At 33.0% G+C, this 72,089-nt stretch overlaps 4 protein-coding genes across 4 annotated transcripts; 2 read left to right on the forward strand and 2 right to left on the reverse strand.

Moving 5' to 3' along the window:
- Positions 1-21,293: 21,293 nt before the first annotated feature.
- BDR25DRAFT_381864 (beta-N-hexosaminidase) lies at positions 21,294-23,917 on the forward strand (the record flags this gene model as incomplete). Its single annotated transcript, XM_033697735.1, has 2 exons — positions 21,294-23,426; positions 23,838-23,917. Exons 1-2 carry the CDS (start codon positions 21,302-21,304, stop codon positions 23,915-23,917), a joined length of 2,205 nt encoding a protein of 734 aa, XP_033551920.1. The 5' UTR covers positions 21,294-21,301.
- An 892-nt stretch (positions 23,918-24,809) lies between these two features.
- On the reverse strand, positions 24,810-25,106 carry BDR25DRAFT_160310 (uncharacterized protein; the record flags this gene model as incomplete). Its single annotated transcript, XM_033684030.1, has 1 exon — positions 24,810-25,106. A coding segment is annotated over one exon (297 nt), but the record flags the coding sequence as incomplete, so codon positions are not given.
- Positions 25,107-39,930: 14,824 nt separating this feature from the next.
- BDR25DRAFT_176427 (uncharacterized protein) lies at positions 39,931-40,083 on the reverse strand (the record flags this gene model as incomplete). The annotated part of the gene is made up of 1 exon (XM_033684173.1): positions 39,931-40,083. A coding segment is annotated over one exon (153 nt), but the record flags the coding sequence as incomplete, so codon positions are not given.
- Positions 40,084-56,473: 16,390 nt separating this feature from the next.
- Positions 56,474-57,483, forward strand: BDR25DRAFT_203856 (SET domain-containing protein; the record flags this gene model as incomplete). Its single annotated transcript, XM_033684427.1, has 4 exons — positions 56,474-56,926; positions 56,991-57,016; positions 57,070-57,158; positions 57,212-57,483. Coding segments are annotated over 4 exons (840 nt in total), but the record flags the coding sequence as incomplete, so codon positions are not given.
- Positions 57,484-72,089: the final 14,606 nt, after the last annotated feature.

The following is a 72,089-nucleotide window of genomic DNA, read 5'->3' on the forward strand; positions in this document are numbered from 1 at the left end:
TAGACCCTAGAGTAGAGGGAAGGAGCTAAAAGCACTAGAATAGGGAAGCTGTTAAAGATTAAAATATGTGTTAATCTTACTACCTAGCCTACTAGCAACGCCTATACGCCTAAACTAAGGACGCTGCTATGCTAGGCCTAGTTCTACACTAATAATGTGTTTAAAAAGGACTACGCTATTAAGACTACGCGCGCGTGCGCTTAGTAAGCTAGAAAAGCACTATTATTCTAGACAAAGGCTATTACCTAGAGTACTACTAATTATAATTTAATTAGCCTCTGCCTAGACCTACTAAACTTTATAGCTATAGATTACATAGTTATAGTAAATAAGCTACTATAGTAGTTATTAAAAGTGTAAGCTTATTAAAACTACACTAATACTCTTACTAAAGTAGTTAACATAGTAAAAGCTAAGTAAGTAAAAGTTAGTAAAAAGCTATAAGAGCTTTAAAGCTTACTAAATAAAACTTTTAAACACCTAGCTAATTATAAAGATAAAGTTAAAAGACTTAAAGCTACTACTATGCTAGCGTGTAACTAATTATTTCTCTTAAATAAAGCTTATTAAGCGCTAAAAAGCATGCCTATGCTAACTATACTAAGAAAGCAACTATAATTTAACCTAGCTACGCTAAAAACACCTAACCTTTTTTATATTAGTACTATAAGCTAGAGAGCTAGGCTAAAACTGTTAGCTAAAGCAGAGAATCTGCCTAGGTTTATAAGTAAAGATAATGTTAAATTTAACTACTAAAAAGACCTTTTAATAAATAAGCTACTTTATAACATAGACTACTTTATACCTACAAATAGTAACCTTATAAAGAAGAAAAACGCTTAAGTACACTATACTAAAAGTAAAGTAAGTAGTTAAGTGCTAAGTTAACTAGTTCCCTACTTTAAAGCCTAAAAGTAGTAAAGTAAGCTAGTAATAACTAAAAATATTATAAGCTTTTTAAAAAAAAACTTTAAAAATACTAACTAGTAAATAAAAGCTAAAACTAAGCTTTACTAGCTTAAAATAAAGCTATTTTAAAATTTTAAAAACTTTAAAGCCTAGTTTATATGCCTAATAAATAAAGCTAAGCTGCTGCTTAAGTAGTAGAAGAATAAAATTTATAACGCCTTATTAAGTTAGCTTTAAGTACATATAAAGACTTACTATAACAACTTAATAGTTAGCTTTTTTAATTATATAAAGTAAGCCTACTAAATATCTTTCTTACTGCAGAGGTCTACTGCAGAGTTAAGCGTGTAACGTGTGTAGAGAGGTTAAGAGAAGCTTACATGTTAGAACATTCTTTAACCTGCTACTGCTACTACTGCCCTAATAACTCTAGTAACACTCTAAGCATAGGCAGCTTTAATAAAGGATGCTATAACCTGCTACTTATGCTATTAGCTAAGACATATAAGTTGTAACTGCCTTTACGCCTACGCTAAGAGTAAGGCTATAGAAGTAGCGCAGGAGCTAGACACTATAAGCTTTAGTAAGGACAGTAAATTAGAGAAAGACTTACTTTAAAAAAAGTTTTCTTTCTAGAGTTAATAAATAGAGCGCTAGCGTAAAAGCTATGTAAGCTGCTATTTAGCAGTAAACTTTTTATGCTGCCCTGCTGTATCTCTGCTAGAGGGATTACTGTACGCTTAAATAGTCTTATTAACATAGGGGCTAGCAGCTATAATCTAATCTACTTACAACACCTGCAGACAATCTAGAAGCACCTATAGCCTAAAATGCTTAGCATTAAGTCTATTTTTATTATAAGATATAATAATTAACTAAATAGATAAGTAAATAAGTACTTTTACATAAATCTAGTAATTAATAGCTACTAGCTGCTTACACTCTTTATCCTTTATAACACAGGCTATTATAACTTAATTATAAGCTGTAAGGTCTTTAAAAAGGCTAGTGTCTAAATTAACTATAAAAAATAATTAATTTAGTAGCTAGATAATAATTAGATGTAGGACTATAAGTGTAATATTATTATCTTTATGCGTAGTGTGTCCCTATAGATTAACTAATTTTATTAAGTAAACACTAACTAATAAAATAAGTTTATAAAGATATTAAAAATTAATTAATACTAACTTTAATTAACTTAAAAGCATAATTAGTAGTAGAACTTAAAAAAAATAAAAAAGTAACTTAATTTTTAACTAATGCCCCTTAGCGCTAATTAAGCGCGCTAATGTTAACTAGCTGTCTCTAAAAAAGCACTTACTAAGGTAGGGCTAGAGGTAAATGTAATTAACACTGCTGCGTTTATGCTACACATAAGGCGCAAAGATGTTATAATTAGACATATTAGTGTTTATAAGGTTAATTAACTAATTAAAGACTACTAAGCACTTATAATAGTTAATTCTAAGAATAAGCTTTAACAGCTAATGCTTAAGAAGTTACTATCCCCTGTGTACGCTAAAGCTACACTAGCTTACTTCTTAAAAAGAGACTTAAATAAACTGCTACTACACTAACCTAGTGTTAACTATAATATTAAGCTAATAGCAGAGAACACTTTATTAAGCAGCCTACTATACAGCATGTCTCTAGAGCAGCTTAGGCTAGTTAAGGACTATCTAGACAACTACCTGTAACGCAGATTTATTACGCATAGTAACACTAGCTACACTTTTTTAGTCTTGTTTACTAAAAAGCTAGAAAAAAAGGAAAAGTTCTATATAAACTATTATAAGCTTAACATAATTATAAAAAAAAACACTTACTTAATACTTTTAATTTAAAAGACACTTACATAGCTAGCTACAGCTAAGGTTTTTACTAAGCTTAATATATAATAAGTGTTTTATTACATTTAGCTTACTAAAAAAGTTAAGGACCTAACTACCTTTTAAATGTGCTATAGTAACTATAAGTATTACATGCTACTTTTTAGACTTTATAATAGCCTTATAACTTTTTAGTAATATATTAATTAGGTTTTACATAGCCTACTTAATAACTTTTATATAGCTTACTTTAATAACATTTTAATCTACTTAGATAACCCTTTACAGCATAAGGCATATATTACTAAGGTTTTATATTATCTGTAAGACACTAGCTTATAGATTAACTTTAAAAAAAGTAAATTTATAGTTACTAAAATAAAATTCTTAGGTCTTATTATTAGTATAAATAAAATCTGCAAGAACTTTACTAAGGTAGCTACTATTTAAGACTAGCTTATACTAATTTTAATTAAGAGCCTACAGTTGTTTTTAGAGTTCTGCAACTTCTACTGCGCCTTTCTTAAGGACTATAGTTGCATTATACAGCTACTTACAAAGCTGCTTAAGCGTAGCGCCTAGCATCTTTTAAAAGAGCATAAGTTAGCTGCGTTTAAGCGCACTAAAGACTTTATACTATTAAATAACATTCTTATGCACTACTTACTAAATTATAAGACGTGTATAAAGACTAGCATAAGTAATAAAGTTATTGCAGGAGTACTATTGCAGCTATAGGATAACAGTATCTAGCGCTCTATAGCGTTCTACTCTAAGACTATAAGCCTGCTGCAGATAAACTATAATATACATAATAAAAAAATGCTTATAGTTATTTAAGGCTTATAAAAGTAGTAAGCGCAGCTAATAAGCCTATAATAAAATAAGCTATTTATAGTAATTACTAACTACTAAGCTTTTAAGTACTTTACTGTTAAGCGTAAGCTTACCTCTTACTAGATGTAATAGGCTATGCTAATAGTAGACTTTAACCTTACGCTAACCTACTGCCTAGGCACTGCTAACATTGTTGCAGACGCGCTGTTAAAAAAGTAGAAAAAGCTTAAAATATAAAATAAAAAAAATAAAGCTGCTTATACACACTTTTTTTTAAGCTAAAAGTAGATTAGTGTTAGTTTTATTACTTAATTACACGCTGCTCTATAGAGCACCCCTCTACTAAATAAGAAGCTTATAGAGCTGCTACTAATAAATTAACTATATAAGCTTATTAATTAGATCTTAAATGCTAATTAAAATTATAAAAGCTTATAATACTGCTATAATAAAGCGCAGGATTTTAGCTTATAATAAAAGCTTAACACTAAAGGCCTACTACTAAAGAAAGGGAAGCTTATAGTCCTAGCTGTTTAGTTTCTAAGAACCTACCTTATCTACACTGTTTACACAACACAACTTACTGCATATTCTAGGACTAGAAAAATAACTAAGCTGCTGCGCAAGCAGTACTACTAGCTAAGTATAAGCTAGAATGTTAAGACCTATATTAGCGCCTATAAGGCCTATTAGTAGAGCTATATTTTTTAAGATAAGACTCTAAGGCTCCTTAAGCTACTACTAATACTTAAGTAAGTATAGTAAAACATTTTTATAAATTTTAAGTTATTTTTACTTAATTAAGCTAGCTATAATAACACATTTATTATAGTAGACTGTCTAAGCAAGCGCTGCTTCTTACTGCTGTGCTATAAGACTATTACTGCTGTAAGAGCTGCAGACCTATACTATTGCTATATCTAGCGTGTCTATAGACCCTCTTAATTAATTATTTCTAACTATAGACTATAGTTTACCTCTATATTTATAAATAAGCTTTACTGCCTTACTAGCGTTAAATAAAAGCTTTCTACGCCCTACTATCTTTAGACTAATAGTAACATAAAGGTGCTAAATTAGTATATTAACTAGTAACTATGTTTATTTATTAATTACTTTTAAGACAACTAGTTAGACCTGCTGCCTTATATAGACTAGGCTTAAGCATCTTTACTGCATAAGATAATAAAGTTATTACTGTTTAAAATTAAGTTTAGCTATTATCTAACACACTACTAGAACTAGAAGGCATGTACAAGACGCTTACTAACTATACTAAAGCAGATTTTATATAAGAAGGCTTAGAGCTATGCTAAGCTCTGCTATAATACTGTACAACAAGTAATTAAAATTATAAGAAAGAGCATTACTTAAGCCTAAAAGTAGTAAGCAGCTTAGGTAAATAAAAAGCAGCATAAGCCTAACTTTATAGTAAGTAATAAAGTATACATAACTTCTAAAAGCTTTACTATAGAGCGCCCTAGCTAGAAGCTTAACTAGCAGATGTACAGGCCCTATTTAATTATAGGCATAAGAGGTTATTTGTACTAGCTTAAGCTCCCCCTGTACATAAGGATGCACAACATCTTCTACGCAGACTGCCTACAGCAGGCAGCACCTACAACGCTGCTAGGTTAGGTTAAGCCTCTAGAGAAGCTAATTAAGGTTAACAGTTACTCTAAGTAGCAGGTTTAGGACATCTTAGATAGTCATGTCTACTGCAGGCGTCTCTAATACTAAGCCTTATAGGTAGGCTATAATCCTAACCCTACCTAGTATAATGCTAACAGATTCCTTAGAGCTTTGCATAAGGTAAAGGACTTCTACTAAGCATATCCTACTAAGCCTAGTCTGCCAGCGCAACTAGACGCCTAGTTGCAAGCGTATAAAAAAGGTAAAAATATAAAACTTATAAAAGTTAATAATTAACCTACGCTAGAGTTTTAACTAGTTTAAAGACTAACATAGAGGCGCTAAACTACCTAGTCTTAGAGACAAGACTGCCTTAGAAGGGGGTGATGTGACAGTCCTACGCAGAGAGCTCTGTCGCGCTTTACATAACAAGCTGCCTGTGCAGCTAATTAGGATATAGGGGGTGCAACTAGCGCAACGCTATTAGTTTACTTAGCGCTAGCGTCCTTGCTAGCGCCTTAGCGCCGCAAGCACTTCTTCTGCAAAGCTGCCCTTAAAGCTCCCTTTCTCCTCTCTATCTTAGTGTAGCTGAAATAGAGCCGACCTACTCTGCCTTGCTTCCCCAGCTCTATACGGTAGTAGAGACAGTGCTTGTCATCACAAGTATAAAAGTACTTTTAAGCTTATCTAAAAAAAACTAGCTAGGTAATAAGGCACTTATATTAAAAAAAATAGCTATATTATTACTAGATAGTAGCAGCCTTTAAAGATAAGTTCTAGCTAATAAAGGTTAAAAAAAACAGCTTTTTACCTTAGCTTTAAAAGCTTCTATCTTATTTAAAGAGAAAAGGTCCCTCTTTAAGTATTTTACACAACAGGCCTCTAATAAATCTAGTAATTTTTAGATATAATCCTATCTAGAACACTTCTTATCTATTACCTCTAGCATTTTCTCTTACAGACAGAGTTGCTTCTAGTCTTAAGCCTATTACTTATTCTATAACACGCAGTTTTAGGCCTATAAGGCCTTAGCTTTCTAAAGAAGCGTTTCTCTCTCTTTCTTTAAATAATTTTATATAGTGTTAGAAATAAAAGTGTTATATTTACTATGCTTTTTTACACACTTAACACATTTATCTAAGAATAAAGTTAATATATAAAACAACTCTAAAAATTAGTAAGCGCTGTAGGGCTTTATTTTTATTTAATAAAAAAGATTAAAACAAAAGGTAATATAAGAATAATAAAATAAATAGAACTAACAAGCTATTTAGTATAAAAAAAGTAGATGTTAAGAATACTTTCTAGTAAGTAAGCGCTTACTTTATAAATAAACTCTTACTAACACACCTGTGTAAGCAGAGCGGCAAGGACGCTGCTAAAAAGAAAGGGCAGCGTGTTACAGTCTATAGTTAGACTAGTGTAACTTTACTAATAGTGCTCTATAATCTAGCTAGATTAGAACAGGGCTTACTTATAAACTAATTAGAGGACACAGAGGCAACGCAGCTACTTATAATTATAAAAGAATGCATTATCTAATAAGAGGACAGGCTGTAAGTCTAGGGAGTTAAAGAGAGCTTATAGAAGCCCTTCTTAGTAGACTCTCCCTAGCTCCTGCTAGCTCCTCTTAGCGCCCTAGCATATGTATATAGTTTCTACATTAAACAACCTTTAGAAAGTGTGTTTAATGTTTAGTTTATTTACTATATAGACTAAGTAGCATTTAGCTTTTTAAAGAGCTATAATACTATTTATATATCTTACACTATATATACCTCTAACTTTGTCTATTAGGACTGTTTAACCCTAGCCTTTCTACTGCTGCACATAGGGCAAACTATAATCTAGTTATTCTAAGAAAACCCTCTATTAGCCTAATAGCCTGTACGTAGGACTGTACACCCTACCGGATTGGCCCCTACTATCCGTCCTACTCCTCCCATAGGAATATCACCAGACCCGAGTGCTTCCCGAAGCAAGGATTGTAACATCTCCCTCCTAGGCCTAGAGTTCTCTGGACACTATTTCTCTAGAGTAAAGATTGTAACATTACACTTAACTGTTAACTACCTACTAGATTAGACACTTGCTTACTAGTCTGTCCGTTAGGGCTGTCCATTCTTCGTCTGTCGGATCACATGATACGTCCTTGGGTGGGGTGACCCAAGGGGTCCATCCTTGCTTGTCTAAACAGTGGGGCGCTTTTGGGTGGTAGCTTACAGCCTAATCATAGGTCGTAACATTCACTCTAGTAAGTCTCTAGAAGGGACTGTACATCCGGACTAGACTTATCCCTTAAAAACCTGACGCTATATCACCACCTAGGCCCGCGCACCCAACGCACGTCCTCATTAGCACGTGACTAGTAAGTGGAAATCGTAACAATTGCCTATATTAGGTAGAACTTAGTGCAGCAGGCAAATTAACTTCCTAGTAAGGTATTACATGTAAATTATTGCTAGGAATAGAATCTATAGCATGTAATTAGTACTACAATAAAATATCTATATAATCTATTATTTGTGTGAGTCTCTAGAGCTTTAAAAGTTAAAGGCGCAGACTGCTAAAATCATGCATTACGCGAGGCTGTGCATTACGCGCTAAAACACGGTAGGGGTCCCCCTTCTAGTTGCAGGGTTCTTAGAGGCCCCGAGCTTCTCTGCACAGTCGGCTGAGCACCTAAGATAAATAAGAGCTGAAGCTCAGCTCCGTCTCTGTTCAACGAGCTTCTATTGTAGACGCTCTATTAAACTTTGATACATTTGCTCTCCATAAGAGTCGCTTCTTTAAGTCTGCCGGCCTTAGAAATCTGTTTGTGACTACATACAGTGTTTTAGCGTGTAATGCACGGCCTCGCGTAATGCACGGTTCTGCGCGAAGATGTTAAAACTTCAACCACCTCTCTCTTAACTAATATAGGCAGTATTAAGGCTACTTTAGAGTTGCTAAAATTACTAAAACCTAGAAAATTACTAAATTATGCTGCAGTAGCTAGGCAGTATAGTGTTAATTAATCTACACTTTTAAGGCATTACTAACATGTTACTAGCCTACATGTAGAGAAACTTAAAAATTAGTAACTACTTAGCTTAGTGTAAAAAAAAAAGCTAGTAAAGCATATTAATAAACTTTATATAAAAAGTTTATTCTTTTTAAGATAAATAATTTAAATTTTTATAATAAAAATAAGTAGTAAGTAAGCTAGTAAAAGCTAAGTTAATTAATTTATTAAAAGGCACTTTATTAACATATTATCTTAATAGACATCTAGTATAGACGCTGCGCGTAACAAAGCTAACTTAGCATTTAAGTACTTACTATATTTTAAGCTTGTACGTAAAAAAAATTAAGTAATATAGTATAAAACTATAGCATACTTATAATATAAATAAAAAGAGCTTTTTAATTAAAGTACTATTAAAAATAAAGTAAATTTTTGTTAAATAGTAGTATAAGCAAGGTATTAAGCAGCAGCTTATATAAAATAGTAATTATAAGTAGATTATAATAATAGCCTACATCTATACTAATAGTAGCTCCCTTACACCTGCGCTAATCTACTAAGCTGTTTTTAACTATATATAAAACTTTTAGCTATAAGATTTTAACTTTTTTAAGCATTAAGCATTTTTTACTTTATTACTTATAAGTTAAATAAATAATAAATTAGGCCTAGTAACGTACCTAACAGGTTGGCTAGCTACACAGGTTGGCCGGCCACTTTTACTAAGCCTCTACCACACTCTACCTATCTACATAATGCTTTAACAACAACACTAGATTAAATCTTCTAAAGAATATTAAATATAGCTTACTTTTTAGGCTTTTAAATAAAACTTAAAACTCTTTTTATAACACGCTATAGCTATCTATAATGTCTTTTACATAACACTAAGTAATTAACGCGCTAGACAGCCTTTAGAAGCAGAATGCTAGCCTAAATTAAAGAATTTAACTAAGCTTAAAAAAAAGTAGTTATTAAGTATATACTTAAGCTTATTACATATAAATTTCTTTTTAGGCTTATAGCTGTAGCTAATATAGCTAATTCCTTGCGCGTAGAGTGTAATCTAGGCTAGCTTAGCTTAAACTAGCCTAGTATATAAGTTAAGCACTGCTTTAAGTTTATAATAAAGTTTAATTATAAGTATAATTATAAAAGAGTGCTTTATAAGAATCTAGAGGTTATTTAGGGCTAGTTTTACTTAGTAGCTAACATAAAAGCTAAGTATAGTATCTAAGATAAAGACATATATAACTTTAATAAGTTAAGCTTTATAATAAGCTAGATATTAACTAGAGTAGTTATTATAGCTTTAAAGAGACAAGGTGTTACAATCCTTGCTTCAGGAAGCACTCAGGTCTGGTGATATTCCTATGGGAGGAGTAGGACGGATAGTAGGGGCCAATCCAGTAGGGTGTACAGTCCTACGTACAGGCTATTAGGCTAATGGAGGGTTTTCTTAGAATAACTAGATCATAGTTTGCCCTATGTGCAGCAGTAGAAAGGCTAGAGTTAAATAGTCCTAATAGACAAAGTTAAAGGTATATATAGTGTAAGATATATAAATAGTATTACAGCTCTTTAGAAAGCTAAATGCTACTTAGTCTATATAGTAAATGTCGCAACCGCTGATCAGGGAGCAATGAGGAGCAAGTCTATTGACTATGAGAGGCTCATAGGGAGCCTGCCTATGTAGTGGGAGCTCCGGCGCCAAGTGTCTCAGGCTGCTCGTCCGAAACACAGGTGCGACACCAGGACCATGTGCTCTCTTACGCGACAGTAAATAAACTAAATATTAAATACACCTTCTAAAAGTTATTTAATGTAGGAACTATATACATATGCTAGGGCGCTAAGGGGAGCTAGCAGGAGCTAGGGGGAGTCTACTAAGAAGGGCTTTTATAAGCTCTCTTTAACTCCCTAGACTTATAGACTATCCTCTTATTAAATAATGCATTCTTCTATAATTATAGGTAGCTGTGTTGCCTTTATGTTCTCTAATTAGTTTATAAGCAAGCCCTGTTCTAATCTAGCTAGATTATAGAGCACTGTTAGTGGAGTTACGCTAGTCTAACTGTAGACTGTAACACGCTGCCCCTTCTTTCTAGCAGCGTCCTTGCTGCTCTGCTTACACAGGTGTGTTAGTAAAAGTTTATTTATAAAGTAAGTGCTTACCTGCTAGAAAGCATTTTTAACATCTACTTTTTTTATACTAAATAGCTTATTAGTCTTATTTATCTTATTATTCTTATGTTGCCTTTTATTTTAATTCTGTTTATTAGACAAAGATAAGGCCTTATAGCGCTTACTAATTTTTAGAGTTATTTTATGTGTTAACTTTATTCTTAAATAAATGCGTTAAGTGTGTAAAAAAGTATAGTAAATATAACACCTTTATTTCTAACACTACATAAGATTATTTAAAGAAAGAGAAAAAAACACTTCTTTAAAAGGCTAAAGCCTTACAGGCCTAAAACTGCGTGTTATAAGATAGGTAATAGGCTTAAAACTAGAAGCAACTCTGTTTATAAAAAAAGATGCTAAGGGTAATAGATAAAGAGCGTTCTAGATAAGATTATATCTAAAAATTACTAGATCTATTAAAGGCCTGTTGTGTAAAATACTTAGAAGGGGACCTTTTCTTCTTAGATAAGATAAAAGCTTTTAAAGCTAAAGTAAAAGGCTATTTTCTTTTTTAACCTTTATTAGCTAGAACTTGTCTCTAAAAGCTGCTACTATTTAGTAATAATGTAGCTATTTCTTTTAATATAGGTGCTTTATTGCCTAGCTAGTTTCTTTTAAACAAGCTTAAAAGTACTTTTATACTAACAGCTGCGCGTTCTATAAATTCTTAGCTAGTTTTTATGTGTTTTTACTAGTAGGCTACTTTTTTTATTTTACTAAAAATTCTTTTTAGTTCTTTTAATTACTTATAATATGTTTAACTTTATATTCTGTTTCCTTATTTTTTTATTTTTATATAGATAAAGGAATTTCTTTAAGTGCTTTTTTAAGCCTAAAGACATAGAACTATAGATGTATTTTTATATATAAAGAAAGCTTAAGCTTACAATTATCCTGTTAAGTTTATAAAACTTTATATAGTCTTATTTTTTTCTCTACTAGCTTTTTAAAGGGCCTAGGTATTTTAAGGTTTTTAGTATTAAAATACACATAGTCTTCTAAGTAGATTTTTAGTCCTAGTTATTATAATTTATTTACATACTTTTTTATTATTTTTTTACTAGATTTAGCTTCTATAGCTAACTTTTTATGTATCTAACATAGGTCTGTTAGCTAATCTATTAACTTCTATAAGTCTATAGGTTAATTTCTGTGTAATGTAAAGTAGGGGTTATATCTAAAATTAGCTTTATACAGCGTTTCTTTTATTATAGCTAACTTTATATTATTAATAGCTAGCTATGCTATTAGAAGCTATACTATCTAATTATTTTAAGTGTAAAAGATGTACTTTCTTAAGTACTTTTCTACTTCTGCATTTACTTTTTTAGTCTAGCTGTCTGTCTGCAGGTAGTAGGCTATTAATAGCTTATGTGTTATACTAAAGTGCTGCATTACTACTTTCTAGAAGCTGCTAGTAAATAGCTTATCTTAGTTAAAGATAATAATCTTAAAGCATCTATATACTAATATTATATTTTATTTTAACTTATAAATAAATTTTTTAGCAGTTATTATTTTTTTTAAGAGCTAAGTATGTAAATACTTAGTAGTTTTATCTAAAGCTACTATAATTATATTACACATCTTATCTATCCCTAGTTTCTTAGATAGGGGTAATTCTGTAATAAAGTCTACTATAATTATTGTCTATAGTAGCTTTAGTGCTTTAATTAGTTATAGGTACCTATAGGCCTTGTGCCTCTGCAGGTTGTTTCTGTTGCAGGTGTTACACTCCCTAAGCACCTTTGTGCATAGTTGCTTTACCTTTAGTATTTGTTATAGTATAGCAGCCCTTAGTTTTTTCTAGAGGGTGCTAATTCCTAGGTGTCTAAACATTAGAGATTTATAATATTCTTAAATTAAATTCTTCTATCCCTACTTACTAGCTATAAGCATGTAGAATTTTTTTATAGGTCTAGGCTTATTATAAATTTATCCTTTATTAGTTTCTTTAAAAAGTGTAAACTTCTTAGTTTTTTCCTTTTTACTATTAAAGTAGTCTAGTCTTTAGCTAAGAGCGTTAGCCTGTTAGTTCTGTGTTCTTAGAACATGCTTAATAATGCAGTTAAACTGTGTAAGCTCTATTACTTATCTTATGTGCATTAGTAATAGTTTCTTTACTGTTAGAAATGTGACTAAGTTTGCATAGTCTATTATAATATAAAATAGCTTTACTATTTTATGTAGCTCTATAGCCTATACTCTTATAGCATTTAATATTGCTTTTAGTTCTTTATTAGGTATGCTGTAGCCTACTTTAGGTCCTAAGAACTTAGCAGAGTAGTACACAACTAGGTGCTATTTTCTATCTTCTTGTTTCTAATAGAGCGCAGCTCTGCTAGCTTCTAGGGATGCGTCTGTGTGGATTTTAGTATCTAGTTGTAGGTTATATATTCTTAGCACTAGCTTAGCTGTTATAGCTTGTTTTAGCACTATAAACACTTTATTTATTTATAGAGTCTAAATAAATTTTGCTGCTACCTGTTTCTTAGTTATAGCATTTATTAATAGTATAGCAATTTTTAAATAGTCCCTAATTATTTACCTAACATAGCCTAATAGTCTTAAGAATCTCTTAACTTCTTTAACTATTATAAGTTCTAGCTATTTAAGTACTTTTTATACTTTAGCTAAGTTAATTTTTTTTTTTTTATTAATTATAAATTCTAAGTATTTTATTTTAGTAATATAGAATTTGCATTTAGAGAGCTGTAGGTAAAGTCTGTACTTCCTAAGGTGTTCTAAGACTTTTTATACCTTCTGTACATAGTCTTCTAGGGTATCTTTTAAATAGATGAGGACGTTATCTAAATATACTAGGGTAAAGACATTAAGGTATAAGTTAAAAGCTATATTAATAATTTACTAGAACATTACTAGAGCATTTATTAGGCTAAATAGCATTACTAGTAGTTTGTAGAGTCCCTATAGAGTTCTAAATGCTGTAAGCTACTTATCTCCCTTTTATATCCTTATCTTGTTAAATCTGTCTTGTACATTAAACTTTATAAAGTACTAGGTTCCTTTTAATTAGTTTATAATATCTTATATAATTAGTAAAGGAAACTAATCTTAGATTATATTATTATTTAAGGTTCTATAGTTCTAATAAACTTAGATTTTTTCTTTTTTCTTTTTTATAAAAACTATAGCTAAAGCTACTAAGCTGTAGCTTTCTTAGATATAGCCTTATGCTAGCATCTTATTAACATATTCTTATAAGGCCTTCTTCTATGTCCTTGTTAAAGGATAGAGCTTATAAGTTTTTAGGTTATAATCTTTTATTAAGTTAATAGCATAATCTTAAGGCTAGTGTAGTAGTAGTTCTTCTAGGTCCTCTAGTGTCTTAAACATATTCTTATAATCTTTGTATTTAGCTAAGATGTGGCCCTTTTTCTAGGCTTAGATAACACTAATCTATTTTATATTTTTATTAGCTTTAATTTTTTTATAAAGGACTTTTTTAAGTTTTTTTTTTTTATTTTTATTACCTAAGCTTTTAGCTTTTAGTAAGGGAATTTTTAGAGTTTTCTTTTTTTAAAGTAGTAACTGCTACTTTATTTTGCTTATTTATAAACTAGGCATTAGTTATTATGGCATGCTAACTAGGTTATGTGTGCATAGTTGTTAGAAGTTTCTATAGTTATAGTTCTCTAGTTAATTACAGAATTATGTGTCTTAAGCTAATTATAGCCTAGAATTGCATTATATTTGCCTTTTAGCTAGAGTATATTTATAGATCTCTAGTCTTTTATGTTAAGAGTTTTAAAGTCTTTTTTATAGGTTTCTAGGTTAATCTATTCTCTACTATATTTAATTAATAATGTGTTAGTAAGGGTTACCTTAAACAGGTTTTTTTTATGTAAAATAGTATACTTTATTTATCTACTTAATTCTTATTTATAGTAGTAAAGGTGCATCTGCTATCTATAAAGGCTAGTCTAGGCCACCCTTTGTACGTGAAGGTGGTTGTTAGGCTGTGTCCTGCTGCTTATCCTACTGTAATTACTGCTAATATGTTATGTTTAACTTTTTTGTTAAAAAAAATATAAGTTAATATTTTATAAGTTATTATTAAACTTATTTTTTTTTATAGATTTAATGTTCTTAATTATAGTAGTTAGCTGCTTTACATTTATAATCTTTAACTAGGTAATGTAATGTTAGGTAGTCTTCCTTTCTTACTGCTTTTTACTAAAAGTAGTAAAACTTATAGTTGTCTTATTCTTTACACACTACTTATCCTTTCTGTTTGTGTAGGGGGGCAGTTTAGCAGGTGTAACAGTTTATAGTTTTGCAGGCTAAGGCTATCTCTTACTATAGGCAACTGTTATAGTTCTTTTTCTATGTAAGCTACTAGCCTGTTCTATGCTTATTATTTTAATGCTTAATGCAATACTGTTGCGTGCATTAGTACTAGGGGTATAGATAATTATTAGGTCTATGTAACATATTAAAGGGACTCTCCTAAGTCTACTGTAGGTATTCCTGTGTTTGTACTATTTAAACAGGATGTCCTTTTTATTAGTAGTTATTAGTGCTATAGGTTTTATTTCTATAAAGTGCGCACTAACTGTAGCTCTATTACATTACTAAAGCCTTCTTGCTAATTGTAAGGCTTAGAAGCAGTGTCTTAGGCTTCCTAGGTACTAGCTTTAGGACTTTAAACTTAGTAGGTCTACCTAGTCCTTTTAGTTTCTAGTCTTAGATTTTTATAAAGAACTACTATTATTTTTTTTTATAATATTATATTTAACTTTAGCTATATGTTGTATAATGTTAAATGTAAGGTAGTTATTACTAATATTTATTTAGTAGAGCATAACTATGCAATAACTTAGGTAGTTGTGTTGTAAACTACATTTCTAGCATTTATATTTCTAAAACTATTAAAAGAGCTTTTTTGCTAAAGTGCTAGGGGTCTAGTCTTAAAAAGAGAACTATTTTTCTTTTTTCTAAATATTTATAATATATCCTTAGATCTAAGTCTCTTCTTTATATTTTTTAAAAATTATAAGGTTCTGTAACACTATATTAAAGCTACTAAAATTTTAAATAACTACCTTTTAATATACTTTAAGGTAGTTACTTAAAAAGTAGTTTTCTTTGCATTACTAGTAGAGTTTATTGTCTAATTTTTCTAATATTTTTTTATCTATAAGGCTGTATTTAGCAGTAATAGCTTTTATTATTACAGTAGTATTTTTATTCTCTCTTTTTTAAAAGTCTAGGTAATTTTAGCAAAAATGTCTTACTTTTTTATAGTTTAGGCAGGCCTTGTCCTCTAGCTACTTTTATTATTCCTTTATTAAGGGCAGCTTATTACGTCCTAGAACTTAGCTCTTCTTAGAGGAGGAGCTCTATGTATGCTTTATGTAACTAAGGTCTAACTATTAGTTTTTTATTATATTATAAAAGCTCTTTCTTTTTAAAAATAAACTTTAGTTTTTAAGAAGTTTCTTTTTATTTTTTTTCTCTTTTACACTCTTTATAATAGTTATTATAGGTTATTGCTTATATAATAAAGTTTTTAAAAGTAGTTAGTTTCTTGCTATGCATAAATTTATCTTTTACTATTTTACTTAGTCTATTATAGAACATGCGGCAGAGAGCCTTCTAGTCTGTCTATCTACAGATAGCCAGCTGTTCTCTAAAGCGTGCTGCATAGTTCTAGACTAGACTAGTTTCTTATTTTATAGTGTTTAACTTATTAGCTATAATTTTCTTTTTATTAAAAGTTTTATAAATAGCTGTTAGAGCTTCTTTAAAATTTTTAATGCTACTAAATATTTTTTTTATTTTAAAAGTAAGTGCTTTACTATTTACTCTAAAGTTTATCTAATTATCTGCATAAGGTTAGAACTAAATTATAGGGGGGCCTTCTAAGTGTAGTCCTATCTAGGATATTATTTCTATGTTAGTCTAAAATGCTCTTGTGTTGTATTACATGTAGAGGTAACATTTTATAAAGAATAGTTAAAGGTTCTTTAATAATTCTTTAAAAAGCTTTAAAAAGGCTAGTTTTAAAGTCTTTTTAGCTATAATACTTACTTTTTTTATTAAAATGTTCTAAATCTTTACTAACTCTACTTATAGTTTATGTATTTAATAAGCTTAGTTAGTAGCTTTTTAAAGGCTTAAAAATTTAAAAAATTTTTATAATTCTACTACTTTTTAGTAAAGGTTAGTAATTTTTTGCTTAAGTTTTAAAAGCTTACTAACCTTATTACTAATCTACTAGAGTTTCTTAATATTATCCTAGATTAAATTAATCTGTTCTGCTAGGATAGCTTTACTTTAGGTAGGAACTTTTATAGATCCTAATAGTATAGTGTAGGCTATGTTAAAATCTAAGTTGTGTTGTAAAGTAGCTATACTTTTTAAAAAAAGTAGTGTTTAATGTTATAATTCTTACTTTAGAAAGCACTTAGGTCTAGTAATATTCCTATAAAAGAAGTAGAACAGATAGTAGAGGCTAATCTAGTAGGGTGTACAGTTCTATGTACAGGCTATTAGGCTAATAGAGGGTTTTCTTAGAATAACTAGATTATAGTTTGCCCTATGTGCAGCAGTAAAAAGGCTAGGGTTAAACAGTCCTAATAGACAAAGTTAGAGGTATATATAGTATAAGATATATAAATAGTATTATAGCTCTTTAGAAAGCTAAATGCTACTTAGTTTATATAGTAAATAAACTAAATGTTAAACACACTTTCTAAAGGTTGTTTAATATAGGAACTATATATATATGCTAGGGCGCTAAGGGGAGCTAGCAGGAGCTAGGGGGAGTCTGCTAAGGAGGGCTCCTATAAGCTCCCTTTAACTCCCTAGACTTGCAGCCCGTCCTCCTATTAGACAATGCATTCTTCTATAATTACAGGCAGTTGCGTTGCCTCTGTGTCCTCTAATTAGTTTATAAGCAAGCCCTGTTCCAATCCAGCTAGATTGTGGAGCTCTGTCGGTGGAGTTACGCTGGTCCAACCGTAGACCGTAACACAAGGACAGCTAAAAGTAATATAGTAAAGTAATAAAAAGTAAATAATAGTTATTTAAAGCATTAACATAATAAAGTAAGCTATTTTACTTTTTATTATCTTTAAAGGCTGCTATTACCTCTTTGCTTAGTATAAGAAAAAGAATCTGCCTTAGAACTAGGTTATTATAGTCTTTAAAAACAGCTAGATAATAAATAAGTTTAGGCTATAGTAGTTAAAGCACTTTAATAAGTATATAAAAAAAAGTTATAAGCACTTATTAGCTTTTTATTATTAATAGCTATAAAAGCTATAACTTACTTAATTTCTAGTAGTACTATAAAAAGAATAAAATTATTACTATTTATATGCTTCTACACTTATTACACTTTTTATAGCCTTTTAATGTAGGTTGTTTTGCCTCTTTAAAGAAGGTGTATAAGCGCTAAGCTAAAAATCTTATGTGTAACTAGATTACTTATATTATAAAACTTAAGTTTTTACTATGCTTTATATACACTTATAATGTAGTAATTACTTTTAGTAATATTTAAAATAGGGTTTAAAGCGCTAGTTTAGTTTTATTTAACTTAAAATAAGTTAAAATAGCTCTTAACATTTAGTTATATACTTTATTACTACTACTACTTATTAATAATAAGCCTTAGTAGTTATAAACTTTAAGTAATACTTTTAAATTTAGGTTATAATTAATGCTTATAAAGGTAAGAATTTAAAAGCATATAAATAGCTTACTAATATTTATAGTAAAAGCTTTTAAGAAAGTCTTAAAGAGGGCAGCAATTATTACACATAAGCTAGTATTAGTGTAAAAGAAGATTATAAAGCTTTAAGTAGCAAATAAAGCTGCTACATAACATAGATTGCATAAAAGAAAGCAGATTTAGGCAAAAAAAACTTTAATAGTTAAGAATAAAGCTTATCTAACTGCTTTAAAGAAGTTTAGAGCGCGTAGTAATAAAAAGAAGCTAAAGACGCAGGTGCGCGCTAAAGAAGGTAAGCTAAGTTAAAGGTAATATAGGCAGTGCAATTAGACTAGACATAACTTGCGTATGTGTAAGAAAGTAGTAGAAGTAGACTCTAAATAATATCTTACGTTATATTACTTTATACAGGGCTAAAGTAGGCTGTTTTGCGCTAGAATAGGGTGGTTTTAGTAGGGGCTTGGCAAAAGTGGCCGGCTAACCCGTGTGGCCGGCCAACCTGTTAGGTACGTTATAGCTTAAACATATGTTTAATTATAAGACTAAAGTAAAAGTGTAATAAGTGTACTAACTTTTATTTTTAGATAGCTATAGATTACATGTTTTAATAAAGTTTATTAAGTACTATAATAATAATAAGATTCTTCTAGCTGTATACCTACTACATGCAACTTATACACTGCAGCCTCTTAGTGTCTATATGTTTAAACCTTTTTTATTAGCTTACTTAGCTAAGCTAGCTAGCTTTATAGATAGATGCTAGAGACTATTATTAATTAAAAAAAGGACCTCTATAGTATGTTTAATAAGGCCTAGAAAATGTTCTTTAAGCATAAAACTATTCTTAGTGCTTTTAAAGTAACGTACTTTACAGGCAAGTTGCTTACACACCTAAGTTACTTACTTTTACTAAGACCTTACTAAACTACTTTTTCTACACTAATGTATTTCTAATAACACTGCTTAAACATGCTAAAAGAACATTAAATATAACTTATACTTTAAGCTTTTAAATAAAACATAAAACTTTTAAAGAAACATGCTGTAGCTATGTATAAAGTCTTTTAAAAAATAATAAATAACTATAGCACTAGATAACTTTTATAAGCTAATTTTATAGCTAACTTATAAAGGCTAAGTAATAATAAAAAGTAGGTAATTATTAAGACTATTCTTAAGCTATATATATAAGAATTTTCCTCTTAGATAGCATTTATAGCTAATATAGCTAATTCTTTACACGCTAAGTGTAATCTAGGCTATATTAGCATAAACTAGCCTAGTATATTTATAAAGTGTTATTTAAAGCTTAAAGTAAAGTTTTAAGCATAAGTATAGTTAATAAATATTTAGCTTATAATAAAGCTTATCTTACTAAAGTTAAATATATTATTATTTTAGATACTATACTTAGCTTTAAGATTCTTTATAAAGCTAAACTTACTTTAAATTACTTTAAAACTCTTATAAAAAGCTTTTTTATAGTTATACTACACTTAAATATTACTTTAAGCTTTAGATAATACTTTTTAAACATACTAAGCTAGTTTATGCTAATATAGCCTAGATTATACTTAGCGTGTAAAGAATTAGCTATATTAGCTATAAATGCTATTTAAAAAGAAAATCCTTATATATATAACTTAAGTATAGTCTTAATAATTACCTACTTTTTATTATTACCTAGCCTTTATAAGTTAGCTATAGAATTAACTTATAAAGGTTGTCTAGTGCTATAGTTATTTATTATTTTTTAAAAAAACTTTATACATAGCTATAGTATGTTTCTTTAAAAGTTTTATGTTTTATTTAAAAGCTTAAAGTATAAGCTATATCTAATATTTTTTTAGCGTGTCTAAGTAGTGTTGTTAGAAATGCATTAGTATAAGAAAAGTAGTTTAGTAGGGTTTTAGTAAAAGTAAGCAACTTAGGTGTATAAGCAACTTGCCTGTAAAGTATATTAACTAGTTTATTACTATTTAAGCTATAAGTAGTTTTAGATTAATTTTACTAGAGGTAAAAAAAGCAACTATCTTCTAGTAAAAGCACTAGCTTAGCGCTTAGTATAAAAAATTAAAAAAAGTTAAAAGCTTTTTAAATAAAGTTATTAGTAATCTTTATAAAAAAGATATATAAAAGCTTAAGAAGACTATTTAGTTATTCTTAGTATATTGTATCCTTCTCTAGCATAAGCTTAAGCAGGTTAAGAATGCGCTAATTAATAAAAAGAAGCGCTGCTAGCATAGCAAGCCTCTTCTACTAGAAGCACCTTTAGAATATTATAGTAGCGCACCTTTTTAGTCTCTAAATAAAGTCTAAAAAGCATATAATTATTAAGCATAAAAAAATACAAAAAAAAAGCTTTACAGCTTTAAAAATAAAAAAATGTAAAATGTAAAAAAGTAAAAAAAAGCTAAAAAAGCGCACATAGTTAAAAGAAAAAAGCAGAAAGTAGTAATAGTAAATAAGGCTTACTTACAAAAGCTTAAGATAAAAGCAGCTTAATAAAAAAAGGTAGAGCTTACTTAGCAGGTTAATTAACAGCTTAAAAATAACTTCTAGCAGGCAATAAAGAGTAAGCAGAAAGCTCCTACGCCTATTACTAGTACACTAGAGGATTTTAATAATAATGCAGCATTAAATAAAAAAAAGGAGCTAGCATTAAGTAAAACTTAACGCAGTAGGTAAATTAACCTTTTTATAAAGTATTACATGTAAATTATTGCTAGGAATAGAATTTATAGCATTTAATTAGTATTATAATAAAAAATTTATATAATTTATAATTTATGTAAGTCTCTAGAGCTTTAAAAGTAAAAGGCGCAGATTGCTAAAATTGTGCATTACGCGAGGCCGTGCATTACGCGCTAAAACATGGTAGCTCAAGTCCCTCGCTTTTCTCGCGATGTAACTCCCAGCCATCTTTTTCTTGCCAGCTCCAGAAACACAGCACTAGTTCTCTCACCATTTCTACCTCAATCTTGGCAGGTTGCATTGGTAGAAGCTAAGCATGCGGGGAAATGCGACGGATAATAACCAATGCCACCCTGGTCTACGTGGAATGTCCCCTCTTCGCCTGCGCCTGGACCTAATGCACGTGCCGCGTACCTGTGTGTCTGACTACCTACAAAATCTTGGTCATTGCCATGTCGACAGCCCCAAGGCTTATTTTACTCTTCCTAGAACCTCGCTACGACAATGTTGTGGGTGTTGTGTGCCTTCTTTGGTGTCGTTTCAGCACTGCAGGCTCTGCCGCCGGTTCAATGGCTCAGCAGCAATGCTTCGTCGGCGGGGTTTTCGATCGCTAAGTCTCTCAAGATAATATATCTGAAGAAAGATTTTGTGGGTCATACCGATACCGAAGGTTTAACTCTAATACCGCCGACCGCCTACGAGTTTGCAGAGACGTTTCGCCAAGACCTCTCACAACTTTTTGGATCCTACTGGATGCTGGAAAAGGTTGAGGAATTCCCGGCTACTGGAATCTTCCTTGGGCCATTTAGGGATGGGGCGAGTCAATTGACATACGAGAATGGCATTGCGACTGAAGAAGGGTATGAACTTGAAGTCACCGGACAGAGCGTTTACATCGGCGGAACCGGTTCTCGAGGCATGTTTTGGGGGACAAGAACGCTTCTGCAAGAGCTCTTAATTGCGAATGGAACAGATCTACCCTCAGGTCGAATCGTAGATGCACCGGCATATGCCACAAGGGGCTACATGTTGGACGCGGGCCGGAAATGGTACTCTCCATCTTTTCTGAAAGAGCTTTGCACCTACGCTTCCTTCTTTAAGATGTCCGAGTTCCACTATCACTCTAGTGATAACTATCCTTTAAGTCGAGGCTACAATGGGACGTGGAATAAAATATTCTCTCACTTCTCGCTTTATCCAGAACATCCTGGTCTCCGTGGTATCATTCAAAGGAAGAATGAGACGCTATTAAGAGCAGATTTTGAAGAATTCCAAAAGCATTGCGCGCAGAGAGGGGTCACTGTCATCCCAGAGATCGAAGCTCCGGGGCATTGTCTAGCTATCACAAAATGGAAGCCTGAACTTGCATTGGCGAAGAAAGATCTGCTGAATCTGACGCACCCGGAAGCGATCCCAACGGTAAAAGCGATATGGGCGGAATTTTTGCCCTGGTTTCAAACTAAGGAGGTTCATATTGGAGCGGATGAGTACGACTTCACGCTAGCGGACGATTATATCAGTTTCGTAAACGAGATATCAGATTTTGTAAATTCAACTTCAGGGAAGAGAGTCAGAATATGGGGCACATACGAGCCGTCCGAGAATCTGACCATCTCAAAAGACGTCATTGCCCAGCACTGGCAATACGGACAATCCGACCCTGTAATCCTCCAAAGTGAGGGGTACGACATAATCAACTCGGAAGATTGGTGGGCTTACATGAGTCTGAAAAATGACCACACACCCATTCTCCCAGCCCCGTATTCTCAGTTCTACAACATCACCCGAACGATGAACTTTGCGAATGTTCCCGGATGGCAGTGGGATCCTGCGCTTTTCAACTCGGTGAATGCTACCGAGCAACTTGCCCCCAGCGCAAGTAGGAATAGAGGCGCGATCCTCGCGGCCTGGAATGACAACGGCCCAGATGCGACCACGCAACTCGAGGCATACTACGCGATGCGAAACGGGATCCCTGTTGTCGGCGCGCGAGCGTGGTCTGGGTCTCGTGGCCCGAATATCACCACCACAAGTCTGTCCTCTACACTAGACTTCCTGATTCCAAAAGCACCCGGGCAGAATTTAGAGCGTCGAATCTCATCTTTACACTCCCCTTCTTCTGGTGCCCCTCTTCTTTCTTGGTCCCGTCAGCCGTCGGATCCTGCGAATGTCACGGTGACGCTAGGCAAAGGGTCCTACGGCCCTCCATATACCCTGACGATGCGCATCTCGGCACCCTTCCTCTTGTCCGGACCTGATAGCTCGCTCTCTCTTACCACCATTCCCACAAACGCCTCTAACTCCACCATAACTGTTCAAACCATCGTCTTCACAACCGCCGACAACTTTCCATACCCACTCCGCTCCGTCTCCCTCTCGTCCCTCTCTCCCACTGACCCCGACCATGCAGGCCGCATATTCACAAACATTACCACCTCAACCCACAACCCCGTCCCCATCGATGTCCCCGCCGACATCCGGATCGAAACAGATATAGTGAACGGAAGTCGGGTCTGGGTGGACGGTGTGTTTGCTGGTCGTTTTGAGGTTTTTATTTTTGGTGGGCGGAATACACTGTTTTCGTGGAGTCAGATGGCGTTGGTGGCGCCTGTCGACGTTGTCCAGGGGGGTATGGATTCTTTGGTTTTGGAGATGGGGGTTGGAAGTATGGTGGGGGGTGCAGGGAATTGTACTGGAAATCTGGTGTCAAATGGGGCTGGGGTTGGGGCCCGGCCGGTGTGGCTAAGAGGTGCTGTTGGGTGGGTGGCGGTTGTTTGGGGAGGATTTATATGGTTGGGATTATTGCAATACTAGCTGTGAGGGGGAGAGCAGTAGATTATGGATGGCGAGAGGGAGGCTTGAGACTGAATACTAGGCAAGTTCAGCGGTTTAGACATACTGGTCACACTCGCACATCACAAGCCAGCAGCCTTTCCGACCCTATTCCTCCACTCCGTCCGTATGCATGTTCACGAAGTTATTCCTCATTGACGTGACGGTCAATGTACCTTTTCCCTTTGCATTACTAATAATAGTTCAGACCGACTAATCCTACCGGAATCTCCAGGAATTGCGAAGCTTAGACATGAATTTGAACGCCCATTCATAGCACGAAGTTAGATTCTGTATAGAACTCCTGCTCTCTTGTAACTATAGCCACAGATACGGAAGAAGTGATGTTTTGGGGAGGGATATGGAAGCACGGGCTTAAGCTATGAGGAGGCCGTGGAAGACATTGATTTGTTCGTGATATCCATGTATGCGGAAGCCCAGTGTCTTCGTTTTTCTCCTGTTATAGGCGGTTTGGATCCGGTCTGAGAGGTAGTCGTTGATGGCTTGAGCGTTGATGAGATAGGCCCTCACGCGTTGGTGCATTGTGCGGGGCTTGGGAAGATCTTCCTTGCGATTCGTTATCTCCAACCGGCGAAGACGCTCTGAATGCAACAGAGAGCCGAGATTTACATTGCCTATTGGACATCGGATATAGTGAGGTCAAATAGTGTCCACTGCACTTGTTGGAAGGGGTCGACCATGGTACTAGCTAGAAGGGATGATTGGATAAGCCGAGTCGTTATATTCTGGGGATGATGTGCTTATCAGAAAGAATACTAATTTAATTAAAGCTAGAAATCCATCTTACTATTCAACTTTGGGGTGGAAACAACTAGCACAACAAAAGAATCCATAGGAAAAGGTCTAGAAGCGAAGTGGAAACCCTCACGTCGTATAAAAGGAGTATGAGCCGTATGAACATATCTTAGACCAATATACCTGATTCTCGTTGCCCCGCACTCATTGCACTGCAAAATAAAGGAATAGCCACTCCTTACACTTCTCCCATCGTCTGCCTAGTCGATCTTCTTGATTTTGCTGACAGCGAAAGCCCCGTCAACCGCCTTATTGTGGGACTTTTGATCGACCCTGTTTCCTCATCGTTATCTTTCTGCTCTTCCTCCCCCTCCTCTTCCTTCTCCTCCTCACCGTCTTTATCTTCATCCTTTTCTTTCTTTTCCTCGTCCTCTTCCGCCTTCTTCCGCGCCTTCACCTCCTCCCAATCCAGTTTCTTCTCTGACTTGTACAGCCATGCATACCAAGCCCCAACAGTAACGACCGTTGCGAGAATGCAAGTTACAAGGAATACCCACCACCCCTCACTGGCTACTCTCTGACCTGGGACACCCCAGTTTTCGAAATTGAACACAGTGCCGCTGAAGACAGCTGCTACGGCTGTCATTGGCAGAAAGGTCAGTGTTAAGATGCTTATAGTTCTCATTGCTGAAGAGTCTTGCTTTGCGGCGCGAGCGACGCGGTAGTTGAGCTGCGCGTCGCGCTGAAGCATGCGGTTGTACAAGACTTGGAAAAGCGTTGTGGAGATGGTGTAGCAGTATTCTAAATTGTTGATAACGCTCTTCATCCGCTTGTCTAGATATTCCAGCTCGTAGGCTCCTCGATCCTCGCGGCCCAACCATGGCCCGTCGTCTGTGCTAATGGGCCCGTTTCGGTAAGCCCGGACCGTTTGCATAATCTCCTGCAACGTGGAGCTGAAGTCTCGGAGGTGGTCGATATAGACGCGATGGATTGCTAGAGACTTCTGTTCGCCGAAAAGCCGCGAATTGATGTCATCGAAGTCATCGTTTTCGAGTTTATAGCCCCTAGACCGGAAGTAATCCGTGTCGATTGTCACACCAATCTCTGCCTCGATCTCCAGGAGATCACGGACATTGCGCTGGATACGGCGGCGACACCAGCTTCCGCACGCCGTAAATAGGTAGCCAATTAGGTGGAGAGGTTCGGTAAGAAGGGGCCCTTTATTGTCCTGGAGCATGGCCAGTATGCCAGCCTCGTCCAAAGTCTTCTTGGCTGAGACGAACAGGTTATGTGTGTTGGTGCGGTAGTTGATTCGACAGATGAACCAGCAATACACATCGCCATAAGGAGCCCAATCGCAACCAAAACTAACGGCGCAAATGCCATCTTCATCTCGCTCTATCATATACTCCAGGGAGCCCATATCATCGCTATTAAACCTGGTCTTTAACAAAGTTTTCGGCACTCCTACAGTCTTGTGCCAATAGGAGAATTCTTCTTGGGTGATTCGGACCGGTGTTACTTGGCCAGTAGTTCCCTGTGAGTGGAAGATTTTAAATGTAGGCAAGAGCTCGTTTTCCAGAGCGAGGAATTCCTTCAGGCCTTGGGTTTCAAGCTTCCTCGCCCCAGAGGCATCCAAGATGTATGGATGGAACTCGGTAGTTTCAGCGAAAGTCCATCGGTTCACCACGTTGAAGTCGTCGAACTCCTCCTCTGTCCATGGCTCTGTCTTCTCGTCGGACATCGTTAGCAACAACCGTTATTAATTAATTGAGAAGGAAAAGCTGAGACGATAACGTTGATGGTATTGATAATGTTGCAGATACACGCTGAATAGAGGAAAGTGGAAAATGCAAAGACTTCAAGCGAAATGAAGACAAGGACCAGAGCCGCCGGGTTTTGTCGATTCGCCCGTTTGAGGGTACCCTCGACCATTTATGCTTCAGCTGGGCTGAGCCTTGTCTACTAGCGCACTCCTTTCCGATGCAGATCAGGCCGGTCCAATTGTGGCTTTGTCCCAGCTCGGGGCTGAAAGATCGTGGAAATATCTAGTTGGAGTGAGTCCCAACACATCGACACAAGAAACTTCGGAAGAAGCATCGTCAGCATCGCCGAGAGGTATGACTATCTGAAATGGCGCCCAGATGTCCAATGTCAGCTGTAACCTGTGGGAGATCGAGTGGGACGAACTCGAGGATGCGCAGCAGGATTTTGGCCCCCAAGGCATCCCAATCCCCACCAATAAGAACAATTAACATCCACCCCAGCCAGAGGAAGGCTTCAGGGCTGGCACGCTGGGACCGTGCGAGACTAAGCTTTTGTAGCCGTAGTAGCATACCCGCTGCATATCTTTGAACATCTCTTTAAACTTACTTCACATCTCTTACAAAATTCGTTCACAGTCGAATGCTGAAGAGCTGTGTATTGCAGAACATAATTGTCGTCATCGCCCGATACTCCAACCCTCACTCGCTCCGAGCTCATGCTAGTGCTTGCGGCCAAACTTTCATCGATGATGTAGTGAATGTTGTGGCTGAGAGGGGGCAGAAGGGTAAGGATACGAGTCTGAGGAGTATGGTACCAGCCCAATTGTGTGGACCGTGAAACCAAGTTCCTCCGTCCTTGTGCAATGAATATATTTGCCGAACCTCACCACCCTCACTTACTGCGCCTCGTACGCAACTGCGTGAATTTTCTCATGTAGGCCTCACCCCATTTCAACAGCTCAACTGTCCCTATCCCTACCTTCTTCTGGGACTCACCAATCGACACCCCTGCGAGTGAAATATGCACAAGTGCGACATTTTCCCTTGCACAGTCTGCAAGCTGCAATATCCGCGTCTTAGTTGTCTAGGTGAGCTTTATTCCCACAGATCCCCCAGGTTCTCAAATCCCCAAAGATATTTTCACCAATGCCGACTTGGAGGCGGCCGTCATTCGGCCAAAGACAGTCAGTCGATGATTCAACGGCGAGAGAGCAAGCGAGACTAGCGGCGAGACAGAGGAGGGCAATATATATTGATATCCGAGGTGAGTATACCGGGCCGAAAAGAGATCGGGTAAGATCCCAAATGCCCACGTGCTCACCTTCCCTATTTACGTAGCATTCCTCACAACGCTCTACCCTTCCTATCCCACCCTTACTGTGCGCTGTCAACAGTCTCCCGGTGCCGCAGGCCATCCTTGCTACATCGCTCTCGTCCTATACGAATCGGCCAGCCAGTCGCGCCTCTCACCCTCACATCCAGTCATCGGGTATGAGGATCAGTACTATGATGACAGGTTGCTCTCTGAGGTAGAATTGTCGCAGTTTACTGTTTTGCTGAACGGGACGCCGGGCGTGGATCAGACAGAGGCGATGACGAGGCTGTTGGAGAGGGTAGAGTTGCTTGTGAGGAGTGGCTGGCGGTCGGGAAGGTGATGTCAAAGCGCCATGCCATTTCGTAACCAAGAAAGCAGGAAAAGGGCATAGTAGCAGCCACTATCTGCGCATCCGTCTTCAATCTAGAATGATATTAGCAATTCTTAGAACTCACGGCATGCCTCTCGGTGTTCCGAGGTTGACACAGAAAGATCGTGGTCCACTCTATGCAATCTTGCTAGTCTCTGTTCAGCAGGTTATTTCCATGGCAGCTTTTCTGGCGTTTGCTTATCCCTAAAGACACTATCGTCGACATTAGGAAATAGCAACCCCCTAGCTGCAAGTAAAGGCTTGCATGTGAATGGTTGCATAGTTAGAGCTGGGAGGAGGCCTGCCCTAGCCACTGATTTCTGAATTATTAGAGTGGATGACGAGGAAATTTCAAACTGCTAATGGAAGCAGGAGTTGTGTTGGAGAGATCCATAAGAACATTCTTAGATAGGATAGTGTATTCAATTCGCGAATCTTAACACTGTCCTTATTATTCGCGGGGCTTACTTATGTGAGAGGTATGAAGCAGGAAGCACAAGACACAGAGAGGGAATGTAGAATAAGGGTAGAAAGAGAGTAAACCATAGGGTCGGAAGCAGAGGTACGGAGGCCGAGGAGACTATATACTGTAGGTACGGGCTCTGTACCACTCCGCCATCGCACCAAAAGGTGCGAATAATCAACCAACAGCTGATTTTGCGTACAGATTATTATATATACTGTCGCGCGTAAGGACCATCTCGGCCTTACATATACCTAATGCTAAGCCCTCAGGCTACTCAGGGGTTAGATAACTGTACTGTAACTGTAACAGCTTATACATTTAGTTTCTAAAAATGCTAGCTTTTCTTTAAATCTAATATAAGTATAACATATAGTTAACATGTTTTATAAGCAAGCAGACCACCTAAATTGTTATAGGGCGGTAACGTTCTTAGGACTAAGATGCTTGCCGTGAGGATATGTCAGGCGCGAAGGGTTAAATCAGAGGGCGAGAGTGAAATTCATAAGGCAGGCGTACAGAGGGAAGTACTCATTGCTAAGAGAGAAGTTAGTAAGAGTAATAAATAAGTAATTTCTAACAACGTACCTCACAGGTGTGCTAGCCACACAGGTGTGTTAGCTACTCTACTAAGACTCTACTAAATCCACACTCTATTCTAATCTATAATAGAGTAATTATTTTATCTATAAAAAGTAGTAAACTATAAAGACTTTAAGTTAGTAGTTACTAGAAACTTAAAAACACTTAATAAAACTACACACTAAAAGATCTTTAAAAAGCCTAAGTAAGCGCAGTATAAAAAAGTAAAAGATACACTACTTAAAAAAAGCTAGGTAATTCTAAATAAAGCCTTCTCTATTCTAAAAACTATTAAAGAATTAGATAAACTAGCTTTCTTAGAAAGTATTATTAGAACACTTATTAACTTAGTACTTTTAGTAAAACTAAGAATACATTTAACTATAAACTTTAACACTTACCTACATTTTATAAGCATAAGTCTAGATAATAAAGGTGTTATGCACTTAGAAAATAGTATAAAGCTGCTTATACCTAGGTTATTTAGAAAAGCTTAAGGTTTATGTATAGTAAAAGTAGGCACCTAGTTATTTCTAATTTAGAGAACAGAAACTAGAAAGCTTATAAGAGTGTTAAATAAAGTATAGAGAGAGCGTATAAAAGATATTATGCTCTAAGAAGTAGTTATAGTAGAAAGATTTTATATTAATATTATCTTAAGAGTTTATTTAAGAGAAAAAGAACTATAGTATTTAAAACTTAACTATACACTATATATCAGCACACTAAAAAAGAATAGAGTAATTATAACACTTTACTAAAAAGATAACTTTATGTTTATTAAATATAAAGCTATTTTTCCTACCTAATAGTGTAAAGTATACTTTTAGAACACTAATGCTTATAAACTATATTCCTACACTCTAACTTAGAAGAGCTTTAGTACACGCGTGTAGAACACTTAAGCTTAAACGCTCTATAGGCTCTTATTAAAGGCATAAAGAATGTACGCATAACAAGTAGAAAGCAAGTACACTGTAAGCACTGCGCAACAACCTACACTAAGCAGGTTTTATTAAAAAGACTAAAAAAAAGCAAGGTCTCTGCCTATTCTTGTAACGGCACAGGCAAGACAATGGGTCTAAATGCGGTAGGAATCCACTCAGAGGCATATAGGAGTGCGTGGGGACTTAATGACCTAGGAATTCCATTAACACCTATAGGTCTTGTACAAAGGGTATTAGAAAACTACTAAGCTAGCTACAGAGAAGGTACGACTAAATACTTAGGGGAATAGAGGTACAGCAGGGGGCAGGGAAGGGTCGGGGCTAGGTCGGGGTCGGGGCCGATACAAGGACCTTCTAGATAGCTTCTAGGCCACCTAAAATAGAACAATTCCTAAGAATTGTTACACTGCCCCCCCTCTGTAGACTAATAGTCTCTATTAGTGTAGGAAGTATTGCTGTTGTGTCCTCTGCCTTCTTAAACTAAAACTAGTCTAATTTAGCTAGGTGTCCTTACTCTAAAATATTCCTTTGCAATGCTAGCAGTGTCCTCTAAACTAAACGCTATGCGTGCACCTGCCCTAATAGTAATCTGCATTAATGCCTAGCTTACTAATTAAGGCCTGATATTATCTAAACATTAGTTCTTTACTATTTATACAGTTATTAATCTTAGGCGTGCGTTTAGTAAGGTAGCATTAGGTATTATTAAGAGTACCTAAAAGGTCTTTTACTATTAGAGTAGCAGTAGTAATTTAAGGCATTATTAGGGGTAATTTAGTAGTTAGAGGTTAGTAGTTGCCTAGTAGTTTTTTAGTAGATTAGCTACTTAAGCTATGCTTATAATTCAGCATAGATATACTGCTAGAGGTTAACTCTAAATTAGGTAGGTCTAGCTTTAGGTTCTATAGAGGTAGGTTTAGCTGTTAACAAGGTAGTAGTTATAGTTAGTAGTTAAAAGTTAGGCATTAGTAGTTATCTTTAATTCTAATAAGTTATTAGTAGTCTCTAAGTTTCTACCTTAGCGCATTCTACGCAACTTTTCTAAAGGTAATTTTAATTGCAAGGGATAAGAAGTTCTAAACCTAAAGGCTTTAGTTAACAGAGGGTCTCTAGTATCCTATCTATATAACTAAGTAGTTTAATATAATAGTGTGTAAGGATTACAACCTAAACTAAATTAGACGCGTCTCTAGCTAGACATAGTTAAACAAACAATTGCTGCGATATTATAACAAGGCTGTTACTAGCAATAGCAAGTTTTCTAATATAATGTAACAGCACGGGCAAGACAATGGGTCTGAATACGGTAGGAATTGTTACAATCTCTACTGCCAGTCTATTCTAGTAATACACTAGGCCTAGGATGGAGATAGGGGGTCGGTTAAGAGGACAGGGTTCGTAGCGGGTGTACAGTCCGTGTGAACCGAGCTTAGGCAAGGGAGGGGGTTAGCTAACTGTGGTTTGCCCTTATAACAGCAGTATAGGGTGCCTAGGTTAAACAGTCCGTGGACAGGATTAGAGGTATATGTAGTGTAAATATACAAATAGTATTGCTTTTATTGTAAAGTAGCAGTGCTACTTAGTCTATATAATAGATAAACTAAACTTTAATTACACCTTCTATACTTAGTCTACTGTCCTAGCTATTGTTACAATCTTCACTTTAGAGAAATCGTGTCCGGAGTGCTCTAGGCCTGGAGGGTAGGTGAGATGCTCGAGAGGAGAGAGAACTTAGTCTGCGACGGATGTACAAGCCGCCGAGGTGTGGTTACTAGGATAGAGAGGTGTAGCTAACTGTAGTTTGCCTGTTAACAGCAGTATAAGGTGCTTAGGTGTATAAGGTGCTTAGGTTAAACAGTTCCTAGAAGGGAACAAGATAGAGGTATATATAGTGTAAGATATATAATTAGTGTTACTTTTATTATAAAGTAGTAATGTTATTTAGTTTATGTAGTAATAAACTAAGATAAACTAAACTTTAATTACAACTTTCCTCTAATAGTTAAGATCTAAACTATATATATAGAGTTCTTTAGAGTTAGGCGTTGTTAAGCGCAGTAAGCGTTTACGTACTCTTATGCACGCATTTACGCTTATTACGCTTAAATGTTATGTGCTTAGTAGATAACACACTTAGCTATGCACTAGTCTAACAACTCTGTCTATTCCTTGTCTGTTAAGTTACGTGACCTTATAGCTAGAATAACTAAAAAATTCTAGCCTAGCTTGTCTAAACAGTAGGGCTTCTATAGTAGGTAGCTTATAGTCTAATTATAGGTTATAACATGCAGGCTCTTCTCTCTATTAGCGTTCTTACTGTTTTGCTTATACTATTGTAAGTGTTAGAATTTTCTTTTATCTAGTAAGTACTTTTCTATAAATGCTTTGCAGATGTCTATCTTTTTTAACTATGCCTTACTAGTCTTCTTGTTAGTCTGCCTGTGCGCGCTGTTTACATGCTGCTGCTTGTCTTAATCCCCTCTGTTATATAAAAATGCAACTCTATAGTCTTTATGTCGCGTACAGCTATCCGTCTATATATATCCTTCTGCTGTGCTAGCTAGAAGGTTAACCTTTTAGCAAAACGCAACATTAAAGTCTTTCTATGTCTTAACCTTGTTATTAGACAAGTGTGTAGAATGTGTTTAAAAAGAGAGCTATTACAACACTTTTGTTTTAGATATAGCTTAAAATTACTTAGAGAAGAAGCAGAAGCAGCTTTTTCTAGAAATAAAGGACGCTTAAGTTTAACAGAAGCAGAAGAAAGTCCTAATAGAGGAAGAGGTAGAGCGCATAGTAAAGTGTAATGCTAAGAACTTAGAGAAGTTATAGTCTATTTATGCCTAGAAGGCTTAGTTCTAGAAGCAACTTAATCTCTTAAAAAATTAAAAAGTAAAATATTTAAAAGAAGACTTTTTATTGCTAGATAAGATTAAAGTACTTAAGGTAGAAGCTTATAATGTTCCTTCTTCTTAGCCTATGTTACAAAGTTGTAAACTTCCTACATTACAGCTATCTAATAGTATGGCGGCTTTTTTTGCTACTAATAATGGTGTTTTCTAGTCTAAGGAACTTTCTTTAGGCTAGTTCTAGTTAGAAGAGACGCCTAATAGTCTTAAAGAAGTTAGGGAGCGTTTATTAAGTTTTTAATAAGTTTCTATATATTCTTACTAGTAAGCTGTTTTTTTTTTTACTAAGAACTTCTTTTTCTTTTAGGCATTAATTATTTATTTAACTGTATATTTAGCTTTAATATCTCTTTACTTTATTATAAAAAGAGGTATTTCTTTTAGTACTTTCTTAAGCTTTAAAACGTAGAACTAAGAATATATGTGTATTTCTTTTAGCAGCTTAAGTCTATAGTTATCCTGTTACGTCTGTAATACTTTGTATAGGCTAATGCGCTTTTCTATAAGCTTTTAAGATAGTCTAGGGGTGCAGAGATTTTTAGTCTTAAGGTATACATAATCTTTAGGCTAAATCTTAGAATTTTCTTGTTAAGCCTTGTTTATATTTTATTCTATTTCTTCTTAGCTAGCTCTAGCTTTAATTGCTAACCTTGAATATAGTTCTAGCAGCTAGAAGAGGCAGGTAGTAGTTTCTAGTAGGTCTGTTAGTTGCGTTCTGTAGAGCGTGTAGTAGAGGTAATAGCTAAAATTAGCCTTATAAGGCGTTTCTTTTATTATAGCAAATTCTACAATATTAATTACTAATTATGCTATAAAAAGCTATTCTGCCTAGTTTATCTAATTATATAATATGTATTTCTTTAGGTATTTTTTTATTTTAGCATTAACTCTTTTAGTCTAACTGTCTGTTTGCGGGTAATATGCAGTAGATAGTCTATGTTCTACCTCTAGGTGTCTTATAGCAGCTTTTTAAAACTTGCTTATAAATAACTTATCTCTATTAGAGATAATAATTTATAGATAACTATAAATTAAAAATATTTTTTATTTTAGCTTATATAGAAATTCTCTAGTAGTTATACTTTTCTTAGTAAGCTAAGTATATAGGAATTTTATTATTCTATTTAAAGTAACTGCTATAATATTACAGAGCCTTTCTGTTCTAAGTTTACATAATAAGAGTAATTTAGTAATAAAATCTATTATTATTATAGTTTAGAGTTGTTTAGAGGCTTTAATTAATTATAGGCAACTATACGTTTTATGTTATCTAGAGTTGTTTTTATTACAGATGTTACATTCTTAAAGAATTTCTATGCATAATTACTTTAGTCTTAGGACATTCTAAAAAATTATAGCCTTAATCTTTTTCTAGAGCGTTCTAATTCCTACTAGGTGTCTAAATATAGAAGCCTTGTAATACTCTTTAACAAGGTTTTTCTATCTCTATTCTGCTATAGTAAGGGACGTAATTAATTCTTTTAAGAATAGTTTATTATAAACTAGTCTCTTATTTTTTTAAATAACATAAATTTTTTTAGTTTTTTAAAGTAATTAGCGTGTTAGCTTAGAGCGTCTACTTACTAATTATTAGTGCCTATAACGTGTTTTATTACAAAGTTAAACTAAGCTAATTCTATAGCCTATTATATATGTATTAGCAATAGTTTCTTTGTTGTTAAGAAAGTAACTAGGTTAGCATAGTCTATAAAGACAACAAAGTGTTGTCTTATCTTTTATAATTTAGTTTTCTATGCTCTTAGCATGTTTACTATAGCCTTAAGTTTTTTGTCTAGAATACTATAGTTTTGTTCTAAAGAAGAGAACTTTGCTAAGTAATAAGCTACTAGGTGCTATTGCCTATTTCTCTGCTTTTAGAGGAACACTGCTTCTTTAGCTCTTAGCAATGAATCTATGTGTAGCTTAGTTTTAAGACGTAGATTATACATTTATACTACTAGCTTACTAGTTATAATTATTTTAAGCTTCTAAAAGGCTCTGTCTATCTAGAGGGTCTAAATAAAGTTGCCTTTAAGTCCTGCCTTCTTTATAGTAGCGTTAGTAAGTAGAAGTGTAGTTTTTAAATAGTCTTTTATTATTTATTACATATATTTTATTAAGCTAGAAAATCCTTTAACTTCTTTAGTATTTATAAGTGCTAGCTATTCTTTTACTTTTTCTACTTTTATAAGATCTATTTTTACCTCTTTTCTCTTAATAATAAATTTAAAGTACTCTATTTCCTGTACATTAAATTTGCATTTTAAAAGTTATAGGTAGAGTCTGTATTTCTGTAATTAGTCTAATAATAGTTTTACATTTTCTATATAGTTAGGTTTATTATGCTTAGTGTAGATAAAGACATTATCTAGGTACACTAACACAAAGATATCTAAGTATAGGTTAAGTGCAGTGTTAATTACTCTTTAAAACGTAGCAAGAGCGTTAGTTAGTTTAAATAGTATAATAAGTAATTTATATAAGGCGCTAAAAGTTTAAAAAGCAGTTATTTATAAATAGCCTTTTTTAATTCTTATCTTATTAAACCTATCTTAAACATTAAACTTAGTAAAGTGCTTAGTTTCTTTAAGCTAATTTATAATATCTTATATAATAAGAAGTAAGAACTAGTTATAAATAGTGTTCTTATTCAAAGTTTAGTAGTCCTAGTAGACTCTAATTTTCCCTCTTTTCTTTTTTATAAACACTACTGCTAATGCTATTAGGCTATTACCTTTTTAAATATAGCCTCTTACTTGCATCTTATCTATGTATTCCTATAACATCTTTTTCTAGAGTTTTATAAAAGGTCTTAGTTTATAGGTTTTTAGTTATAAATTTAGTTTTACGTTTATAGCGTAATCCTAGAGCTAATATAGTAGAAGTTCTTCTAGGTTTTTAGAGGTTTTAAACATGTCCTAGTAGTTGCTGTATTTGTTAGAAATTACAGGCTCTAGTTATTACACTATTTAACACATTTTAGCCTATTTTATTTTTTAGTTATTTAATATTTCTTTAAGCGTAGTTTTTTCTAGTTCTTTTTTTATTATTTAAATTACTTTAGCCTTAGGTTCTTAGCATAGAAATCTTTTTAGTTTCTATTTTCTAGAATACTAGCTAGCTTCTTACTTTACTTATGTATATACTTAGCAGGTGTCCCTATAGCTTGCTAACTAAGTTATAGTAGCGTGTTATTTAGAAGTGTAGATAGTTATGTTCTTCTAGTTAATTTTAGAGTTATGCTTATATAGCTAGTTATAACCTAGTATAGCTTAGTACTTACCTTACTTAAGGATCTTTAATTATAAGTATTCTTTGTTTTAAGTTTAAGCTTAGTTGTTTTTAAGTAAATATATTCTTTTTAAATTTAATTAAAGATGCGTCTATAAGAGTAACTTTAAAAGGCTACTTGTTTATTCTATATAGTATGTTATAGTAGTCTTATTAAGAGTCTACAGCAGTAAACATACACCTGCTGTTAATTAAGGCTGTTCTTTTACATCCTTCTAGCGTAAATTTTATTATAAGGCTTTAGCTAATTCCTTATCTAACTGCTACTAGTGCCTTTACATTATAGTATATAATGTTGTAGTCTAAAGTTTTATCTACTTTAATACTTTTTATCGTAGTTTTCTGTTCCTTTATCTAGTCTGTCTAAAGTCTGTGCTTCTAATAACCTTTAACTATGTAGTTATCTACTAGGCATTGTTAATCCTCTACTTAGTAGTGCTGCAAGAGTTAGTTATTGGCTTAGTGCGCTTTCTACTAAAAGTAGTAGAAGATCTAGTTTTTGCATTTTCTATATTTTGTCTATTAGAGGTTTTTATAGTCTAGTTCTAAGCTGTAGTAGAGGCAGTTTAGCTTTTACATTCTATAAGTTCTTCTTTTAGGGTATTATCTCTGCTTTTGTTTGCTTCTATTGTCTCTAGCTACTATCTAGCCTAATGCTTAGTAGGCTAATGCTTAATACAGTACCTATCTGTACACAGGTACTAAGAGAATAAACAATCTTTTAGGTTTATGTAGACTAGTACTAGTTATACCTACGTCTACCTTAGGTACTCTTTTATTCTTATAATTTAGAGTAGATGCTTCTTCTATTAGCAATAAGACTTATTATGCTGCTTGCTTCTACACAGGATGTAGTACTAGTTAAGCTGTTATGTTTCTAGCTCTTTCTTGGTTACTACTAGTGCTAGGGGTAGAGTTTTAGATCTTTTCTAGCATAGATTAGGTGTCTTTAATAGTGTAAGCAGCTACTTAAGGCCTTTCTTTTATTAAATTTTTTTTAGAAAAAAATCGATTAACGTACCTAACGGGTTGGCCGGCCACACGGGTTGGCCGGCCACTTTTGCCAAGCCCCCACTAAAACCACCCCATTCTCTCGCAAAACAGCCCACTTTAGCCCTGTATAGAGTAATACAACATAAGATATTATTTAGAGTCTACTTCTACTACTTGCTTACATGTACGTAAGTTATGCCTAGTCTAATTGCACTGCTTGTATTACCTTTAACTTAGCTTACTTTTTTTAGCGCGCACCTGTGTCTTTAGCTTCTTCTTATCACTACGCGCTCTAAACTCCTTTAGAGCAGTTAGACAAGCCCTATCCTTAACTATTAAGGTCCTTTCTGCCTAAATCTGCTTTCTTTTATGCAATCTATGTTATGTAGCAGCCTTATTTGCTGCTTAAAGCTTTGTAATCTTATAGCCTACTTTATTGCGTTAATGCCCTAGATAACTGTTGTCTACTTTTTATTACCTTACTATATTGCCTTTAGCTGTCCTTGTCTCTCTAAAGCTGTAATAACTGCTCTAGTTAATATCTAGCCTATTATAAAGCCTAACTTGTTAAAGTTATACCTGTCTTTATCCTAGATACTGTACTTAGCTTTTATGTTAGCTACTAGGCAAAACTAGCTCTAGATAACTTCTAGATTCTTATAAAGCGCTCTTTTATAATTATACTTATAATTAAACTTTATTATAAACTTAGGGCAGTGCTTAACCTACATACTAGTCTAGTTTAAGCTAACCTAGCCTAGATTGCGCTCTGCAGGCAAGGAATTAGCTATATTAGCTACAGCTGCAAGCCTAGGGGGAAATCTGCGTGTAATAAGCTTAAGTATGTACTTAACAACTACCTTTTTTTTAAGCTTAGTTAGATTCCTTAATTTAGGCTAGCATTCTGCTTGTAAAGGCTGTCCAGCGCGTTAATTGCTTAGTGTTGTGTAAGAGACATTATAGATAGCTGTAGCGCGTTGCAAGGAGAGTTTTAAGTCTTATTTAAAAGCCTAAAGAGCAAGCTATATCTAACGTTCTTTAGAAGATTTAATCTAGTGTTGTTGTTAAGGCATTATGTAGATAGGTAGAGTTTAGTGGGGGCTTAGCAAAAGTGGCCGGCCAACCTGTGTGGCCGGCCAACCTGTTAGGTACGTTAATCTTTTTTATTTAAGATACTATAATGTACTCTAGTAATGTTTAAGATTACTCTATAAGTTTTTACATTATTATTAATAGGTACTTCTTAGCATAGTATTCTACAGTACTAGTGTTTATAATTAGCTCTGCACTTCTAGCACTAACTAGTCTAAAATTATTATGTAAGATTCTCTACTAGTGTTTTTAACATAGGTTGCTTAAAAAAAATCTTTCTTCTTTTTATACATAGTTTGCAACTTGTGTTAATTAGTATAGTCTCTTATAAACTACAGCTTTTTCTAGCGCTAAATTAGTGTTATAGCTATTCTAGACTTCTACTTTCTAATAACTTATAGAGTAATTTATTAGGTTATAGTTTGTTTTACACTTTTAATAGAGTTTTTTATTAAGTTTATTACAGATCTTATCTGCTATTAGACCTCTTTTTATGCTTATAGCTTTTATTACTAGTTCTAAGTTTTTATTCTCTAGGGTTCTAGAGTCTAGGCATTTCTAATAAAAGTAGCCTACTTTTCTACAGTTTAGGCATGCTTTATTCTAGAGCCTTTTCTTCTATTCCTTTATTAATAGTAGCCTGTTACTCTTTTTATAAGGTCTTTTCTTTTAAGGCATGCTCTGCATGTGTTTTACATAACTTAGATCTATTAGCTCTTTATTATAGTAGAGTGTCTCTTTTTTTCTTAGTGCTTATTTAGGCCTCTAAGGTGCGCCTTTAAGTCTCTTTGTGCATTTTTACTCTTTATACTAATTATTATAAGTTACTACTTATTTAATAAATTTTTCTAAAGTTACTAGATGTTTATTATGTGTAAATTAATTTTTATAGTTTATTTAAGCCCTTTATAGAACATTTTACAAAAGGTCTTCTAATCTGTCTATCTGTAGATAGCTAACTGTTTGTAGAATTGCGTAGCATAATGTTATACAGTTTCTTTTCCTTGCTGTAGTGCATCTATTTTATCTACTACTAGTTTTTCTTTATCTATAAGTCTGTAAATTATAGTGAGGGCTTTTTTAAAAAAACTCTATGCTGCTAAACAGGGTTCCTGTTTACTATAGTAATAGGAATTACTATGCAACCTTTTAGCTCTAGTAATAGTAATTACTATTACTAGGTATATATAGTAATTACTAGTTACTAAAAATAGTATAAAAGTATAACGTATTCCACCACCGAACCCGCCAAACCACCAAACCCGACAAAATCTCTTGGCATTGCGAACACCACGTACAAAACTCTAATTTTATTCACAACTAAATAAAGAACCTATGTACAACGTGCCTACATCTAATTCTAGTGCTTCTTTTTTATCCTTTTTGCACGTACAAGCGTTGTGCCCAGTCTCCCCACAGTTCCCACAGCGCTGCAGAGCTAGTTAGGCTCTTTCTTAATTACCACCACTACAAGCCTTCTTTAACTGCTAAGCTACTACAGACGCCTTAGCAGCTACCTGCGCTACTGCAGTCCTATACTCTATTGTGCCACCTTGCTAGATCTGCTTTCTTTTACGCCTCTTACGCTTAGTTATGTCTACTAATTACTCTTTAAGCTCTTATACACGCGCCTTTATAAGTATATTTCTATATAGCATCTCCTTAGCTTTTTTTACAAGCTGTAAAAAGCTTTCTTGTGCTATTATTAGTAATTATACAAAGAAATTATGTATAAGCTTTAATTATAATTTAAATTTATATAAATTGCTTAAGGTCTTTAATTGCTATAGCGTTTCTAGTAGAGGTCCTAGTAGTAGAGTACGCAGCTGCACGTTAAAACAATTAAGGACTACCTGCACATTAATAGAAACTAGTCTAGATGCCTTAAAGGCCTTTTTATAGTTATTATACATAAAAATGTCTAAAAACATGTTTTTAAAGGCTAGAAAAAAGCGTTCTTTGTTAACATGCTACACGCGTTAGCGTGCTAAGTCTTATACACACTAAGAGTACTTAAGCTTTAACAGCAAGAAGCACACTACATTAAGTAGCTAGAGGATATGCAATAAATGCGCAGGCATACAGAGCGTAAGGATCTTTTGTATAAAGTAATAATTTTTAAAATCCTAGTTTAAGTAGCTCTTATAGCTATCTAGTATAAGCAGCCTGTATACCCCTACCTAACGCGTCTTTGTATGCTTATTAAAGTGCTTTAACTACTTAAGACTAAGTGTGTTATTTATCTAGCTATTTTTAGAAACTAATAGCTTCTAATTATGCAGTATTAACATCTCTTTGTACTAGGCAGAGATGTAGACGCGTCCTTTGTAGATAATAAATAGCAGGGTAGTGTAGCTAGCAGCGCAGATGCTCTAGATTATAGTAACCTATTTCTAGTTGCCTAGCTGTGTAAGGACAGGCCTTATATGTCTTTCTAAACTTATAATAACTTTTATAGTGCTAATTATGCCTATCTAGAAGCTAGTCTTGTTAAAGTTGTAGATATTATTATTATAAACACTATATTTTACTAACGTACTTCATAGGCGAGTTGCTCACACACCTAAGTCGCTCACTTTTGCCAAGACCCCACTAAACCACCCTTCCTACACTAATGCATTCCCTACAACACTACTTAGACGCGCTAAAAGAATGTTAGATACAGCTTGCGCTTTAAGCTTTTAAATAAGACATAAAACTCTTAAAGAAATGTACTATAGCTATATGCAAAGTCTTGTAAAAAACAATACATAACTATAGCGCTAGACAACCTTTACAAGCTAATTCTACAGCTAAATTATAGAGGCTAGGCAATAAAAAGAAGTAAGTAATTGTTAAGACTATACTTAAGCTATATGCGCAAGGAATTTCCCCTTAGATAGCATTTATAGCTAATATAGCTAATTCTTTGCGCGCTAAGCGTAATCTAGGCTATGTTTGCATAAACTAGCCTAGTACGTTTATAAAGTGTTATTTAGAGCTTAAAGTAACGTTTAAGCGTAAGTACAACTATAAGAGAGCCCTCTGCAAGAGTCCTAGAGTAATTTAGGGCAGGTTTAGCCTTGTAGAGAATATTAAAGCTAAGTATAGCATCTAGAATAATAACACGTACAACTTTAGTAAGATAGGGTTTATAATTAGCTAGATATTTCTTAACTATACTTACGCTTAAAACTTTACTTTAAGCTTTAAATAACGCTTCACAAACGTACTAGGCTAGTTTATGTGAACATGGCCTAGATTACGCTTAGCGCGTAAAGAATTAGCTATATTAGCTATAAATGCTATTTAAGGGGAAATTCCTTGCGCATATAGCTTAAGTATAGTCTTAATAATTACCTGCTTCTTTTTATTGCCTAGCCTTTATAATTTAGCTGTAGAATTAGCTTGTAAAGGTTATCTAGTGCTATAGTTATTTATTATCTTTTATAGAACTCTGCACATAGCTATAGCACATTTCTTTAAGAGTTTTATGTCTTATTTAAAAGCTTAGAGCGTAAGCTGTATCTAACGTTCTTTTAGCGCGTCTAAGTAGTGTTATAGGGAATGCATTAGTGTAGGAAGGGTAGTTTAGTAGGGTCTTAGCAAAAGTAAGCGACTCAGGTGTGTGAGCAACTTGCCTATAAAGTACGTTATTATGTTTTATATAAGCTTAAACTACTTTATAATTAACTTTAGGTTTTCTTAGAGTATTCTCTAGTAGTCCTTTACTTAATTAAACGCTATCTTAAGCTCCTCTGTATAAGACACAAACTGTGTAGGCTAGTTTGTCTTTACTAGTGTCCTACTACACGCAGCTAACAGTCTGTTTGCTATATCTACCACCTTGCACAGCTAGGGCGCAAATCCTTATAAATTAAGGTTAAGAATATATTATATAATTATTTACTTTTTAGTTGCAGTAAGTTTCTAGTAATTTAGTTATATAGTAGGTTAAAACGTAATTCTGTTAAGCTAAGCAGCAAGCTGCTAATAAGGCACGTTAAAAGCTGCTACAGCTTATTATACGCGTTTAAATTAGCATAAGCAGTAGGCCTAGAGCGCAAGGATAATTCTGCCTTCTTGCTAAGTTAGTATAGTCTTGTGTTGTTTAGACATCACGTCTTGTACGTGGTGTTCGCAATGCCAAGAGATTTTGTCGGGTTCAGTGGTTTGGCGGGTTTGGTGGTGGAATACGTTAACATAAGTCTTAATTAGCTATTTAAAATTCATAGCACGTCTAACTTTATTTTTATTATTTTACTTAGACTACTATATTTAGATAAACTTAGTAAACTAAGTAAAATAATTTCACTAAATAAACTAATCTAACTAAATAATTTAAATAATATAAATAAACTAAATAACTTAAGTAAACTAAGTAACTTAAATAAGCTAAATAATTAACTAAACTAAATAACTTAAATAAACTAAATAACTTAAATAAACTAAATAACTTAAATAAACTAAATAACTTAAATAAACTAACGTACTTCACAGGCGAGTTGCTCACACACCTGAGTTGCTTACTTTTGCTAAGACCCTACTAAACTACCCTTTCTACACTAATGCATTCCCTACAACACTACTTAGACGCGCTAAAAGAATGTTAGATATAGCTTACACTCTAGGCTTTTAAACAAAACATAAAACTCTTAAAGAAATGTACTATAGCTATATATAAAGTCTTATAAAAGATAATAAATAACTATAGTGCTAAATAACCTTTATAAGCTAATTCTACAGCTAAATTATAAAGGCTAGGTAATAAAAAGAAGCAGGTAATTATTAAGACTATACTTAAGCTATATGCGCAAGGAATTTCCTCTTAAATAGCATTTATAGCTAATATAGCTAATTCTTTGCGCGCTAAGCATAATCTAGGCTATGTTTACATAAACTAGCCTAGTACGTTTATAAAGCATTATTTAAAGCTTAAAGTAAAGTTTTAAGCGTAAGTATAGTTAAAAGATATTTAGCTAATTATAAACTCTGTCTTGCTAAAGTTATACATGTTATTATCCTAGATGCTATACTTAGCTTTAATATTCTTTATAAGGCTAAACCTGCTCTAAATTACCCTAGGACTTTTATAAAGAGCTCTTTTATAGTTGTACTTATGCTTAAATGTTACTTTAAGCTCTAAATAACGCTTTACAAACATACTAGGCTAGTTTATGCAAATATAGCCTAGATTACGCTTAGCGCGTAAAGAATTAGCTATATTAGCTATAAATGCTATCTAAGGGGAAATTCCTTGCGCATATAGCTTAAGTATAGTCTTAATAATTACCTGCTTTTTTTTATTGCCTAGCTTCTATAATTTAGCTGTAGAATTAGCTTATAAAGGTTATCTAGCGCTATAGTTATTTATTATTTATTATAAGACTTTATATATAGCTATAGCACATTTCTTTAAGAGTTTTATGTCTTATTTAAAAGCTTAAAGCGTAAGCTGTATCTAACATTCTTTTAGCGCGTTTAAGTAGTGTTGTGGGGAATGCATTAGTGTAGGAAGAGTAGTTTAGTAGGGTCTTAGTAAAAGTAAGTAACTTAGGTGTGTGAGCAACTCGCCTGTAAAGTACGTTATATAACTTAAATAAACTAAATAACTAAATAAATTATATAACTAAAATAAACTAAATAAATAAAATAAACTAAATAGTTTTTATTTATAGTTTTACTATATATAACTACTATTATTCCTAGTAGTACTTTTATTTTCTAACTCTTCTAAATCTTCTTTATCTTCTATATTTATTATTTGTTTTTGTTTTCCTTTAGAACTACTAGGTAAAGTAAAATTATAATAAAGTTGCTTTTTACTATAAGAATAGAAATAGCAATTATAAAAAAATCTACTTACTAAATATAGTATAAAATATATATTTTTTTAATATTAATTTTTTTACTTAAACTAAAATTATACTATAATATAAATAAACTTAGTAATATTAATAAGTAGAATAACATTAGTAAAGTAAATATATATGTTAAATAGTATTATATAGCGTTATTATTTATTATTATTATATATATTATAGTTATTTAAATTCTAGTAATTACTTGTTAACGTACTTTATAGGCAAGTTGCTTACACACCTAAGTTACTTACTTTTGCTAAGACTCTACTACACTACTTTTCTTACACTAATGCATTTTTAATAACACTACTTAAACATATTAAAAGAATGTTAGATGCAGCTTATACTCTAGGCTTTTAAATAAAACATAACACTTTTTAAGCAACACACTACAGCTATCTATAGAGTCTTTTAAAAGATAATAAGTAACTAACGCACTAAATAACCTTTCTAAGCTAATTATATAGCTAACTTATAAAAGCTAGATAATAATAAAAAGCAGGTAATTATTTAGCACATACTTAAGCTAAATGCGCAAGAATTTCCCCCCTAGCTAGCAGCTATAGCTAATATAGCTAATTCTTTACACACTAAGCATAATATAGGCTATATTAGTATAAACTAGCCTAATATGTTTATTAAGTGTTACTTAAAGCTTAAAGTAAAGTTTAAGTGTAAGTATAACTATAAAAAAGCTTTTTATAAGAATTTTATAGTAATTTAAAGCTAGTTTAACCTTATAAAGAATATTAAAGCTAAGTATAGCATCTAAAATAACAACATGTACAACTTTAATAAGATAGAGTTTATAATAGGCTAGATATCTACTAGAGCAGTTATTATAAGTTTAGAGAAATAAGAACAGCTAAAAGCAGTCTAGCTAGGTAACTAGAAGTAGACAACAGCTATCTAGGGCATTAATGCTAAAAAGTAGGCTATTCTGCTTTTTATTATCTTCTAGAGTAGCAACTACTTTTTAAACTAGTATAAAAAAAATCTACTTTAAAATTAAGTTATTACAATCTCTAAGCGCAGCTAAACTACTAATTAGCTTAGTCTAGACTAGTTAAAGCACTTTAACATGTATATAAAAAAGTGTACTGTTAGTAGCTACTATTTACTAGTTATTAATAGCTATAAAAGCTATAACTTACTTTATTTTTAGTAATACTATAAGGATAATAAAATTATTACTATTTATATACCTTTTTACTTATTACACTTTTTATAGCTACTTAATATAAGTTGTTTTACTTCTTTAATAAAAGTGTATAAGTGCTAAGCTAAAAACTTTATATATAACTAGATTACTTATATTATAAAAATAAAGTTCTTACTATGCTTTAAAGTAGCCTATAATGCTATAATTACTTTTAGTAATATCTATAAAAGGTTTTAAAGCGCTAGATTAGTTCCTTTTAACCTATAATAAGTTATAATAGGCTTTAATGTAAAGTTGCACACTCTATTACTACTACTACTTATATATAATAAGCTCTAGTAGTTGTAAACCCTAAGTAATACTTTAGAACTTAAGTTATAATTAATACTTATAAAAATAAAAATTTAAAAGCATATAAATAGTTTACTAACTTTTATAGTTAAAGCATTTAAAAAAGTTTTAAAAGGGGTAGTAATAATTATGTATAAGCTAGTATTAGTATAATAGAAAATTACTAAGCTTTAAGCAGCTAATAAAGCTACTATATAACATAAATTGCATAAAAAAAAGCAAATTAAGGTAAAAAAGACTTTAATAATTTAGAAAACTCTACACTTAACAGCTTTAAAGGAGTTTAAAGCGCGTAGTAACAGGAAGAAGGCAAAGAAGCAAGTGTAAGCTAAAGTAGGTAAGCTATCCTAAAGGCGCTACAGACAGTGCAATTAGACTAGGCATAACGCGCAAATGTGTAAGTAAGAAGCAGAAGTAGTATCTAAATAATATTCTAGGCTGTACTGTACTATATAGTGCTAGAGCGGGTTGTTATAGGCTATAATAGAGTTTGTTAGGGTAGAGTCTTAGTAAAAGTAAGCAACTTAGGTGTGTAAGCAACTTGCCTATAAAGTACGTTAACATTTTTTTTTAACTTATATAGTTTTTTTTAAATAAAAAAAACTTTATATATTACTAGAGACATAATAATTATTATATACTATTATAATAATTATCACTTTTACTACTTAAAATCTTTTTCTATAAAATATCTATTTATAGAAATATTAATTACTACGTACCTCTAGTAATAGTAATTACTATAGAAATTACTAGGCGCTTCTAGTAATAGTAATAGTAATTACTAGTACTTAGTAATTACTAAGTAATTACTATTACTAAAAAGTAGCAACCCTAATATAGACTAGTACTAGCTGTACCTACGTCTACTATAGATACTCCTTAGTCTTTATAATTTAAAGGGGGTGCTTTTTATAGCAGTAGTAGGATTCTTTATGCTGCTTACTTTTACATAGAATGCAGTACTAATTAAGTTGTTATACCTCTAGTTCTTTTCTAGTTACTGCTAGTGCTAGAGGCAGAGTCTCTAACTATTCCTAGCAAGGGTCTAGCATTTGCAATAGGGTAGGTAGCTAGACAAATTATTTATAAGTAAATTCTAGCAAACAGCTATAAGGCATATTGTAACAGCGCAGGCAAGAAAATGGGTCCGAATGCGGTAGGTGTAAGGCCGGATGTCCCAGAACGGGCTAGTATGGCCTCCCTTGACCTGTGCTTCGTATATAAGCATGAATCCTGACAAGCGAGGCTTGGCAGCGATTCGTCTCTCTTACAATACACTCCTATCTTTCTCCGAAAGCTTGCTCTCAGTGCTATCCGTGCTACCTACCATCCCATCTTTACAGTAGGAATCCACTCAGAGGCATATGGGAGTGCGTGGGGACTCAATGACCTCGGAATTCCATTAACACCTATAGGCCTCTAAGTGGATTCCTACCGCATTTAGACTTATTGTCTTGCCTGCGCTGTTACATTATATTAAAAACTTGCTTTTACTAGTAACAGCTTTATTATAATATTATAGTAATTATTTATTTAACTATATCTAAGCCTAAAAAGTGTCTAATTTAGTTTAGGTTGTAATTCTTACACACTGTTACATTAAACTACTTAGTTATATAGATAGAATACTAAAGACCTTCTATTAACTAAAGTCTTTAGGTTTAGAACTTCCTATCCCCTATAATTAGAATTGCCTTTAGAAAAGTTATATAAAGTGTGCTAAAGTAAAAACCTAGAGACTACTAATAACTTATTAGAATTAAAAGTAACTACTAATGTCTAACTAACTACTCTTTAATTCTAGAATTCAAATACGCTCTAGCTAAGTTAAGCCTCTTAGAGTTAATTAATAATCTATGTTAACAGCTAAACCTACTTCTGTAGCACTTAAAGCTATACCTCTACTTAATTTAAAGTTATCTCTTAGCAGTAACATGGTCCACAAGCGAATGTTCAACACAAGCAAGTGTTCTGCCCTACCACTAAATTTAACTTTAAAGACTATTAATTTAACAACATAAAAATATACTATATAAAATAAACTACTATAGAATTATTTAATATCCTTGCATGTACAAGAGTTATGCCTAGGCTTGTTGCAGCGCTTGCAGCGCTGTGCGCGCGCTGCGCTGCTTTTAGCAGTTAACTCCTTTTAAGGCATTTTGCTACCTTCTGCTATACTAGCAAGCTTCTAAGTACTTAACTTAAAGCCTTAATAACCTATTAGAGTTTTTTTTTTTTAAATTTACTTTTTTTTACACTACTTATGCTTTATAGCTGCCTTATAGGCCCTCTTTAGGGTAGCTGCTTAATTGCGCTGTAGAACAGCAACATAAGCTATCTTAGTAGCGCTCTTACTTAGCTACTTTACTAGATTAAGCATAGCAAAAACAAAAAATTTTTAATGCCTTTAAATCTAATTATATAGTAGAGTTAACTAAGCCTTAACTTTATAAAGATTACTAGGTGTTTAAGCCTTCTAAGTAGTATTTAGTAGTAGAGTAGCTAGCTAATTAGGTAGCTATATATTAAGCTTTAAGAGCACTAGCTTTAGGTTAAATAGGACTAGTCCTATAGCTTTAAAGCCTGCGCAGATCTTATCTATTATAATTAAGCAACTAAATGCTGCTTTAAAAGCTAGTAGAAAGGTTAGCTTGTTAATATAGTTAATCTAGTAGTAAATTAACTAGCTAATCTTAGTACTGTACACGCGCTTTAACAGCAAAAAGCAGCCAACGTTAAGTAGCTGTAGAATATGTAACGCGTGTGCTAGCATACAGAGCGCTATAATACGCCTTTGCTTGCAGAGCTCTAGGAATTTAATAGAGTAATAGCTTTTATAGCTATTAAAAATAAGTAGCTGCTATAAGCCTACTAAGTAATTTTTTATATGTAGATTAAAGTGCTCTAGCTATGTAATTCTATGTTTATTAGTTGTCTAGCTATTGTTGCTAACACTAATAGCCTAGTCCTTTAGTATATCCTTATCCTTATACTAGGCAGATAGGTAATGCTTGCCTTTAAAAATTGCATACAGAGGTATTACTTACCTATCTGCGTTAATGCCTACAATAACTGTTACCTATTTATAGTTGCCTAGCTGTATAGCCTTTAGCTAATTATGTCTATCTGTGCCTGTAACAACTATTTAGCTTAATATAACCCCTATCTAAAAGCCTGTTTTATTAAAATTATACATGTCCTAATCTATAATGCTGTACTTTAATTATGTAGCCTCTATAAGCTTAAACTACTTACTTATAATTACTAAATCTTTGCATTTTACTTATTAGTAATTATACAGTTAGCTAAGGTAGGTTTTAACTGCTAGCGTACACGTAACAAAGTTAGATGGCCAGTTAATACCTGCTAGTAAAGCGCTGCGCTTAGTAAGAAGCTTGTTAGCCATCTCTTGTACAGCACCTAGAGTAGGCGCAAATCCTTAGGAATCTAGATTAAGTATATGCTTAATAATTACCTCCTCTTCTAGCTTTGTAAGCTTCTTGTTGTTAGCTGTACAGTTGCGTTGCATAGTTATCCCTGCGCGTTGTTAGCAGAGAGCTATTTAATTAACATTGTAGAGTGCTGTAGCGCGCCTTTTAGTTAAAGACATGTCTTTATTAAGAGCTTAAATAGCTAGGTTAATTCTAGCCTCTTTTAAAGATAATTAATTGTATAGTTGTTAATGCATCGCGGTTAGTAGTAGGTTAGCTGCGTTTTAGTGGTGGGGCGGAACACTCGCTTGTGTTGAACATTCGCTTGTGGACTATGTTATATCTATTAATAATTAAATTACTTAATTCTAAGCATAGCTGAAGCAGCTAATCTAGCTAAAAACTACTAGTTAACTTTTATTAACTACTAAATTATCTTTAATAACGCTTTATACTACTTTTGCTACTCTAAGTGTAAGAGACTTTTTAGGCACTGTTTAAACTTATTAAATTTACCTTACTAAACACATACTTAAGATTAAAATTTTTATAGACAGCTAAAAACTTATATTTAAATAATAGTAAGCTTTTATTATAAATAGACTTAATATTAATTTAATTACTATTAAAGTAAGCGCGCACGCATAGTGTTAATATAGAGACACATAGCTAGTATTGCAAAGAATAATCTAGAGCTAGAATATCTAGTTAAATTACACTAGTTTTAGTTTAAGAGTGTAAAAAATATAATAAAGCTTTTATAAGCTTATTTTATTACTAGCTAGAAAAGACTAAGGTGTAATAAGGATTCTAAATTTTTAGAATAAATAAAAAAGGCGTTTTCTACCTTTAAAGCGCGCTTTAACGTACTTCACAGGCTAGTTGCTTACACACCTAAGTTGCTTACTTTTGCTAAGACTTTACTAAACTACTTTTTCTACACTAATGCATTTCTAACAACACTACTTAGACGCGCTAAAAGAATGTTAGATACAGCTTACGCTCTAAGCTTTTAAATAAGACATAAAACTCTTAAAAAAACATGCTGCAGCTATGTACAGAGTCCCTTAAAAGACAATAAATAACTATAGCGCTAGATAACCTTTACAAGCTAATTCTATAGCTAACTTATAAAGGCTAGGTAATAAGAAGAAGTAGGTAATTATTAAGACTACACTTAAGCTATATGCGCAAGAATTTTCCTCTTAAATAGCATTTATAGCTAATATAGCTAATTCTTTACACGCTAAGCATAATCTAGGCTATATTAGCATAAACTAGCCTAGTATGTTTAGGAAGTGTTATTTAGACCTTAAAGTAACATTTACACGTAGTACAACTATAAAAGAGCTTTTTATAAAGGTCCTAGGGTATTTTAGAGCAAGTTTAGCCTTATAGAGAATATTAAAGCTAAGTATAGTATCTAGAATAATAACATGTATAACTTTAGCAAAACAGGCTTTATTATAGGCTAAATATCTATTAACTATACTTACGCTTAAAACTTTACTTTAAGCTTTAAATAACACTTTATAAATATACTAGGCTAGTTTATGCTAATATAGCCTAGATTACATTTAGCGCGCAAAGAATTAGCTATATTAGCTATAAATGCTATCTAAGAGGAAAATCCTTGCGCATATAGCTTAAGTATAGTCTTAATAATTACCTACTTCTTCTTATTACCTAGCCTTTATAAGTTAGCTGTAGAATTAGCTTATAAAAGTTATCTAGCGCTATAGTTATTTGTTGTCTTTTAAAGGACTCTGTACATAGCTGTAGCATGTTTCTTTAAGAGTTTTATGTTTTATTTAAAAGCTTAGAGAATACGCTATATTTAACATTCTGTGGAGGATAAAATAGCCTGGCAGTAGCTGTTCAGAAGATCGGATGAAGTGACTCCCCTATCTAAGAGAGCCAAAGGCTCTCCTTATATACACCGAGCTTCGGAACATAATATCTCCCGATCCCGAGCTGCGTCCCAGGCTCTGAGCCCCCAGTCCCAGGCTCCGAGCCCCAGTTCCAGGCTCTGAGCCCCAGCCAAGGCTCTCAGTATACGCGACACATTCTTTTAGCACATTTAAGTAGTGTTGTTAGGAATGCATTAGTGTAGGAAAAGTAGTTTAGTAGGGTCTTAGCAAAAGTAAGTAACTTAGGTGTGTAAGCAACTCGCTTGTAAAGTACGTTATTAGTGTAGCTAATTAAGAGAATAGTATTCTAGTTAGATTAGTTCTTCTACCTATAAAAGAAGCTTCCTTCTAGCCTACAGGTACTAAACTATAGCTTTAAACATACCTAAGTAAACTTTTTTAAAGCTATAGTAGTCTACCTTACAGCGTATAATCTAAAGAGAAGGACTTATAAGAAAGACCTAGTTCTTCTATTTAAATTATCTTTAATTACTAAATTACTTTTACTACTCTAATAATTAATAACTACACGCATAGTGTTTAGTTTAGAGGGCACTGCTAGCAGTGTAAAGAAATACTTAAAGTAAGAACACCTAGCTAAATTAGACTAGTTTTAGTTTAAAAAGGCAAAAAAATTAATTACTATTAATAGAAACTATTAGTCTATAAAGAGGGGAGTAGTGTAACAGCTCTTATAAATTGTTCTATCTTAGGTTGCTTAGAACCTATCTAAAGGGTCCCTGTATCAGCCTCAACCCTAACTCAACCTAGCTCTAACCCTGCCTTGCCCTCTGCTGTACCTCTATTCCCCTAAGTATTTAGTCGCACCTCTCTCTTGTAGATAGCTTAGTAGTGTTCTAATATCCTTTTGTACAAGGCCTATAGGTGTTAATGGAATTCCTAGGTCATTAAGTCCCCACGCACTTCTATATGCCTCTAAGTGGATTCCTACTGCATTTAGACCCATTGTCTTGCCTGCGCCGTTACACATATAGCTATTACACATAATCTATTAACAGCGTACCACCTGCAAACAGATAAGCAGACAGATCGTGCTAACTAAGATATTAAGCAATATTTAAAGAAGTATATATTCTTTAAATAAAACAACTAGGCAGCATAGCTCTTACTTGCATAGCTTGCTTTTAATACAGCTAGATTTGCAACTATAAAAGAAACTCTATACATAGCAAATTTTAGCTACAACTCTTACATCTCTATACAAGGAACATAACTACAGGGCTTTAAAGAAGCAGTAGAATAAATTACAAGAATCTAGAACCTACACTAAAAATTAGCCCAACAGGCATAAATTAGCTAAGAATAAATAATAGAGCAAGCTAATTAGTATTAGACAGAAGAACCTAACATCTGCCTAGAAGACAAAGTCTACCTAGATATAAAGAACCTAGACAGATTATAACCTTTAAGGAAGCTAGCAGAACAATAGATTAGCTTGTATAAAGTTATAGCGATATAAGAAGTTAACTACTAACTTAGACTTCTACTAATAATAAAAATATATCTATAGTTTAATATATCTAAGCTAGAAAAACCTTAAGAAAAAATCTTTACATCTATAACAGGCTAGAAACTAGTTAAAACTAAATATAAAGTTCTTAGATATGCGCACCTACTGTCAAGACAGGAGGAACGCTTGACGAAAGCTGCTACATAGTACAAGCAATAAGCTCGAACAGTATGTTGCTGCAAATTGCTGCATGTTGCAGCATGTTGCAAGCTGGTCGCGCATAGGGCAAGTGCGTGAGGGACTCGGATTGGAAAAACAAAAGCCGAGCAACACGAGTAGAGCAGAAAAAAGGATTAATAAATCAATACAATCAATCATCATCCCATACATCCTATCCAAACCCATCATTCATCTCAGGAAGCCTAGAAACAGTGCTTCAATCTAACAAAAGTAGAACGCGTACTATAATCTAGAAATAACAGAATGCAGTTCTTAGTTAAGTAGAAAGAATAGCTTACTAGTAAAAACACTTAAGAACTTATTAAGAACTTAAGAAATGCTTAGAAAGCGCTAACCTATTTCTAAAAAGCTTAGTAAGTAAAAACTAACTAGGAGAAAGGGCGCTAAAACTAGTAGGCAAAACCACAACACTCTATAAAGCATTGTATAGCTGCGATGTGGATAGACAAATTCCTAGTAACGCTAGCTAAGAAGGAGGAAGGCTAGCAGCTTTAGCCTCTAACGCCTCTAGCTTATCTAATAATAACAAGTCTCTCTCTATGTTTTTAGCTTAATAATTTTAAAGTAGCTGAAGTTGTTTCTTTAACTAAAGCATTTTTACAGACACCTAGGACGCTTTCTAGGCTACAGCTGCTTTCTTCTTCTAGAGAAGAGAGAGCGCAAATACTCTTTTAGCTTTAATAAGAACTCTTTACTTAAAAATAGCAACTTAAGCCTTCTAAGCCTCCTCTATCTTCTATAATACCTTTGCGTAGATGCGCTTAAGCCTGTTTTAGGCCTAAGTAAAAATAAAAGCATTATAATAACTTTCTTTCTAAAACTATTCTACACACTTATTAAAAAATAAAGATAAGATATAGTTAACACTAGAAGTATAATAGAGCCTATAAAGATGCATCTTTATATAATAAAAAGAATTAAGATAGTAAGCAGTATAGTTGCAAAAGAACTAAAGATAATAATAAGGCATAGTTAGAATAATAGCAGTAGCAGAAAGGAAATAGGCACTTATAGGTTTTAATAGTTCTCTAACACGTGCAGCAGTGTAGATAAGGCAGCAAGGACGCTGCTAGGGAGGAAAGGCTGTGTGTTACAGTCTCTAAGTAGACTATAAGCAAGTGCTAGACAACTACTAGGCTAAATAATAACTAGTAGTAGAACTTCTTCTTAGCTGTACAGGAAGAATGTTATTGTAAGAGGTATCGAGCAGGAAACACAAGTCACAGAGAGGGCATGCAGGATAGGGGGGTAACGAGAGAGAGTAAACCTTAGGGTCGGAGGCAGAGGTACGGAGGCCGAGGAGCCTATATACCCCGTGCCAAGCCATTAGGGTACTCAGGGGTTGGATAGCTGTAACATAACCGTGACAGTTATGTAACAAGCTAGATGCTCTTAGAACAAAGATAACAGACTGCTAAGAAATACATGCGCTAAGGGAAAGTACATGCAAAAGGCTAAGATACATGCACTACATGTAAACTTAATGTATATCATCTTAATCTTAACTATTATTTAAAGGTTGTAATTAACGTTTAGTCTTTTCTTTACATAGACTAAGTAGTATTAGTAGTTTATAATAACACTATACTATTATATATCTTGCGCACATATATACTCTAATTATTATCTCTCTAAGATTATTTCCTCTGCTTCTTATACAGTAGAAAGAGGCAAACCACAACAGGCTAATACCCCCTAATCCCACGTAGACAGTTGCCCGGACTGTAAACCCGCGTACCTATCTGCTCTTCCTTCCGTCGACCCTTCATTCTCATCTAGCCCGTGTACCGAACTCCACATCCTTATTAGCACGTGGCAAGTAAGTAGATATTGTAACAGTAGGTATAGTGTAATTGCTATAATTACTCTTTTAAGTAGTAATTATAGTAAAAGCTAGTAATAGTTATAATAATTACTAGTAGTTATATAGTTTTACTTTTCTTCTCTAGTTTAAACAGTTATAGTTACCCCTACTTTTAAAGCATAGCTTTAAATATAGTAACATATCTAATTTTTTAATAGAAAGTATATAGAAGATTCTTTTAATTTACTAAAAAACTAAAGCTACTTAGTTATTTTACTATACTTTTACTTTACTTTACTTCTTTATTCTTCTTTTTCTTTACTAGACTTCTAACTAGATGTTAGATATGCGCACCTACTGTCAAGACAGGAGGAACACTGGACGAAAGCTGCTACATAGTACGAGCAATAAGCTCGAACGGTATGTTGCTGCAAATTGCAGCATTTTGCAGCATTTTGCAACAAATTGCAGCATGTTGCAAGCTGGTCGCGCATAGGGCTAGTGCGCGAGGGACTCGGACCGGAAAAAACAAAGCCGAGCAACACGAGCAGAGCAGACAAAAAAAAATAATCGATTAATCAATACAATCAATCATCATCCTATACATTATATCTAAAAACCCATCATTCATCTTAGGAAGCCTAGAAACAATGCTTTAATCTAACACTAGATTATATAAAAAACTATACAATCTTTGTATCCTATTATACATTAGAGAAGTACCACTCTACTATCCCTCTCTCTACCCTCTCTCTCTCCTCTAAGACCCTCTGTCACTAGGTCACCTATAAAGAATAGACTTAGGTAAGATTCTATAACAATTACTTAAAAGGCTAAAAGTATTTTACTTTCTTTATTAGTATACTAACAATTAATTAGTTAATATATTATTAATTAACGTACAAAGTGCTAAAATTTTATAAAGGTAGACTGTTTACTTGTGTAGACTGCTCGCTTGTGAAATACGTTACTTAAGCGTACAGTTACTTACTTTCTTCTATCTTCTTCTAGTACTTACTCTCTTTCCTTTGCATAGACCCATTAGACTAATCACCTAGAGTGATCCTGTTGCCTGGTTAGCTAACAGTAAGTGCCTTTGTCACTCTACCTCCTTACTTGCTCCTCCTCCACCTACACCTCCTCCTTCACTTACACCTCCTCCTTCACTTACACCTTCTTCTTTGCCTACCCCTTTTTCTTGAACATTTTCACCGCAACTAGCACAAGGTAAACCCTTGGTGTCAGGTGAGGTAATGAATTAACACCCGGCACGCTTCTATTGCGCTAAGCGCAACTTAAGATATTAGTCTATAGTCTTTGTAAGATAATTGCTTCACAGTCCTTAATATGGGGGACTTGATGGCGTGGGATAATGCCACAACAATTGCAAGTAACGCTATCAGGAGAGGAATAGTTTAATGTAGATTGCTTTAATTACTGCCTAGAAATATCCCACAAAGTCAACAAGGGCAAGGAAGAGTAAGCAATCAAGCGATCTAGTGTTGCTAAGTTTGACAGCCCAGAACCATTTAGGAAAACGCCAATTCAAACCCAACTCGTAATGTGGCTATGGAAATAATTCCTGCGACGTTAATAGAGGTACCCTTGTGGACTTGATCCTTCTAGTCCGCCATGAAATCCTGACTTGAAGCCCACAAAATTGAAAGCTTGTATATTCTGTGATTTGTGATAGAAAATGTTTCACGCTGGTTTCGTACATGAATCAAGTGTTGCACGGCGCGACGAGTTTCACGTTACAAGACTTGATTCATGTTTGGACATGTTTCACTGGAAGAACAACGACTTCTATAAACCCATCCATTCGGCCACCTTGCGAGATTGATTGAATTGGTCAATACGATTCAGATCCTTCAATTTTTCCGCCAAGTAAAGGCAATGATAGTCCGATTCTTTCTACTACTTCTCCCACCGCTCATTCCCTATGTACGAGCACTACCAAGCAACACGTGTTCACTAAATCTCCTCTCGCCATCACAATGTCCACTTTCCGAGCAACCTTTACCATTATCTCCGGGGTACCACCACAATGTTCGAGAAAGTGATCCATCTTCGAACACATCCGCCAGAAATGCTGCCGAACCAAATCAACTCTGGACCAATGATCCATTCTGTATCTCCGACTTCTGCGTATGGGCCAACACATCTTTCGCCGCCGGTCGAGGCATCTCCATCATAGCCACCCAGAACCTCGCAGAAAGCGTAGCGAAGAGCGAGGGCTACCAGTCAGCTCGCCGAGTACGAGCATCAGGTGGAGGAAGCCAGGCTTCCCCGAAGTATGAAGTGAAAACCTTACCCGGGAGAGGCCTTGGATTGGTGGCTAATCATACCTTGGTTCGTGGTGATGATATTGTGTATGAGCCGCCAGTGGTACTCGCTCAGCACGACATTGAGGATCTGCTTGGGGAAGGAGAAGTCGCTACTCTGCACCGTGTTGCCGTCGAACGATTGCCTTACCGAACGAGAGCGGATGCTATGAATTTGCATGGGTATGGAGGGAAAGGTACGGCTTATGATCGCTTTAGTGCCAATGCGTTCAAAGTGTACGAATTCGCGGGCATATTTCCTATGGTTGCTGTGAGTTCCGAGTTCCACAAATATCCTAATTTGGCGGTAATGAGAGCCAACCAACGTCTTCTAGCGGATCAATCACGACTGCCGGCCAAAGTAAGTAATATATGTATGCTCGGATGAAATCTATCGGGACTGACTGCGCTGAGTGCTCATTTCTACTTTGACAAGAAGACTTTCACGCATCGGATTCATGCTGTTCGGACTATTGCCCCTGGGGAGGAGATCACTATATCCTGTAAGCTTCTAACACAAGATCTATAAAAGGCGACGGTGCTGACGGCAGCCCAGACTTGAGTCACTACCTGACCTCAGATGAGCGTGCGCACCGCACGACCAGTCAATGGGGGTTTGAATGCTTGTGTCGACTCTGTCGCGTACCTCAAGACAAACTTAACGACTCGGACAATCGCCTTAAACGCATGCAGCAGATTGAGGCCTTTTTCCTAGATGGAAGTCAAGATGAAACTACTGCAAACCCTGCTATGGCCGAAGAGTTAATACAACTCTACCAAGAGGAGCGGCTCGATGTTCCAATATCCCGAGCGTATGGCTACGCTTCCCAGCAGCACGCGCTCATTGGTAATAATGCAAAGGCGAGAATGTATGCGACCCAGGCACTGGACTCTGCTGAACTCTGGGCTGGTCCGTGGAGCAAAGAGGTGGCCCAGATAAATGCACTGCTTTCGGAACTACCATGACTTGCATACAAAATACATAGGGGCGCTTGTTTTCTAAACCCCTATGCTTAAAACCGCAATAGACTAGTGTTTAGAGACACTAAGCCTAGATGAGATTAGAGGCAGCGTCGTAAGAGATCCGACTCTTGTCTAACAAGTCAGACCCTTAACCTGCTTAGGAATAGAGGAAATGTTTAAAACTTTTAAACTAATAAACTTTTATAAACTATAGTTTAATTAATTAATTAAATTTATTTTTAAGCTAATTATATAATTTTTATAGGTGTTACACATACTCTATAACGTACTTCACAGGCGAGTTGCTTACACACCTAAGTTGCTTACTTTTACTAAGACTTTACTAAACTACTCTTCCTACACTAATGCATTTCTAATAACACTACTTAGACATGCTAAAAGAATGTTAAATATAGCTTACACTTTAAGCTTTTAAATAAAACATAAAACTTTTAAAGAAATATGCTACAGCTATGTATAAAGTTTTTTAAAAGACAATAAATAACTATAGCGCTAGATAACCTTTACAAGCAAATTCTATAGCTAACTTATTAAGGCTAAGTAATAATAAAAAGTAGGTAATTATTAAAACTATACAGTGCGAAGACAAAAGTCTGTTCCCGCAACGCGTAACCGAGAAACGCGACAAACACAACACCATCTTTCTACTATTAATTGCGCAGCCACTATAAGGTCTTTTAGCAAGGAAATTTTACATAATTATTGCTAGAATGCTAAGTTATTAGTGCAGCAGCAGAAGTTAATTATTTTAAAGTCTAAGGCTAGCGTTTCTGCTGCAGAACTAGCAGAGGAATTCTCCTGCACAACGCGCTGCATTAACACTACAATTGCGCGCTAGAAAGCAACTAGCTGCAATCTTTTACGCTATTAATCTAGACACCCCTCTAAGCTATTGCGTTGTACTAAGCGCCTACTATTTTAAACAGCTTAAAAATATCTAAAAATAGAGTACAAAATGCTGCTTAAAGAGACTAGCCTTACGCTACACATATCTACTAAGACTGCTTATTATACGCTTAAGAAGTTTAATCTTACTAACTTTTGCTGTAAGCGTAGACCTAAGATTAACCGCGCCACAGCAGGCAGAAGGCGCGCGTGGGACAGAGCATAGCGGCGCTTTAACTAGAAAAGACAGATAATGCGCTTCTCTAATAAGTGCTCTATTAAAAAAGGCTCTAGTACTAACTAGGAGTAGTGCTTTTGCTATCCTATAGAGAAGTAGAGGTATAAGATAATAGAGAAGCGTTCTACAGCTTAGCAGCTTGCGCAGATAGTGTGGGCGTCTATCTAGATTAATTACAGACAGAGGGTACATTAGAGCTCTCTTATAATTATAAAGAGAGACCCTGCTGCTCCCTACTATAGCTACTTAGCTAAGAGCTACATCTAAGCGCTTAAGGAAGGTCTCCTGCGTAACTACTAAAGAGGAGATCTATTCTAGCAGGATAACGCGCGCATACACACAGCAAGAGCAACGCGCGAATAGTTGCAGAGGCACTATATTAATGTTGTTAATTTCCCCCCCTACTCTCTAAACCTTAACCCTATTAAACATATATAGTAGGCGCTAAAAAGGACACTTTATAGGCTGCACCCTAAAATAGCTATAATAGGCAACTCTGCAGAGAAGTAGGATTAGTTCTGTGCAGCATTAAAGAAGGCGTGGCAGAAAATACCTAATTCTCTAATTAAGAAGCTTATCTTTTTAATGCTGCGCTATCTATAGGCTCTGCAACAAGCGCATAGCTACTAGACAAAGTATTAGGATAATGTAATTAAAATAAGCTATTAATTATGCTTGTGCAACTATTTAGGGTGGCTATATAATTAATTAAATAGAGGGGGCAGATGTTTAATAGGGCTCGCTAAATGCTGCCCGGAACAGACTTTTGTCCTAGTACTGTACTTAAGCTAGATGCGTAAGGATTTTCCCTTTAAATAGCATTTATAGCATTTATAGCTAATTCTTTACATGCTAAGTGTAATCTAGCCTATATTAGCATAAACTAGCCTAGTATGTTTAGAAAGTGTTATCTAAAGCTTAAAGTAACATTTAAGTATAGTATAACTATAAAAAAGCTTTTTATAAAAGTTCTAAAGTAATTTAGAGTAATTTTAGCCTTATAAAGAATATTAAAGCTAAGTATAGTATCTAGAATAATAACATGTATAACTTTAGTAAAATAGGCTTTATTATAAGCTAAATATTTATTAACTATACTTATACTTAAAACTTTACTTTAAGCTTTAAATAACAATTTATAAACATAGTAGGCTAGTTTATGCTAACATAGCCTAGATTACAATTAGCGCGTAAAAAATTAGCTATATTAGCTATAAATGCTATCTAAAGAGAAAATCCTTATGTATATAGCTAAGTATAGTCTTAATGATTACCTACTTTTTATTATTACCTAGCTTTTATAAGTTAGCTATAAAATTAGCTTATAAAGGTTGTCTAGTGCTATAGTTATTTATTATTTTTTTTTAAAAAACTCTATATATAGCTGTAGCATGTTTCTTTAAAAGTTTTATGTTTTATTTAAAAGCTTAGAGTGTAAGTGTGAAGCTATGTGGAGCACGAAAGACATGAGGAACTGGATTGTATTGCTAAAGGAGGGCAACTACGGGTTTATATAGTACTAGATGAACCCATCATGTGACTTAAGGCCACCAATAGCTTTAGGCTGCAGCAGGTGGCATTGCTAGGCAGCAGTACGCCAACGGAGTGTTGGTGGCTAGCGCATGGAGAGCTCCGTAACTGCAAACAGTAAGCTATATCTAACATTCTTTTAGCATGTTTAAGTAGTGTTATTAGAAATGCATTAGTATAGAAAGAGTAGTTTAGTAGAGTCTTAGTAAAAGTAAGTAACTTAGGTGTGTAAGCAACTTGCCTGTAAAGTACGTTTGTTAGATTGAAGCACTGTTTCTAGGCTTCCTAAGATGAATGATGGGTTTTGGATATGATGTATGGGATGATGATTTATTGTATTGATTGATCGATTTTTTTGTCTACTCTGTTCGTGTTGCTCGGCTTTGTTTTCCTGTCCGAGTCCCTTGCGCACTAGCCCTATGCGCGACTAGCTTGCAACATGCTGCAATTTGTTGCAAAATATTGCAAAATGCTGCAACATGCAGCAATTTGCAGCAACATACTGTTTAAGCTTATTGCTTGTACTATGTAGCAGCTTTTGTCCAGCGTTCCTCCTGTCTTGACAGTAGGTGCGCATATCCGACACACCCCCTTAGCTTAGACATGCTTTAAGCTGGTTCCTAATTGCGCAACCTTAGTATGCTTCTAGGGCTTCTATTCTTGCTTTAATTTCTTCTATATCTGCTTCCTAACTAACTATCCTCTCCCTAACGTTAACTAGCTGAATTTGCTAAAGAAAGCTTAGCTATTTGCTAGCTAGAAGCGCTTTAGTAAGTCTATCTGCAAGCATCTTACTAGAGGGGACATAGACAACTTTAATTATTTGTTAAAAGACTTCCTGTTAGAGCTAGTAGTTATAGATGTTAACATGTTAGAGCTTAGTTTAAAGTTAAGATATCTTTTTGTTTACTAGTTAGGTTATCTGCTTGTTATTGCACTAAATTATAATAGTTAAATTAAGCAGCTTAACCTATAGTTTATTAAAAAGCATTTTTATAAATATAGCTTTCTTAGCAACTTAGAACAGTGTAAGTAATTCTGCTTTTATTATTAATGTTGTAACTGTATTTTATTTGTTTACTTACTATGTAATCTATCTACTAAATAGTTAAATAATATAGTCCTAAAAGCTTTTTTTATTTACTGTATTATCTATAAATAACGCATTACTTGCTACTATAAGGTAGTCTTCTTCTTTTAATTAGAGTGTGTATGTCTGTGTTGCATATAGGTACAGAATAACTTAATTAGCTACATCCTAATAGTTAGATGCAGGATTTGTAAGAAACTGTGTAAGGTGTAATGTAGTAAAAGTAATGTCTAGTCTTATAGTAACTGCTATAAAGAGCAAAGATCTAATCTTCTGCTAATATTAATATACTTTTAATAGAGTTGCAAAACTAAATTATAGTATAAGTTTAATTCTACTTATAGGTGTAGCATGCTGCTAGTTCTTTCTATTAGCTAGCCTAGCTATCTTATTAATATATAAGGCTTATAATAGCTAAATTATTTATTACTATTAATTTTTAATAATCTTAACTTCTAAAAACTATTGTAGGTTCTTACCTTTTCTTAAGGTATACTTCTCTTATAACTAGCCTACTACATGCTGTATATCTACTTTAAAGCTTTTTTTTATACATAATAATAAAGTTATCTACATAAAAAAAATATTCTAGCTTTAGTTATATAGTAGGGTTTATATAAAATAGCTAAAAACCTAAGGCCTTTAAAAGTTGTTATAAAATAGTGTTACTAGAGTTAAAAAAAGTTTATAAGCTATATAGTACTTTTCAAAGCTTTAGTATTTTACCTAGTTTCTAATAGCCTTTTAGCATCTACATGTAGATATTGTAGTTAATTACTACATGTATAAACATGTTAGTTATGTTATATTATTTAAGCTTTAAGTTAAAGCGTGTAGATATTACTATTAGCATTTAAAATAAGTGTCTTGCTAGGGTAGCAGCGTAGGTATTTTATATAGTAATATTATTTTATTAATTACTATAGACTACTAGTTACACTTTACATCTTTATAATCTATAGTGCTTATTAAGCTTATAGGTGTACACCTACATATAATCTAAAATCTGCTATTTAGCTGCCTTAATTAGCTTTATCTAGACCTCTGTCTAGGATTTTATTATCTAATAATTATCTAGGTGTGTTTTTTCTACTACCTTAAACATTTTATATAGAGGGTGCTTTTTTAGTTACTTTTAAGTTAATAGTAAAAATAGCAGCTAGCTTTTATAAAGTGTTTTTTTTAAATAGCATTTTTATTAATGCTGCTTTATCTAGTGTTTTACTACTATGCTTTTCTACACTTTTAAATTTTATACTAGCTATAAAGGCTACAGCTTATAGTATAGTCTTTAAAGACTTTATTTAGCTTAGCTTTAGTGCAGCTTTAGCTATTAACTACACAAGTAATGCTATAAGTAGCAGAGTATTTAAAGAAGATAAATAGTTATCTCTAATTTTTCTTTCTTAATAGTAGCCTAGTAGGTCTACTTTATTAAAATTTAATGTATTATCTATAGTGTTATCTTTATAAAATAACTTTATCTTTAGCTAATAACTAAGTGTTAGAAGCTTAATTATTTTAATATATATAGTAATTTTTTTATAATGTTATGCATAAAGTTATTTATTAAGTCTTTAGGCTTACTACTAAAGATTAAGTATTTATTAAAGATAATATTATGTAAAGATAGGATGGTAAGTAGCACAGATAGCACTAAGAGCAAGCTTTTAGAGAAAGATAGAAGTGTATTGTAAGAGAGACAAATTGCTGCTAAGCTTTGCTTGTTAGAATTTATGCTTATATACAAAGCACAGGTTATACAACCTCTAAACAGGTTAGGTGAGGCTATACTAGCCTGTTCTAGGACATCCGGCCTTACATTATCCCCTCTTATAGTAGTTCTATAACTTAGAGGATAGAACAGATAACAATAGGCCTAAGTAGCATAAGAGAGTGTTATGTAATGCTCTAAAAACTTACTTCTACCTATTATAGTTAATTTTATATAAGTTTATTTAAAAATAACCTAGAGTTATTAAGTAAAGGTAAAGTAAAAGTATAAAGTAAAAGGAAAGGTAAAATAGCAGTATATTTTACGCTAATAGAGTAGCAGTTAGGACAGTATATATAGGGTCTAACTGTTCTAGAAATCTATCTCCTTTACACCTTTACCCTCTCTACAGCTTAGAATTTAGAAGATTTTAAACTTTTTAAGGTAAGTATATTCTAAGCTACTCTAGTGTAATCTAGCGCAAAGGGGTGCTAACAAGCTTTAATAGTTCTATTTTACCTTACTTGCGCCTACTTGTTGCCTAATCTACTCTTAGCTTTTTCTCTTATGCTTAACTTTACTTAATAACTCTAAAATAAACTTTTTTAGCCTACTTTGTTGCAATCTAGCTATAGTTTTTTTTTTTAAAAAAGATTAATTAGCTTCTACTAACATAAACTTACACTCTAATAACTTTTATATTTAATACATTAATAAAATTTCCTACAAAGGCATTATAGATAAAAGTAGTAGCTGTTATATGCTTATAAATAATAAGTTATGTTATAGCATAAAAGAAAAAAGAATTAAGTATACTAAGTGTGCTTATTACCTTAAATCTAGTAAAAAGTGCTTTAGAGTGTGTATTCTAGCTCCTTCTAGCGTATTTACGCGCAGTCTGTCTAGGCTAACTCTAGATAGCTCTCTATTACTTTTAAACCTAAACAATGGGCTTTTAAGAACGCTATGCTTAACATTTTAGCCTCTATTAATCTACTTAACTTTACTTAGTTAGTGTAGGCTAATATAATAGTTATGTTATAAGTAAACACTATTATTTAGTTTTTTTAAGTGTAAGTCTTCCTGTTGCAGCATAATCTAGCTTAATTAGCCCTATTCTAGCTCTTAATAGTTTATAGTAAAAACAAAATCCTGTACAACAACTATCTATACGCGCACAGTAGCGCTATAGGTAAAATTGCTAAAACTAGAGTTGTTTTTAAGAAGCGCGCCTACTCTAAAGCTAATATTACTAAAAAAAGAGAAAAAAAAGCGTAAGGCGCTTAAGAAGGACTCTAATAAAAATAAAGCTGTAATAACTCTATCTAAGAAAGTAAGTGTATACTATTTTTAACTATTCTAGCGCTAACTAGCATAATAAAAGAAATATAGTGTTAAAAGTGTTTATGTTACTAAAGCTAAGCAATATTATTATATTAATGCTGCTAAAGCTGCTAATGTAATCTACTACATTTTTAAAAAGCATAATAAAGCTAATAATATTAAAAATAAGGCTAGTTAGAATTAAACCTTAGCTAAAAAAAAGTAGCTAACTAGGTATAATAAAAAATATCCTAATAGTTATTTTACTATTGCAAATTTACTTACAGAGGACCTTAATGTCTAATCTAGGGCCCTAATAGCACAATCTAGTGTAATCTAGCGCATTCTATAGTAAAAATAGTTAAGAATGCATAGTATAGTGTAGTTTTAGGTTCTTTAGCTTAAGCTTCTTTCTTTTTTTCTTAATAAAGTTAAATACCTTTACATTATGTCTCTTAAACTTAAAGTATAACTATTTTAGTAGTAATAAATTAATATACTTTTAGCTTTCTTACTTTACAGCTTTTTTATTTTAAAAATTCTAGAATGTCTTACTAGACTTAAACTCTGCTTTTTTCTTACTAGTATAGGTTATTCTAGGCTAGAATGTTTGTTTCTTTTATATAATAGATTTCTCTAGGTTAAAATAACCCTCTTCTTAACTCTAGTAAGCTATTCTATGCTAGAATAGCTTTACTTAGTCTAAATAAGAAATCTTAGGTCTAAATAGACTATGTTGTCTTTTTATTCTTATAGCGCTATTAAACACCTCTTATTAAAAAAACCTTAAGCAAAAAAAAAAATAAAGTAAAGGTAGCTATACTTAATTTATTAAGTTACTTTCTTTTTTTTAAGAAGTTTAACTTAAACTAGCATAATTTAATTTTTTACTATATATTTTTCTACTTTTTTAAAACACTTTTAATGCGTTTAAGCTAATGTTAGGTCTAAGTTCTTATAAGTTTTTCTGTCCGAATAGCAGTATTTAGATACGCGGTTGGGCGTCACGTGACATAGTCTTGTGTCATGGTTGTACGCACAGACAGATAAAATACCCTTTCCTTTGCACAGACTTAGAAAAACAAGAATTAACACTAGTTACCTGCAACCCCCCCCCTGCGCAATGTGTACACTGTGCAAACCTCTTTGCTTTGCATAGCTAGCATAGAGTCTATTTAACACTAATTAGTAGTTTAAATGCTGTAAGATAGAAAGCTTTTTTTATACCTTTTTATTTAAAAAATTATGTATAAGAGGAATTCTTTCTTTTACTAATTTAACTATAAATTAGCAAGAGTAAAGATAGAGTCTAATTTATGTGCAAGTAGCTATAAATCTCTGTTTAGTTACTTAACAAAGAGTAAGAAACCTGTCTGTACAATACTATTTAAAAGTATTATAGAAATAGTAGTGCTTATTTAATGCTAGAAGGTCTGTTTTATCTTTTTACACAAAGCTGTTTAGAGGCAGTGTATAACAAGAAGTAAGACAGTGCGCAACAACGCATAACTAACTACTATAGAGCAATAAGCAACGCTAGCTCCATCTATAACTAGCTAACATAATGTATTAACATATAACTAATACATACCTTTTATAGGCATCTTAGTAAAGACCCTAGCAGAGTAGACAAACATTAAGAATTAAGTAGATAAGATTAAACTATTAAATAACACACTTAAAAAAAAGCTTAATTTATACATAGCTAACTTAATTATAGAACTCTACACATTAAGCGCAATAGATGTACATACACTTAAGAACTTTTAAGATAATTTTATAAAGTAAAAGCTTATATACTTTAAAGATCTTAGCTAACTGTTTCTATAAAAACTAATTACTACTTTACAGAATAAAGGCATTAGTTTTAAAAAGAATAAAATAGAAGCTATTACACTATATAAACTTATAAAAAAAGAACACACTTTTACTATTTTATTAGACTATTATACTAAACTATTACTACTAGCGTTAGTTTTAACGCTATAGAGGATGTCTCTATATAAATTACCTGCAGACTTAATACTTTCTCTGTAATTAGTACAACTACCTTGCAATAGCTTACTGTACAAGAGCACAACTAGGCAGCTACATATTCCTGTAGCCACAGCTCTGCATAAGATTCCCTAAAGCTTATACTTACTATATATAATTTAATTACTGTACAATCTATACTAACTTTTACTTATATAAGATATTACAGCAGAGAACCTTATGCCTAAGAAAGTTGTATAATTCTAGAAGGCATAGAAAAAGGAGAACAACTACATAAGGCAACTGTATAATATTCTAGCTAATAAGGCTATAGTATTTATTAAGCTCTACTAACGCCTTGCTATTTATAAGGCCTTATATATACGCATCTTCTTTAATATCTTTAAAGGCTGTGCACACATGTTCTACCTTTACAATATTAGCCCTAGGAAGATATAAAGGGTCCTATATAAATAGCTTAGTAATTACTTTAATACTAACATAAATTATAACTAGTATTAGACAAATTAGATAATAATAAGCTTTACATAAATTAAGTAAAAAAACTTTATAAAAACTTTATATAAAGCTTTTAAAGCTATAATTAATAAACTTACTCTTACATAAAAAGCTTTTAGTGTCCGAATAGTGATATTTGGGCGCCTGGTTGATAGTCACGTGGCTCGGATGCGCCCAGATCCCTGTGCACAGAGATCCGTGCGCAGAGTTTAGGACTATATCAACCCCTTTCCTTTGTACAATAGAAACAAGAAGAAGCAATTAACACTAGTTACCTAACACCCCTGTGCAATGTTTACACTGTGCAAACCTCTCTGTCTTGTACGCATTTGCTAACACTAAGTGCTAGCTAGCAGAGAGTCTATTTAACACTAATTAGTAGTTTAAATACTATAAAAGAGAAAGCTTTTCTTATACCTTTTTATTTAAAGGTTTATGTATAAAAAGAATCCTTTTCTTTACTACTTTAACTATAAATTAGTAAGAGTAAAGATAGAGTTTAATTTATGTATAAGTAGCTATAAATCTCTATTTAGTTACCTAAGTAAAAGTAAGAAACCTGTCTGTATAATACTATTTAGAGATATTATACAAATAGTAGTGCTTATTTAACGCTAGAAGGTCTGTTTTATCTTTTTACATAAGGCTGTTTAGAGGCAGCATACAACAAGAAGTAAGACAGCGCGCAATAACGCATAATTAACTACTATAAAGCAACAAGTAACGCTAGCTCTATTTATAACTAGCTAACATAATGTATTAACATACAACTAATACATACCTTTTGTAGGCATCTTAGCAAAGACCTTAGCAGAGCAGATAAACATTAAAAATTAAGTAGATAAGATTAAACTATTAAATAACACACTTAAGAAGAAGCTTAATTTATACACAGCTAACTTAATTATAAAACTCTGCGCGTTAAGCATAATAGATGTATGTACACTTAAGAACTTTTAGAACAACTTTATAAAGTAGGAGCTTATACACTTTAAAGATCTTAGCTAACTATTTCTATAAAAACTAATTACTACTCTATAGAATAAAGGCATTAGCTTTAAAAAAGACATAATAAAGGCTACTACACTATATAAACTTATAAAAAGAGAACATATGTTTACTGTCCTACTAGAGCATTATATAAAACTATTACTACTATTACTAGTTTTAACGCAATAGAGAATGTCTCTATATAAATTACTTATAGACCTAATACTTTCTCTGTAATTAGTACAACTACCTTGCAATAGCTTACTGTACAAGAGCATAACTAGGTAGCTACATATTCCTGTAGCCACAGCTCTGCATAAGATTCTCTAAAGCTTGTACCTACTGCATATAATTTAATTACTGTACAATCTATACTAACTTCTACCTACATAAGATATTACAGTAGAGAACCTTACACCTAAGAAGGTTGTATAATTCTAGAAGGCATAAAGGAAGAAAAACAACTACATAAAGCAACTATATAATATCTTAGCTAACAAGGCTATAGTATTTATTAAGCTCTACTAACGCCTTACTATTCTTAAGGTATTATATATAAGCATCTTTTCTAATATCTTTAAAGGGCGCGCACACATGTTCTACTTTTACAATATTAGTCTAGAATAATTATAGAAGTTACTATACAAGCAGCTTAGTAATTACTTTAATACTAACATAAACTATAACTAGTATTAGACAGATTAGACAATAATAAGCTTTACATAAAGTAAGTAAAAAAACTTTATAAAAACTTTATATAAAGCTTTTAAAGCTATAATTAATAAACTTACTTTTATATAAAAAGCTCTTAGTCTATAATTCTAAGGCAAGATACTGCTTTACACTACTATTATATAAGCATGCTAAGGGCAACTTAAACTTAAATAAGTAATGTTCTTAATTAAGCCTATATATAAAGCACTGTATAGTAACCTCTATTTAGCACTTTAGGTTATAATTAATTAATAGAATAATGCATTTATAAATAAATCTTAAAACATGTACTATACTAATAGGCAATATAGCTTACTATGTATATATAGCTATTAACAACATAGAAGAAGCTTAAGGGGATATAAAAGATTATTTAGACTACAGTCCTCTACATAATTAAAGTAATGCTTTATCTGTTATAAGAAAAAATGTTAGTTAATAAATTATCTTTACATAAATTAATTTTATGCAAAACGCTAATATATCTTTTTATATAAAGAATTTTATAATAAGACACTAACATGTAAGAAAGTAAATATGTATATTTAAAAGTTTAAAAGTAAACTAGAGTAGAAGAAAAAAAAGTTGCATAATAATAACAACTTAAATAAAAAGAAAAGTAAGAAGATTATTAACTACCTTACTAATGCTACATTTCTCTACTACGCGACTGCAGAGGACATCTACAGCCTAGAACCTAAAGGATACGCAGAATAGTTTATCCTTAAAGATTAATACTATACAGTATACTAAGGTAAACTATAGGATACTAGCGCAGTAAGGATCTCTACTGTAGGGAAGTTATAACTTAAAGCATACCTGCAAGAATTCTCTTATACAAAAATAAACTAAACACTAAAGAAGAAGAGTATTAGCTTTAAAGAATAAAGATTAATAGAATTAATTAGTACTATATAAATTACTAACCTAGTTAGTAACATAACATATTACATTCTAGACACCCTAACACTGTTCCTACTGTCTCTAGCAGACGTAGACTAAATAGGTGCGTACTTTAACAACGTGCAGAATGTAATTATATAAAGTAATAGAAATACTATTCTAGTTATACAAAAATAAGGTTATCTATTCTTTAATATATAAAAAAAGGAATTAATGTCCTTTTTTACTAAACATAAACTTTAACAACTGTATAAAAAATTTAGCTATTCTTATACAGAACAACTTCACATAATGCTTAAAAACACTAGACATAATGTTAATTCCTTTATACTTAAAAAGATTAAAAAGTTTTGCTACATATATTAGCTACATAACCTAGCACTATAAAGATTTAAGTTTATAATTAAAAATAATTTATACTTTAATTATAAGATAGTAATTAATATTATATAAATTAGTAACTAAGATGTACTATATGTAATTAACATAGATACATTATTCTAAGTAGTAACCTTTTTAAAATTAATGTCTGCACAAGATACCTAGAACGCGCTCTGTAAGTGTTAGATTAACACATACTAAGGCCTACTTAATTACATTGTACATAACTCTAGTACAAACTTTGCGTCTAAAGACTTCTAGAATTACGCAAAGATTGTAGGAGCAACATGTTAACAGATGCTAGTAGAGGCCTATTAGGCTCTAGGGAAGATTAAGCGCGCGCACACACCACTGCAACGTGCGTACAATATCCTCTGTGCAGAATTAGATAATTATACAAACAATAAGTTAGTGTTATAAATAGCTGTTAAAGCCCTAAATAATATAGTAGAACTAAATAGTCTTATACCTACATTACTTATGTTTAGAACATACCTAAGAATTAATATAAATTCTGCACTATTCTCTAATATTATTATGCAAGCTAACGCTATATAAAAGGTAATAAAAATGCTTTAAAGCAAGAGAGTAAAAGTTAATATTAATTATGTAATTAATACCTAGAATAGCCTAACCTTATATAAAGTACTAAATCTCCTACTTAGTTCTAAAGTAAAGACATAGCAAAAAAAAAAGGGATAGACAGGACTACACATAGTAAAGGGAATTAAGGCCCTAGACATTATTATTAAGATAGAGAACAGTCTAGTAAGACTCTACTACATATAAGTTATGCTATATTATTGTACAAAGGATAAGGATAAACCTGCACAAGAATTACTAGATCTAGATAAACTAGCCCTAGTACAAAGAGATCCTCCACAGGCATAAAAGAGAGGTTGCCTACATAAGCAACTAACTCTAGTTAATAAACTGCACAAAACAGCCCCTTAAGTAGCATTAGATTTATTATACAAACTAAAACTAGAACTACAGCTAGCTAAGAAAAGCTAAAGGAGACTATATAAAAATCTATAGGCTATAACATTTTTAACTTAAAAGAAAAAGAAAGACTACGCGCTAGTAATTAAGCTCTATGCAGATAGTGTAATTATAACACCTAGAAGACTATTTAAAGAATTAGACTATACAGAAATAAAAAGTCTAATTATAAGTAGCATATTTAAAGTACTCTTATATAATTTATTAATTTATAAGGGACAGATCTTTAACCTTTAACTTATATATAAAGTTAAAAAGAAATTAATAAAACTATATAAAAAGTTACAACTTATGTTTATAGAACATTTAGATAAGAAGAAAAAGAAAATCCTTACATAGTCTCCTATAATTTAGAAAATAAGTTAGAGGTTAATCTTAGCTATTAGCCTATTACTAATAGCTTTATATAACATGCACTGTAAACTATGTAATATTACTTAGGCATATGTATAATTAATAGATAAGCTTGTTTGCACTCTCTTTACATAACTACTAAAAAAACTCTGTAAAAGCTTCCCTCCACACACAATATTTAGAGTTGTATAACTACAATACAGCGTAGCAGAGTTAGGCTTATATTAGTTTAAAACATACTATAACTATTATAAGAATAGACTTTTTATAAAAACCTTATTATATAATCTATGCTTGTTAATTACACATAAAGGCCTAACAGTGTTTAGTATTACAGGACTATAAACAGATAATACTCTTAGTATTATTATAGCTAATTTTGCATAAAGAGAGAAAGAAAAATTACTTAAGGCTAACTTCTAAGTAAAGCCTAAGACTATACTATTATATAATTAGGCTATTAAATTTAATAAAGAAAAGATCTACTTTATATAAAATAATATTATTTTTATATAGAAAAGTTAAGCTAGGAATCTACACATAATAGAGTCTAAGGTAGAGGATGCTGCGCAGAAGTACGTTAAACAGCGCGCGCGAGGTGCCTATATCGCATTAGTATGTTAACCTGAGGCAGCATTTAACCTGTCTACTGCTGCTTAAGTTGTGTTGCTGTTATACAACAATATTAAGGCATTAAATGTATAAATTTAATAGCAAATTAATAACTAAAATAAAGGATTATTATACATACTACTTAATCTTTTTTATATAAAGTTGTTTATTTTTACTAATAGATTATTTATAAACAACAAGGACCTAAGTTTACAGCTTAG

Source organism: Lindgomyces ingoldianus (genome assembly GCF_010093535.1).
Source record: "Lindgomyces ingoldianus strain ATCC 200398 unplaced genomic scaffold BDR25scaffold_5, whole genome shotgun sequence".
Taxonomy (NCBI): domain Eukaryota; kingdom Fungi; phylum Ascomycota; class Dothideomycetes; order Pleosporales; family Lindgomycetaceae; genus Lindgomyces; species Lindgomyces ingoldianus.